At 38.9% G+C, this 70,607-nt stretch overlaps 5 protein-coding genes and 1 long non-coding RNA gene across 10 annotated transcripts in view; 4 read left to right on the forward strand and 2 right to left on the reverse strand.

The window, feature by feature from the left end:
• LOC133464015 (histone-lysine N-methyltransferase SETDB1-B-like) overlaps positions 1-11,759 on the forward strand; it is a 16,499-nt gene extending 4,740 nt beyond the window's left edge. Inside the window, exons 2-9 of one of the 4 annotated variants that reach the window (XM_061745928.1) lie at positions 1,331-1,384; positions 1,511-1,597; positions 1,826-2,194; positions 4,996-5,163; positions 5,801-6,002; positions 6,158-6,231; positions 9,123-9,313; positions 11,026-11,759. In XM_061745928.1, coding sequence (XP_061601912.1) covers positions 1,528-1,597; positions 1,826-2,194; positions 4,996-5,163; positions 5,801-6,002; positions 6,158-6,231; positions 9,123-9,313; positions 11,026-11,112 — 1,161 coding nt within the window. In that variant the 5' untranslated portion in view covers positions 1,331-1,384; positions 1,511-1,527 and the 3' untranslated portion in view covers positions 11,113-11,759. The remainder of the gene's footprint in view (positions 1-1,330; positions 1,385-1,510; positions 1,598-1,825; positions 2,195-4,995; positions 5,164-5,800; positions 6,003-6,157; positions 6,232-9,122; positions 9,314-11,025) is intronic. The other 3 variants (XM_061745931.1, XM_061745929.1, XM_061745930.1) reach the window with 3 other exon arrangements.
• Positions 11,760-23,849: 12,090 nt separating this feature from the next.
• On the forward strand, positions 23,850-25,567 carry LOC133463727 (uncharacterized). Its single transcript, XR_009784364.1, has 3 exons — positions 23,850-24,371; positions 24,935-24,986; positions 25,163-25,567. It is a non-coding gene; the product is annotated as an uncharacterized LOC133463727 (long non-coding RNA).
• Positions 25,568-28,573: 3,006 nt separating this feature from the next.
• Positions 28,574-38,739, reverse strand: LOC133463551 (uncharacterized). The gene is made up of 17 exons (XM_061745147.1): positions 38,613-38,739; positions 38,134-38,457; positions 37,687-38,037; positions 36,466-36,559; positions 36,150-36,238; positions 36,019-36,053; positions 35,670-35,726; positions 35,516-35,581; positions 35,369-35,387; positions 31,120-31,224; positions 30,626-30,946; positions 30,243-30,524; positions 30,098-30,152; positions 29,886-29,980; positions 29,385-29,419; positions 29,131-29,187; positions 28,574-29,028 (listed from the first exon to the last, which is right to left on the reverse strand). Exons 1-17 carry the CDS (start codon positions 38,695-38,697, stop codon positions 28,975-28,977), a joined length of 2,124 nt encoding a protein of 707 aa, XP_061601131.1. The 5' UTR covers positions 38,698-38,739; the 3' UTR covers positions 28,574-28,974.
• A 1,717-nt stretch (positions 38,740-40,456) lies between these two features.
• Positions 40,457-48,074, forward strand: polh (polymerase (DNA directed), eta). 2 transcript variants are annotated; one of them, XM_061744908.1, is made up of 10 exons: positions 40,457-40,683; positions 43,603-43,737; positions 43,877-44,121; positions 44,241-44,416; positions 44,499-44,602; positions 44,711-44,830; positions 45,781-45,904; positions 46,123-46,188; positions 46,299-46,471; positions 46,566-48,074. In XM_061744908.1, exons 1-10 carry the CDS (start codon positions 40,547-40,549, stop codon positions 47,527-47,529), a joined length of 2,244 nt encoding a protein of 747 aa, XP_061600892.1. In that variant the 5' UTR covers positions 40,457-40,546; the 3' UTR covers positions 47,530-48,074. The 2 variants fall into 2 exon arrangements, with proteins under 2 accessions (XP_061600892.1, XP_061600893.1); XM_061744909.1 differs by having other exon boundaries at positions 40,582-40,683; positions 43,611-43,737.
• Positions 48,075-48,842: 768 nt separating this feature from the next.
• gtpbp2a (GTP binding protein 2a) lies at positions 48,843-60,663 on the reverse strand. The gene is made up of 12 exons (XM_061744722.1): positions 60,290-60,663; positions 58,346-58,372; positions 57,757-57,941; positions 57,458-57,566; positions 57,154-57,351; positions 56,791-56,965; positions 54,192-54,411; positions 52,774-52,909; positions 52,620-52,678; positions 52,356-52,527; positions 52,062-52,226; positions 48,843-50,833 (listed from the first exon to the last, which is right to left on the reverse strand). The coding sequence occupies exons 1-12, from the start codon at positions 60,476-60,478 to the stop codon at positions 50,681-50,683; spliced, it is 1,788 nt and encodes a 595-aa protein (XP_061600706.1). The 5' UTR covers positions 60,479-60,663; the 3' UTR covers positions 48,843-50,680.
• A 2,438-nt stretch (positions 60,664-63,101) lies between these two features.
• LOC133463643 (otoraplin-like) lies at positions 63,102-64,956 on the forward strand. The gene is made up of 4 exons (XM_061745290.1): positions 63,102-63,325; positions 63,472-63,611; positions 63,885-63,995; positions 64,110-64,956. Exons 1-4 carry the CDS (start codon positions 63,211-63,213, stop codon positions 64,131-64,133), a joined length of 390 nt encoding a protein of 129 aa, XP_061601274.1. The 5' UTR covers positions 63,102-63,210; the 3' UTR covers positions 64,134-64,956.
• Positions 64,957-70,607: the final 5,651 nt, after the last annotated feature.

A 70,607-nucleotide genomic window follows, 5' to 3' on the forward strand; every position in this document is an offset into this window, starting at 1 on the left:
ATTTAAAGACATAGAATGTGGGTGTGGAATTACAGAAGAAAAGGGTGTAGGACTACAGGTTGTACAACCAGGAAGTAGGCGGGGTGTGGGTGTGGTGTGGACCACAGCATCACATAGTTCATTAATAAATGTTAAGGCAGATGGAAAACTACTGGCGTCTGCCTGTCCCAAATACAATTGTTGATTCTATTGGCCCTTTTCGACTAGTACCTCAGCGCGCAACGACTCGGGACGGCTCGTCTCGCCTCCACCCGCTTTGTCCTCGTTTGTTTTTCGACACCCAGGTGAGAACTGGGCGGGTTGGAGCGACGCTGCTGTGATGTATTTGATTGTGTGATCTAAACAGAGATGACAACAACACTAAAGATGTAGAACCTGGAGGAGATGATATATGTGCTGGTGTTCGATATCAAGTTAAAAAATGAGTGAAAGAAGCTTCAAGCGGCAACGTTTTTTTTTTTTAATTTTGTTCATCGGCGCTGATGAGAAATAAAGCCTGAATTATGGTTCCGCGTTAAATTGACGGCGTAGCCTACGGCGTACGGTGCGCGTCGCCGCATACCCTACGCCGTAGGTTGGTGTAACGCAGAACCATAAATCAGTCTTCAGCTGAGAGCCGCGGGTGGCTTAGAAGTGACCGAGAGCCTGGTGGATCTTGTCGTTCCTTATCGCCCGTCTATATCCCTTTTTTACTTCTCTCCTCAGCCACCAGGTTTATGAACATCTGCACCTCAGAGTTGGATCACCAAAATGACTTTTGCGCTGCCATTGCCTGTCGGATAAAATGAGGAAGCCGCGGGCTGCTCTCGCGCTGACTCCCTGATTCAAACGTCTGACGGCCCCGCCCCCCAACCAATCGGTGACGTGTATTGTGATGACGTCAGATACAGGGCCGACTCAGCACGCTTAGAACCTCGGCAACCTCTGTACAGAAAAAGTACCTACTTGGCCAGCCTCTACCCGTCCCGGCCCGTAGTGGAAAAGTGCAAGACGGGGGCCTGGCGAGTAGAAGCGCGCAGAGTAGGTACTAGTCGAAAAGGGCCATATGAGGAGACCTTGACCTGTCCAGGCACTAGTGCCTGGCAGGCCGCTCTCCCTACAAGAATGAAAACTGATAACATCGAGGTCAAGGCTGAGGAGATAGTAAAAATGGAGCAAAAGTATAAAAGAAATAAAATAAGGCCTTTACAAGCATGAGTATATATTTTCCCTCATTATAGTGTTTAGGGAGAGTGCCAGCTATAAGACGACAAGAACTGTGATGGGTAATATTGGAAAAAAAAAAATAGAAAGATCTCTGTATCAAATAGAAATATTTTCTCTGTCTCAGGTAAAACTTTGAACAACTGAAGAGTCCAGACTTGCTTGCCCCATTTTCTGCTAGGTAAGTAAAATGTTTTTAAACATTTCTGTCCTCCTCAGATATAGTACATCATTTTCAGAATAACCTGAGGGATAGAAGACATCTATTCATGTTTGGAGCTTTTATTTTCAATGTTATGATTTCCAGAAGGTTTTGCAGGGGTTATGGAAGTGGATGAATTGCCAAGAATGGTGAAGATGAATATCTGCACCGTGAAGGTTGAAAATGATCATGGTTAGTGAATATTTGTGTTGTTTGAGTGCTAAACATTGTATGTTTAACAATGAAGTGCAAGTTTGGGATTATTTCCAATCCTCACAAGTGATATGCTCATTACATACAAACACTGATGCAAACTATTTCTTAATCCACATTTAAGATGCTTTATATTATTTAGATTTTTCTTTGATGCAAATAACAATGAACGCTTATTTTGTGATTTTTATTTTATTTTTCCCACAGAAGAAATATCTGACTCTAAATACGGAGCCTTTGTCTCTTCAAATGAAACTCCCAATGAGACGAGACATTGGCAACATGGTTTTCACTCTCTGAATCTACACAAGAGAGCAGTAGTAGTTTTGAACAGACTTCCTGAATACATAAGTGATGCTCTATTACCTGTGGAAGAGCAGTGCGACAGTGAACATGATTCTCATGGCAACTCTGATTCCGATATGCTTTGGGAACCAGACGGGGAGTCTGTGGATTCTGATTTTGCCTCAAAATGTACAAAATCCACCTCAAAGAAAAAAGAGAAAACTTCTAATTCTCCAAAGTGCAGCACAAAGGATTCGCCTGCAGCAGCAACAAGTAGCAGTGGCAGCAATGGTAAGACTAACCCACTGTTTTGTTTCAAGTAATGCAGTGTGCTTTATAGGTTATGGATTTTTATGCCAGACAAAACTTTTTGTTAGGGATGTCCCGATCAGGTTTTTTTGCGTCCGAGTCCGAGTCCTTTGATTTTGAGGACTTGCCGATACCGAGTCCCGATCCAATACTTTTATAAAACAATAAAAAATGAAGAAGAGAAAAGAAAATTATGCAGGATGACCCTTTTATTATATTTTAACATGTGTACTGTAAACTGAGCACATAGGAGGTAGGCAGCTTGAACATTCTTAAGTCAGTATAAAAAAAATTTCTTTTCTTCTTTTTTTTTTTTTTTTTTTAGCATAGGGCTGCTTCAGCTTCAAAACAAACAGGCGTGCTCTGCGCGCATGCGGTGTATGGCTGCCGCTCCGAGCCCACTACTCCACGTGTGCGTTGATTTATGGTCCCGCGTCACACCAACGCAGAGCCTTCCGCGACGCGGAACCATAATGTCGGCGCCGCAGCTCCGCTTCAGTCCTGGGGCCTCATCTATAAAGCTTGCTTGCGCAGAAAAAGCGCCTGAAAGTTGCGGAAGCCACCATCTACGCAAAGCCTCGGATCTAAAAAGAAAAAACTAACCGATGGCTGCCACTCCAAGCCCACTACTCCACGTCGAAGAGGAAAAAAGAAAGTGTTCTGATTAAAATAAGGAAAGTTGGACTACCGTATATAACAATTGCGTTCATAAGGATAAAGTTTTTAAAAAAAATTAAAATTAAAGAAATTGTCTCTTCTCCCCGTGTGTGTCTGCCTGTCATGCACGGGTACTTGGGCGCATGTTGTTTACTTTTAAGCCGGAATTATGGTTCTGCGTCACACCAACGCAGAGCCTACGCCGTAGGGTCTGGCGTAGGGTGCGCGTCGCCGCGAACCCTACGCTGTAGACTCTGCGTCGGTGCGACGCGGAACCATAAATCAACGCACACGTGGATGTCGGCGCCAGTGAGTATTTTCACCGGACATTTTGACCGGAGAGATTATAAAATAACGGACTTGGGCATATTTTACCGGACAAAGTCCGCCAATTACCGGACAACGGAAACCCTGATAGATATATATATATATATATATATCCGATTCCTGATCGGCTCATAACGTCCGAGTCCGGATCGAGTCTGCAATCACGTGATCGGCCCCGATTTCCGATCACGTGATCGGATCGGGACAACTCTACTTTTTGTGGCAAATCTATTACCCTGGAGCAGTTTTTTACGTAGTTTTTAGAGTTCTTTTCATCTGGTAATAACTAACTAAAGTTTTAACATGTAAAAAAAGTGACATGTTAGGCATGTAACCAGTGACTTAAAAGATCATTAAGATAGAACAAACCATTAATGGTGCATCTCTTGCGTCTAAAAGGGGATTTAAATAAATACCTGACTATAAGAAATTGTATATATTGTTATATTTGCATATTCATTGGCTTGATAGTTGTGATAGTCAAAAGACTCGAGACATTTTTGCATTTAGTTTCAGAGAAAATCCTTTAATTTGCAGTTTGTCATTGTTCATGGTTAATGGTGAGATCAGATAGCAGGAATGTTCCTGGTCTCCAAGTGGAAATATAAACGTGGTTTGTTCCCCTAAAGCCAAATTTATACTTCTGTGTGAAAGCTATGCCGTAGCTAAGGCGTACGTCTGAACCCGACAGAAAAGGCTATGTGTTGCCTGACATGAACCTCTCTAAATGTAACTACATGTCACATTGACACGGACCACAATAGTTGTGAGTGGTAGATTTGTTTAGTTTAGTTTGTGTAGTATATTGTTTTGCACAGTTTTAAAAATATACAGGAAATATCAAATATAAATACCATAGGTGCAGGAAGAGGCAAAAAACCCAATGGGCTTATTTGAAGCCTCCACCGAAGTTATTACAATTTCATGTGTTATAAAGAACACAAGATTAACATACAAAACAAAAAGTATAACTACACAAAAGTGATGGCAAACTAATAATGCAATATATAAATAATAAAGAATAAAGACAAAAAAATAAGTGTTACTTATATTGACTCCTGATCAAATAAGACGGTACATGTCACTATGAGTGAAACGCACAAAAAAAAGAACATGATACATGTACAACATTACATTGGGTAAACAGTTACAAAACAGCAGTCAGGTGGTCCTTCAAACGTATTTTGTAACATTTCAAAGAGGAAGAGCTTTTTGCCAAGTGGGAAAAATCATTCCACAATTTAGTGCCCCTAAATCTCACCGAAAATTGACCTTATCAACAAGCAAATTCTGTGGTGTAGGTGTAATAGCTGCCTTGAGCTGACAGCTGACTTGAGGAAATTATTCAAACTAGAACATTTCTGAAGAAATTTTGAAGGGGTGCCAATGATACTATCACAATATGAGCGCAGAGAGGTCCCTGCATCATTTAAAGTGAGAGAAAATATGTGTGTTTAGTTAGAAGACAAGGGCGATCAGGAAGATCAAGGTGCAAGAGAAGGTATAGGGGGATGATGAAGAAATGAGCCCACGGTATGCACGGAGTAGGGCAAAGGTAATGAGTAAGCAGAGAGCAGTCCTTTAATTCCTGTGAGACAGACGGCTACACATATACACCTATTACTTGTGATAAATGTTTTGAAGTACTGTAATTCACTATTTCCATGACTTTTTTTGTTATTAAAATATATAAATGTATGTATTATACGGAGGAAAATAAGGGTATACTAAAATCTCATCAGTTTTGGTTCCATGTAAAATAACTTTGTGTGTCCTGTTCTTTTGCCCCATGTTTCCAGGAGGAAACCCAATCATAGTATCATCAGTTTTTGGCCATTGCTCGAAGGAAACCAACAATGTTCGTCCTGATTTGCCAGAAGTACAGATCACAGTAGACATGATGGTCCTGGCCAGGAAAAGAGCCATGAGGTGGCAACGGGGAAAAGTAATGGATATTGTTTTAAAAGGTAAGACATTGATATAGAAACATATTATAGGTTCAAAATCTTATAGAAAACTGACGTTATTAAACGTGTGGGGGGGGGTACGAATTTACTTGTTTTTTGGGGGGGAAGCAATAGCAAGTAGTTTTATTGTCGTTGGTTTTTATACGTAAAAATTTTGCTTCTGTATTATTGTTGTTGTTTATTATGATAACAATTTTTTTAATTTTTTTAATTTAAAAATATGCACTTGATTTTTGTTGGAATAACTTTCAGCGCTCTTTTCTTGTATGTGTTTTTTTTTTTTTTTTTTTGCACAAAAGTTGTCCTTATCTCTTTGATTCACTGTGACCGGAAAAAGATAAAGCATTCAGGAAACGATTGCGAATTAGCGATCACGGGGGGTACTGCACCGCGGCGAAATGGAGAGACGGAGAAGTCCGAAGGGTTCACGACAGCGTCACGGCGACGTTGTGTGCTCTGCGTTGGTTTGACGCAGAACCATAATTCAGGCTTTAGTGTTTTTAATGTCGTAGTTATGTTATGATTAAGCTTTCGTTTCTCTTTGTGTAAAGGAACTATACATTCAAACTCGTAAAACAATGATGAATCAAAAGAGATGCAACCATTTGTCAAGGCTTGTTCTTTTTTTCCTTCCCAGAAGATGGAAGATTAAAGTACAAGGTCGGTTTTGAAGAAAAAGGAAGGAGTTTGGTATCAGGACATCACATTGCCTTTGATACCACACCCAAGCTGGAGGAGCTCTATGTCGGTGCTCGCATTGTGGTTTCATCAGCAGATGACGCGCAATGTTTCCAACCCGGTGTCTTGGCTGAACTTCCAAGTAGAAAGAACCGCTTAAGGTCTGTGTTTGAGTGAACTGATGCATCTATGACCCACAAAATTGTTGATACAGTTTTAAAATAATTAGTATTGTCACTTTTCTCTGCAGAAAACCTCTTATAAATGCTTATTAACAACGGTCGTATTTGATACAAATGTATTTTAACTTTCGCAGGTTCTTGGTGTTCCTCGACGATCACACACCAATTTATGTTGGTTTGCCTTCTCTTCATCTGGTGTGCAGACCATGTAAGTTTCTTTTTTTTGTCTTATTTGATGAAGTCAAGATGGTTTTGTTCCAATAAGAAATGTCAGCATTAATTTCCATACAGAGTTGCATTGATGATCGGAAAATTGGACATATATTTCAAAATGGCTTAGGTACAACCTTCAGTGGGATCAGATCTGGTCTCTGGTGGCCAGTCCATATGTGAGAATGATGCCATAAGCTCCCCAAACTACTACAAACTATTTTACAACATTTTAGCTCAATAATGAGTAGTTTTGTCATCTTTTGGCATATGCTCATTCTATCAGGTAGGAAGAACTTGCATCTATTAATGAGGGGAAAAATGGTCATACAATCTAGTCAGGTTTTTGTCAGACCTCATTTTTTATGCACATAATACTGACTAAATTTACATGGACACATACATAATATCCTGACTACGGTGTTTACATGAGTTGCAATGAGAATATTCATTTCATATTCTGGGTTTACATATGGAGGATCGTAATATGTTTGAGATGTCCTTTATATCTCCTACACCTTGTGCTCGCTTTGCTAGGATGCACACAGGTAAAGCATAAGCTGTCAGACATTTTGACGTCTTCCAAACTACAACTTAAACATTCACTAGCTTTTGTTTTAGCCATGATGTGCGCTCGGATGCATTTCTCAGCAGGCATACAAAAGTCCGCATGAAAGGTTCTGGGGTTTTCTCCAGATCTTCATGCAACAACATAAAATACCTGCCCATAATAATAATTAATGATACTATACCATCATGTTTTTGTTCAAGTAAAGTTTTGGTGCCACAAAATTCCATGAAAACTCCAAAAGGGCATCATATTGCAATTCAAATTTTTACATGAATTAATAATGCAGCTATGAGCAGTATAATGCAAATGCCTTAATCTGATTATTGCTTATTATAATAAGGTTGCTGTTTACATGGTAGTTTCATATTCAGAGTATGGCCTAAATGTGATTTTAATATTTGAGTGTTGCTGTCCACTAGTATAGCGCTAATTGAATACTCTTTTGATTATAATATTCTTAAAGGTATTATCCATGACTTTTGGAGAGCTAGCAAGATTTGAAAGTGGCACCTCCTCTAAGCTCCGCCCCCTCCTCCCCCTCCCAGCTTTAATCCTGTAAAAACTCTAACCAATCCGTTTCATTCGGTCCGAATGAAACGGATTGGTCCAGGACCAGAGGCTTGGCAGGGGGGAAAGAACCAATCAGATGCCTTCATGCCGGTTACAGGTGAATGAGACATGGGGTAGTTTTGTTGAAAATGTGCTGTCCAAAATGTGCTGTCCAAAATGTGCTGGAAAACTCGACTCCGGCAAATGCGCGTTCCCCAAAGTTTGTGGGGGCGTGGCTTTGGACGGAGCGCTGACGGGAGGGGGAGGAGGGAGGCGGGGCTTAGAGGAGGTGCCACTTTCAAATCTTGCTAGCTCTCCAAAATCATGGATAATACCTTTAACTAACTTACCCCTTTGGAGGTATAATTGGCTTCTTTTGACTATTTTAGAATTTAGCTCTATATTTCACCTTAAAAAAACCTTGACTTGTTTGGTATCGTTTTTTCAATAAAACCTCCCCTGTTTGAATTTACAATCTCCATTTTGACAAACTAACTTATTGGATCTAAAATCCCACAAAACTTAAAATCAGAGCTGGAAAAACTTTATTTCTTTTAATATTGTGAATATGACAAACATGTTCAATAAGCCATTTTTATAGGTTAGAATGGAAATATAAATTGTAAATTTCAAAATCTTGTGTACAAATTTCGCAAGAAAGTTTTTACATGTTTTACATTAAAATGCAGGCAAGCCTTCACACCTTTTTGGGATTTACCAAAAAATTCCAATGTCAAATAAATCCCACAGAAATTATTTGTGCCACTTGAAAATATTTTGTTGTTCATCCCAAGACAGAGATTCACACGTCCAGGTGTGTGTCTCCTCCTTTTATCCACAGTCTCTATAACTTGTACAATATTTATCATACCTCCAGGTTTTAATAGACATCGGAACGCAATTTAAAAACTAGCATACTAGCACACAGTTCCAAGTCTCCACTTCAGATAAAAGTTGAAATGGAAACTTAGCGAGGCTGCGTCTGGGTGCTACATCATCGTAAATCGATCATGTGATTTGGATGTGTGGGAACTGCATGATAGATGCTTCACTTCGTCCACAGCTCTTTTTGCCCATCAATCCCTGAACATGGTCTCATTTGGACTCATCAGACCACATCACCTTTCTCCATTGCCTTAGATTCCAATCTTTGTGCTTCCTCCAAAAAGCCCCTTTTCATCCCTAATTAGCCTCCAGGATTTTTGGAGGTGTCGATGTGGCAAAACCTGTCCAGTTTCAGTACTTTGAGTTCTCTTCAAACATTTACCTGCTACTGTTGAGTTCCCCAAATGTTGTGAATGATCCCCAATGATCCCACATTTTTTTTCCTGACCAGATCTTCCAGCATTTATTAATGTGTTAGGACAGTAGTTTCAACAATCGTTTGTTTAATGCAGATCACTAATTTGGCCTTTTTGAAATGACGACCACAGGATGTCTTTTCCACATAGTTGTTTAAAGAAAAGGAAACATGAATTAGCGTTAAATAATTTGTTGCAATTTGAAACGTATTAATCGATGAGTGGCTTTTTCCTACCTACCCACCTATTTAATTATTTAGCTGTTGTTTGTTTTTGGTGTGTAATGATGGTTTACTAGGTTAAGCTGGAAATATAACTGTCATATCTTTTTATGTTTTTGAATAACTGACTAAATTGATTAAGAGCTCCCATTTTCAAATTCTTTGAGGTGCAGAGTTGACTGTTTTGCCTTTGCAGGTCCACATCAGAAAGAAGAGTAACAGAACTTTTTCATTTTTCTCTCTACAGTGGACGATGTTTTAGATGATATCCCAGAAAGCCCTCACAGGGTGTTCTTGGTGCAATATCTGAAGAACTGGCCATACCCACATTTAACCCACTACAAGGTTGGGCAGAGCATTAAGGTAGAATTAGATGGAGTCCAGACGGAGTGTGAGGTGGAAGCGGTTGACTCGAGCTTGATGAACGTGGTCTTTCAGGTAAGAATCTCTTTTGCTGATGTTTTTGGAAAACTTTTCTAAGTTAATAAGTCATTATTTTGGCCTATCACATTTTCAGGATTGCTAGAAGCAACCTCACTTTTGCATGTCACTTAGACATGTATGTTATTTAACTAAATTAATGAGCTGCAAAATCAGTGTATGGAAAAACTATGCTACACTGACTGGTTTCAAAGGAATGAGGGTGGTCACTAATAGGGATGCTGCGATCCGATCCGCGGATCGAAAATATGCTGCGATCCAGCCAAAAAACACGGATCGGATCGTAGTGCAGGGGAAAACTGCGATCCTAGCGCTGCGATACTAGCAGTCCATACCAAAAGTCTGCTCCAGCTTTTCCATCCAGGGAAAGGGAGGGAGGGGAGGGAGAGCATACATGAAAACAACAACCGAGAGAGTGGAGAGAATAAAATGTCAGCGGGGTGGCAATACTTTAAAGTAAAGGATGAAAAACTAGAAAGGCAGAGTGAAAAAAGTGTGAAGCACAAGTCTCACGCGGTGCTGCTGATGCAGGTCAGTTTAAAGCCCCTTTCACATAGACGGGGCTTAAAGTATTCCGGCACAAGTTTTTTTTTCCGGCGTGCGAGTTTGACTGCTTTTATAAAAAAAAAAAAAAAAAAAAAAAAAAAAAAAAAGAATGAAAAGATGAGTAACTTTAACGGTTTACATATAAATATGTGTTGATAGGCTACGGGATATTGTCAGTTTGAGTCAACCAAGTTCGTCTACCAATGGAATGAGAGGAAAGCAGCTCTGGCTCAACCAAACTAACACTAGCCAATCAGAAGTAGAGCTGGGCGGGTCTTTGACGGCAGCAGGGCGCAGAGCGGTGCGTTTCAACCTGCCTCACCGACTTCAAGATGGAGAAAGAATTAATGAATGTCTGTTTATAAGAAACTTTTTGCCCAGAAGAAAAAAGAGCGACAAAAATATACCCATAACCATGTTCTTCTCTCGAAAAAACACACCTGCACCGCGGGCTTTAGAAGAAAAAGACGCTACAGAGCTGAGTCGGGATGCAGCGGCTCAGAAGAGTAGAGAAATACGTGCAAAGCGGGGCTGATCTCCGCAATTTGAAGCCTTGTATAATAATTGTAAAAAAAAAAAGGGTTGCTACTATGCGGATATCACTTATCACGGGTTCTTTTTGGAACGTAACCCCCACGGAAAATAAGGGATTACTGTATATGAATGTATATGAACTCATGGCATACATACCTGTCAAGTTTTGGATTTAAAAATAAGGGAAATTTTCCGCCACCCGCTGTCCAACCACAGCGGGTAGTTGGGTCCAAAGTTGGATCGCAGCATCCCTAGTCACTAACATGATATAAAGGTTTATTTGTTCAAATTCAAAATACAGGCATGTGAGTTTTGGTCCGATATATGCTCAGCCACATTGCAAATTTCCAAAGTGTGATTGGTATTCAAACTGGGTATAAGTCACAAGTTAAAATATTGATCTTCATTTAAATAATGAGATCTATAGACTCTAATTGTAAACCTGCACAGACTTCACTTAAAGCTTCTTTTTTTAGTTTAAAGCCGCCATGTAGCCATGTAGGAGAAAATGCATCAAGCAGATTTCTGCAGTATTCTGTTGGTTAGATGATGTTGTCAGTAGGTGGCGATATAAGCTAAATGATGTGCCCCGGCCAACCTTATTTACTCATTTCTTGTCTTTGTTACAGGATAGTCAATGTAAGGAGTGGGTACACAGAGGCTCCGTACGGCTGGAACACATGGCCAAGTTTTTGGACCTGAGGGACACCGAATAAGCCTAAAACAACTTCAAAGAAGATCAAGATCAAAATCAACTGTACAGACAAAGGGGCGCAAAATTCACCTGAGAAAATACAATTTCATCACATTAAAGCCCTTGGCAACATGGTTACATAACTGTTAAAGTAGGCGTCTACGACGGTCCTTTTTTTTTTATTGTTTGTTATAGCAATATGATGGCCCAACATTGATTGACTGAACATGCAGTTAAACCATGTGTACCATGGAAACGTTGTGCCTGCAGCAGTTTCATTGAGTAATTGAAAACCTTTAGACCGATAATTACTGATTCTTGTAGGTTATGCTTTCCTATTTTGTATCAAAACCGGTGAGGATGCTCATGTAAGCTTCCTAAACCCTGTCTGTTTTATAAATGTCTTTATGTGAATCTGGGTATTGACGAGTGAAATCTGCAGGATTAGATCAAAGATTGCGGCAGTTGCCTATTCGACACTCCTGTGGCTTTTAGAATGTAAATACTTTAATCTCACTTTCCGTGTTTTTTTTTTTTTTAGTTTATGCCAATAACCTGCCCCCCCCCCTTGATATCTGACTTGGTTTTCAGTTATTTCTGTGCATTACTCAGATTCTCATCACTGTTGATTTTGTTGTTTCCCCTATGAAAATAAAGTTTAACTGTGTATTTGTTGCGGATATTTGCTTGGGCATATACAAAGCCAACTGCAAGGGTACGGTAAGAATGTTATTTCCTGTAAAATTCTAGAACCATGTCTAAATCTTGTATTGGCATTGAGGGCTGAGTATCTGTGACTGGCCATTAATACACATCTATGTAGGTCTGGAAGTATTGGGACAATAATGTCTTTGTACAGCGCTACAATGGGCTGTTTTATCACTCTTGTATTGGCAGAAAGTGAGTATTGCCCCATACACCTGCCTCAGTGTGTTTTTTCAAATGCTGCCAGCAGTTGCAGCGTCAGCAAACACAAGTGAGCCAGTTTCACTGGCAGCCAAGCATGCCCATACCATAGCAGTGCTGCTGCCATGTTTGACATGCTTTGGATCATGATCTGGCCCTTTACTCTTCCATTGTGTTTTTTTTGTTTTGTTTTACAAATTCATCTTAGCTTTTCAACTTCTCACATTAAATCCAGACTTTTTATCTGCTTCATTTGTTTTGATGCAACAAAGGAATGGAGTAAAAATATTTTTAAGCCCCTAAAATATTGGAAGTGCTTTGCTTAAATTCCTAAAAGGTAAAAGCTATTGAACTGTGAAATCTCTCAAACTGAAGTTTGAAATCTATTCTCTGAGGACACTAATGGTTTCATGTCATACCTCCTGTTGTGGATTATGAAGACGTTTATAACAAACGCATCTGGAAATAACTACACTGAATGGATACTAACGTTTCTCTGACTTTCTTTTATTTGAATTAAAGACGGCATATACACAACATTTTGACAATGCACATCTTTAAAGCATGAACATGAACACAAAATAAAATCTAGCATAGCTCTTGTGTCAATAGTTGTAAGAATATGCCATGTTTGCATTTGTAGGTTAGTCAGTTATGTTACTTAGGTTTGCAAAGTTGCATCTGGACAAACTAAAAGACTGATGCAGTATCATTTGCTTAGATGAGACCAAAGTGGAATATTTGATCATAGCTTAATTAAAAAAAAGTTATTTGCTGGGATATAGGACTTCTACGTGTTTTCTTGTCACTGTGTGGTTTAGAGAGAGACTTCCTTTGACACAATGAAAAAGACTGCATTATGTAATAGCTCCACCTTTGCTTTTTTCTGCATTTTGTGATTTAAAAACAAAAAAAAAAAAAACATTTTTGAAATAACTATATTGCAGTAGTTATGCTTGGAATGAGAACGGAGAATATTCATTCATTCCATAAAATAATACTACTCATTTAGCAGATGCTTTTATCCCAAGTGATTTACAGTACATCTGAGAAGAGAAGATCTTGAAAATGCCTAATTATAGTCTAATTCTAATGCTTTTACTGGTCTCGTTCTTTGTTTTTGTTTTTTTTTCTATTTCTGTGACCTTTGACTGGCGTCCACATTCAACAGTAATTGGTATCATCAGAGACGTTGGAGTATCTTTGCTATCACTTTTAACCCCCCCCCCCCCCCCCCCCCCAAAAAAAAAGCCCACTAATTGGGGAAAAAAAGACGTCTAAGATTCATACACTCTGAATTTTATTCTGTTAAGAACTCGTCGATTCAGAAAAACTGGCATCCACATGCACATGTAAGTTCTTGTACTCATAGGCGTCCTTCACAAAAGTATCAGGAGCTCCACTTGGTTTGCAGACACAAAAGTCATTCGAGTTTCATCTGATAATGATAACTTTTATACCAAAGTAACTGTTGTCATGAATGAAGGAGACAAGCAACAACTTATGTGATGTACTTTCACTTTAGATGCTTTTATTAAGCGTGTAATTCGGTTCTAATTGTATTTTTCTCATGCTTTTACCCGTGTGTATGGAAGGGATTGTGATTTTGTGATTTTATTTCGTCAAGTGAATCGGGAAGGTTAACGAGATACATGACTCATCAAACGACTTACTAGAAAAAAAAAATGGTCTCCTAATATTTATGCCTTTACAAACCATTTCAGTTGTCTCCATGTTAAATTTGCCTTGCTTAATCTGGTAATGCACACGGAGGCTAGAAAAACCTGTACCGAAAAACCGTCATCTTTACTTGAAAATGCAGAAAATAAATTAATTATTTCATCTGCCAAAGACTTAATTAAATTAAACAATTAAAAAAAACATCAAATACAAAGGTGAATTTTTAGTCTGGTCAATAGTCATTTCAATACTTTGAGAAACAAAGAAACATGTTTCTAGTTTGGGCAAAAACATTCATTAATTTAACTCATGAAGCTATGCAAAAATAGAAATGAGAAAATACTCAAAAGAATAAAAGAAGGTGTCACACTTACATTAAACCAAAATGCACAGTAAAAATTTTAAACATGCATCTTTTGAAGTTTCATTGGTATTCAGGAAATGTGCTGTACCTAACATCCTCTTCTTTTGCTTCATTCTGTTGAAAGAGAAGCAAATGTGATTGTTAGAAAAGGTAAAGAAAGACATGAAAGTTCCTTAAATCTGATTAAACTTTCTTGGCATATTGGAACAATAACTAATTTTATAAGACATATTATCATTGCTTTCCAGCCATTTTTTTTTTTTAATTTTTACATTGTTTTTGGTTCTACCCTTTTTTTGTATGTCATATAGAATATAGAATTCCATTCCATTGCTTTTAATCTTTGCAACATGTGCACCCTGACCTCTTCTCAGCAACTTCAAGTAAAAGCGATCTAGCAATATCTGAGATATGGGATGTTTTGGAAGCTGAATATGTTCAAATAAGCAATGACTGGAACAGAGGTGGAAGGCAAACGTGAAGTTGTGTTACGACTTACCCTTTTCACAATTTATTTCAGCACCATAACCACAGAGCTGTATGTGCAATCTACATCACTTTCACCCCATGGTCTCTGCATTAAAAATAGATTTGAAAAAGTATTCTAAATGCTCATGTCTTTGCACTTAAAAATAAGTAAAAAAAACAACTGTTTTTAGTTACCTAACCGAGTGTTTTGTCTTGTAGATAACATCAGAGTACTTTACTTCCTCTTTGTTCTGTGAATCAGAAGGGAGAAAGTCTGAAAACTGTCCTGCACTTGACTAAATGGTATTAAATATGATAATTTGTGTGAAGGTGAATACAATTTAAAGTTGTAATTCCTGTAATTGGAATATTTGATGAACAATCAAGAATGACTGACTAAGTCATAAGAGATGCCTTCTGAACTGCTGTTACTTCCTGAAAGAGAAACGGAGATTAGAAGACAAAATGTGATATGTCTACCTCAGTCTCGTCTGAGTAAAAACTTCACCCTCCAGAATTGTAATATCTGTCAAAACATCAAAACATTGCAAAGTCAGAAATTGTAAAATCACCACACTTTCTGGCCTCAAAAATAATTATGCATCTAAAATTATAATATTTTACAATGTATAAAACTGTTGCACATAATCAATGTTTATTTTCATGGCTCCAAAAATAGGAAGCTTACATGAGTGTTTTTTCCTCTTTTAATGCCAATAGGAACTTGACTATGATCATGTCAAAAATGCTTGTAATGAGTAACATGCTGTTGACCAATAGAAATAATTCTTGAAAGACCTTTCACATGGTTTCAAATCAATTTTAAAGTTGCATTTTAATAAACACAGGTTACGGTGTGATACAGCATGAATAAATGCATTGTGACCTTTACTCTGACCCTGATCATGAAGTAGTCATGTCCTCACATATACTTGAGAATCAGATTTTTCATGCAAAACTGGGGTAGAATAAAACCACACACAATCAAGACAAAGGCATTCAGGAAATCAAAAGGAGCACTGGGACATATATTTAGAGAACACAATATAAAATAAGCTTTTATTTTGATGTTTTTCATACATTAAGATTACTCGAAAAGAATGTTTTGATTTGACCACAAAGTGGGGAAAGTTCAAATGCAAACAAAGGGAATCGTATTCATGTAACGATTTCTGACCCTTTTTCTTCATTTTTAGCCATGGTGACTGTGGTAATCCCCCCCCACCATCTGTAACAGTTTTAGTTATTAATTGGTAAATTCCTTGGTAAAATAAGTATTTGGTCATCTACAAATAAGCAAGATTTCTGGCAGTATAAAAGACACCTGTCCACAACCTCAAACATATCACAACAACATTTAGAAATAGTTTGTAAGTGATTTACAATACCTCATCCACAATCACTAATACATTTGTTGTTGAGCGGAAATACCAACCACTGTTGTGTGGCCTCAGTCCACTCATGGCCACAGCAAATACTTTAGGGACACTCTCATCGATGGTTACAGTTCCTTTTGTTACTGCTGATGACCTGGTCACACATTCACCACCCAGCCTGCACCATTTCATTTCTCCAGAGCTTCTGTAGCTGCAGTTGATGGTTAATGTTCTCCAATGAATCCCGTAGCTTCCTGATGATCCACATAAAGACCACCCGGTTCGAATGCAAATTCCCATTCAATGGACTGATTGCATTCGAACCGGGTGTAAAGACTGGGTGCACCTTAATGACAAACATGATGAATGAATCACACGAAAAGTGTTAAATTTAAAATTTCCTTCACAGTGCTTAATATTTCCTCAATGTTTTAAATACTTTACTTGAAAAGGAAGCTCACCACTTGTGACTGACAGCTTAAAGTAGATCCCTAACATCAGGTCTGTTATTGAACTCCACAGAACACCAGAAGTTAGCATCATCTTCTGACAGCATCCTTATAGTCACAGTGAATGTTGTTTGGTCTTTGACATCAGTGAATAATAACTTTCCTGAACTCTGTGGTTGGTTTGTTTTAGTTTTTTATTTGCATGATATCCAATAGTATACAGCACACAAGTACTTGACATTGTTTCTGTATTGCGAGTCGTAGAAATGGGACAGAGACAGAAGCTCCAGCCTTCACTATTACTTCACTGACTGCAGTTATGCTGTGAGTTCCTGTAGAAAAAACACAGAAAGGAAAAAAAAGCACATTGTTTCACTTGTGTCAAATAACTCAAAACAATTCTAATTTCATTTTTTTGAATTGATTATCCAATACTTAAATCTGTACATTAAATTGATCAGCACTCCAGCATAAATGTAAGTGCATTAGAAGTCACAAACATATTTGCACTTGACCATCTTCATCAACTTAAACAAAACTCTGAATGATTCATGAAAGGCCAACTGAAGTTTTATTTTTGTTTTGCTGAAACTACACCAGAGATAATCTGTGTAATGGAGTACAGTAAATGTAACAATTAAAACAAATTACACTTGCCTTCTATTGTTGTGCCACAAGCTCCTCGCGTCCCCAGCCCCTCCCCTGCACGGCGTCATAGGGCGAGGGCCGGGCTTCTCCCTCAGCCAGCACAGCTGTGGTTGATTCCAATCAGCCCAGCTGCTCCACCATCATCAAGGGCTGCCTACATAAGCTGCTGAGAGACGATGCCCGGCGCTTAAACGTTGACTACTGTGGCAAGTACCTGCAGCAGAAAGTTTAGTCTCTAGCGTGTGTTTTAGTAGGTCTGCTATTTTTGGTCCTAACTGTTCTTTCCTTGTGTTCCAGGCTCCCTCCAGCCAATCCAGTGTCTCCCCGCTCCACCACTCCATCCACCTCCTCCGGATTGAGTTTACTGATTAAATCCTTCGTTTGCAACTCCAGTCTGTGTCTTTGCTTTTGGGGTCCCTGGCATATTTGGCTAGTCAATTCTTGAGTGACATAAAAAAATGTCTAGACCAACAGGAGCCAAGCCAGGGCTCCGGGGCAGAGAGACCTCCAGAATTACGGGAGCTAGTGTTTGGTCAAGCTACTGAACTTTCCGCACTGCAGAAGGAATTAAGGAAGGCCTTCCCCACTGTCCAATCCCAGATTGCGGATCTTAAGACGTCTCAGTCCACGGTGGGTACTGTGGCTGCCCTTTCGGCCCAGATTAACTCCATATCAGGGACCTTGTCTGGCATACAACGGTCTTTGGATGCCCTTAGAGACCAAGTCTCCGCCAGCAGAGGCCCTAACCCCGGCCCCAACACTAGCCCCAGTTCTTCCAACCTGCCTGCTGTTGTGCCACAGTGGGTTAGCTTGGCTGTCCAGTTATTGGAGGTTATTAATAATTGTATTCAAGAATTATTAATAATTAATAAAGTCAACTTATCAAATTGAATGATCAAAAATTATAAAAAAAAATCCTTGGGCACCACCCTGTTCCTTAAGCAGGGAAAAATGATAACTTAACAGCAGAAAATCAGTCTCAGATGATTAAGGTTTAAGTATAGTATAATTGAAGGGTGAGATTCGAGCACTGAGCTCTGTCAAACAAATCAATTGTGACCAAAATTGCACGAAACACACAAACAACTAATTAAAAATCAATCAGAATTTATTTACATATAGGTGTCAAAAGATTGTAACGTAACACCCCAAATAAGTCCTGATGGCACACTACGTAAACAGGGACAGAAATTATACAATGCAAAAAGTTCCAGTCATCCGTGTGTGTGTGTGTGCGTGCGTGCGTGCGTGCGCGCGTTGGATCTCAGAATGGCTCGGGAATTTATGACCGAGGGGAGCGTCTGGGGGTGTGTGTGTGTGTGTGTGTGCGCGTGCGTGCGGGGGGGGGGGGGGGTTAATACGAGAGGAAAAGAGAGAGAGAGATACAGAAGAAAAGTAAAATAATAGACACTCTTAAATAATTTCTCACTACCAGAAACCCAAGACCTTCTGATCTTTCCCACACAGAAATGCCCCACTGTGAAACTAAACTTCACACGTGCGCTCTGGTCATTCAACCGGGAAATTTAGAAGGGCCTTGTTTTCGGTTGTCGAGAAGCATGTCATAACGATCCAGCAATCTGGATGCAGCCGTGGACAAATAAGAACATAAACAAAAACACTTAAGTTAATAAACACAACTATGACGGGATCAGCAGTCCAGCTCACAGCGTAAACTAACTTTTAAAGTGTATTACTAAGTTTTCTCTGCCCAGACACCAAAAACAGCCTCTCACGTGAATCTTTGCAGTTGAAGAAAAAAAGGGTGGTCGTTCACGTCGAGGCAATGCAGGGTCCCCTAGTTCGGCTTTCTGGGCTCGGAACTGCGTGGGTCACTCGGAACTGCGTGGGTCGTGCAGCGCTGCAAAACGGACGCTCCTTCGTTCACGAAGGAGAAAGCAGGCCCTTGGCTGGCTCCCTGGTGCTACAGCAGAGACCTGTGGGTGAGAAGGAAGAAGCAGAAAAGAGAGAAGAGGCCGGAGAGAGGGGGGCCTTCTCTTTTATAGCTGCGCACAGGAAGTTGATACCCCTTCCTGCAGCTTGGGGTCCTTGTCCAATCGTGGGGGGTTCCTTATCACAAAAGGGGCCACATAGGCAAATCCTGGTGTCCATGGGGTTTTCCGTTGTTCCAAGCTGTGTGGCCACGGTGTCGTAAACTTTAGTCCTGGCTTCGGACTGCGGAAATTTCCACCCCCCCCCTTTGTTCTCCAGACCAAGCTGGAGGTGTCATGAGCTGACCATGAGGCAGAGATCATGAAACTTTAGCTTGGCTTCAGCCCTTTACTGGTCCAAAAGAAATGTTCACCCAACCACAAATGTCATGAATTCATAATCATATGGACGGTGGTCCAACACTGCAAACCCAGTCCTTCCTGCCCACCAGCAAGCTCATTCAGGGCATGGCTTAGTCAGTCCTAGGCTGTTCAATGGAAATTTTAATCAGAGCAAGGGCTTCTTGGCACAATGTGAGTTACTTTTTACTCATCAGCCTTCGAGATACTCTTCTGATGGGTCGAAGATTGCCCTGGTCATGTCCTTGTTGGTCGACGACGCCCTCAGCTGGGCTATTGCCGCAGTAGGGAACAACCCAGCCTTTGCCATCAACTACAGTCAATTCAAAAGTGAGTTTCAAGCAGTATTTGATCACCCTGCAGACGGCCAAGACGCTTCGAGCCGTTTGCTCGCTATCCGCCAGGGGTCACGTTCTGTGGCCCAGTATACACTGCAGTTTCGCATCCTTGCGGCGGAGAGCCGTTGGATTGACCACGCCCTGCTGAGTGCACATCGCAAAGGTCTGAATGATTCCGTTAAAGATCTTATTGTCCGTGACAGTCCAACGACCTTCAACGAGCTCGTATCCCTGGCGCTCAAGATGGACACCCGACTCCAGGAGCGCCGTGCCGACAAACGCATGCCCAGCTGCTCTGCTTCAGTGTCCCATGGCGCGTCAACTTCTACAGCAAGTCCAAACCCCCATTCAGTCATGCTTCCCCCTACTACATCCGGGCCTGGGGAACCCATGGAGATTGACCGTTCGCGCCTCTCACGAGAAGAGAGAGAACAGAGAATGTCCAACCAGCTGTGTCTCTACTGTGGGGAGTCGGGACATTACATCCGAGCCTGTCCGACCCGCCCAAAAGGTCCAGCTCGCCGTAGGGGCTATACTGGTGAGTAAGGCAACTTCTCCTCAGCCCAAGAATAGTCCCAACCGTCTTTTCCCCGCTACTCTCTCCTGGGACTCTCCCCTGTTAGTGCCCTCATTCATTCCTCCATTGAAGCCTCATGAACATCTCCCTAACTCGCCAGGCGGGCATCCCTTTAGTTCCCCTGAACCGCACTCTGTCCACCCGGGCTATCGACGGGCACTCCTTGGGCACCATTTCTTATTCCACTGAGCCTCTCACGCTCACTCTTTCGGGTAACCACTTCGAGTGCATCCGCTTTTTCGTTCTTCATGCTCCCACTGCGCCCCTGGTGTTGGGTAGACCCTGGTTGGAGAGGCATGAACTGCACATCTCCTGGGCCTCTGGTCGGATCTTGGGTTGGAGCACTGCTTGCCATGCGGCCTGTCTGCGCTCCGCCTTGTCTCCTCCCGGTGGTCCAGGTTCCATGTCCTCTCCACCTGATCTCACATAGGGCGAGGGCCGGGTTTCTCCCTCAGCCAGCACAGCTGTGGCTGATTTCAATCAGCCCAGCTGCTCCACCATCAAGGGCTGCCTACATAAGCTGCTGAGACGACGCCCGGCGCTTAGACGTTGACTACTGTGGCAAGTACCTTCAGCAGAAAGTTTAGTCTCTAGCGTGTGTGTTTTTGTAGGTCTGCTATTTTTGTCCTAACTGTTCTTTCCTTGTGTTCCAGGCTCCCTCCAGCCAATCCAGTGTCTCCCCGCTCCACCACTCCGTCCACCTCCCCCGGATTGAGTTTACTGATTAAATCCTTCGTTTGCAACTCCAGTCTGTGTCTTTGCTTTTGGGGTCCCTGGCATATTTGGCTAGTCAATTCTTGAGTGACGTAACATCTATTCCAGTAAGCCATATTGATGACTGAGCAGTAAAGCAATAAATAGTTCAGCGCAACATTGGCTCCCTACTTCCTGATTTTTTTTTTAAACTTTAATTTTTTTTTAAATACACTGACCAAGTGAATAAAAGGACTGAATATGCTTTGTCGGATTGAGAAGTACACTGCAGGAAGTCTGTCATATGTCAATATTTAAATGTAAATATGCAAGCAAGTCCCCTGAGGATCAAGAGCTTAATCCGTATTATGATGTATTCATTTTTCTCAGTTGAAATGATCAAATGCCAAATTCATTTAGGTACACATCTAAGCTTAAAGTGCTTTGTATATTTAGACAAAAATCCCCAAAGGTTTTTTGTGAAGGTGTGAAGCGGCGGACGATGGATGGATCCCCAAAGGTTAATTATATAATCAAGAATGTAAGTAATGTAACAAGGAACTAACTCCAAACACACCAACAAATGTAAAACAGAGGGCTTGAAAAGAAAATAATCTAGGGCCTGAAATAAAGTTGCTGAAATGTTGTGCATCATAAAGCATCAACAAAAATCAGTTTTGTTGAACATAAATCATGCAGTAATTTTAGTTAAGTTAATAGTTATTAGTAGGACTAGTAGGAAGTTAATAGGACTTTTTTCTTTTTCTTGATTTTACTTCATGCATGAAGCAGAAACCAAAGTGAAGTTCAATATACAATACAACCCTGAATTATTTTTTTTTGTGAGGGGAACTGGAAGCTGATGTTGACCGTTTTTCTCGTTCGGTGGTGGTGATGGTCATTATTATAAGCTGATTTGAAAATGACAGTAACTGGTGAAGTATGGAAAGTTACTTATACTTGTCACATCCTTATTTCACTTCTGCATGTCTGCTTCCTGGCTGTTGTCTGCTCCACCCCCCCCAAGTTTTAAATTTAAATATGCATCGCCTTAACCCGACAATTGAAAGGTAACATGGTCACTCATAGCACCGGTCCTTAGTTCAGATGAACGGGAAGGGTTGTTAAGGGTTGTTTCAGGAGGGTGTTCAACATCAAATCAAAATGTGGAATAAAAAATGTATTTCCATACCAGACTGGACAAGGCCTGGGTTAACAATGACCACTAGTATTGTTAACCAGCAGGGGGTCAAAATCTATGTGACTGTGTGTTAAAGAAAAAGAAGAGGAAGGGGAAGCCATGTCTGAATGCGTTATCAGTGAGAAAAGATTAACAAGAGTAAAGGGAAAGCTTTAAAAATCCACAGTGAGATCAACCCTTACCTATAGATTAAACAAATTAGAAGTGAACAAAACGGAGAGCAGAGCTGGAGGAGGCAGAGCCAACGATGTTAAGATTTGTTGTGCCACAGAGAGGGTGCTGGTTCAGTTATCAAAGAGTTATTAACGATGGTCGAAGGACAATCCTTAATAATTAATGTAGATTATCAAATTGAATCATCAAAATGACTTAATCAAACGGGGCACCACCTGATGTAATCAGGAAAATGATAACTAAACAGCAGAATCAGTCTCAAGGTAAATTATTCTTCAGAATAATAGTGAAGGGAGGAGTTCGAACACAGACCTTTTCAACCAGCAATTGTGACAAATATATGTAAAATAATCACAAACAACTTCTCTCATTCAAATTAATCAGAATGTATTTACACAAGTGTCAAGAAGCTGGGAAAACAACACTTCGGATAAATTCTGATGGCTAAACTACACAAAAACAACAACTAACTAAACATAAACGCAGAACTTCCGATCATCCGTGCGTGTGTGTGTGTGTCACGTGACTCAAAATGGCGGACGAGATTTCGTGTTCGTCCAGGGAGACAAGCTCGGGGGTTTTATGACTGGGATAAGAGTGTGTGTGTGTGTGTGTGGTTCGGGGGGGGGCTTAGTAGAAGAGGATGAGAGGAGAAAAGTAAAGCACACAACACTAAAATTATTTCTCACTACCAGAAAACCAAGTTCTTCTGGTGTTTACCACGCAGAGACGCCCCAATGTTAAGCTAACTTCACAGGTGCTCTCTGGCCGTTCAACTGGGAAATGAGGAATGAATTTGTTTTCTGTTGCGGAAGAACAAGTCATCAAGGTCCAGCGACGTGGATGCAGCAGTAGACAAACAATTAAATAAACAAACACACTCAACTGATGAGCACAGTCTTGACAGGGTCAGCAGTCCGGCTCACAATGTAAAACAAACTTTTAAAATGTGTTACTAAGTTTCTCTGCCCAGACATGAAACAGCCTCTTACGTGAATCTTTGTAAATGAAGAAAAAGTGGTTTGATCTGACCGCTCTATGGTCCTTGTTTCCTTGTGGATGAGGGGATGCAGCACGGGCACAGTGGCTGGCCTTTTTCAGCTCCGGGTCGGTCCAAAGGCGTTCACGTCGAGGCATGCAGGGTCCCTGGTTCGGCTCTTCTGGGGATCAGAACCTCGTGGGTTACTCGTGCAGAGCTCCAGAAAAGACGCTTCTTCGGTCACACGATCGCGGGAGAGGCCAGTCCGTGGCTAGTCGCCCTTCGTGCTAAAGTGGTGGTTCCTGCTCACAGGGAACCTCTCGGCAGGTCCGAGGTGCAGAGATCCTGTAGGAAAGAGCAAAGAGAGAAGAGACAGGGAGAGAGAGGGGGGCTTTGCTCTTTATAGCTGGGCCCAGGATGTCAATGCGGCCCTTCCTGCAGTTTGGGGTCTGTGTCCAATCAGAGGGCTGTTCCTTATCACTGCAGGGCCTTAGATGCAAATCCTGCTTGGAGACACCATGGGGGGGATTTCCTTAGTTCCAAACCATGCGGTCAGGTGTCGTAAAAATTGAGTCTGGTCTCAGTCCGAGGCCCAGAATTGGGCCTTAAAGCGACACTACGTAACTTTTCCACCTTAATATCATATTTCCAGAGTCATTGTGATGGTACATCAACTTCCAACAGGTTTAATGACACCTCTGTCATGATCTGAGGGGGTCTGTATCGCTTTCACTGGCACTATGTAACTTTGAGGAGCATGGTAGGAACCCTGCCACACTAAAAAACTACAAATTTTACGACTTTGACTGCTTTACGGCACATACGTCACTTCCCCCTCCTTCCCGATTCGTAGTCGAGACAAAAATGGGCGGGGCTTGGAGCGCAGAGGCAGAGCTCAGCAGAAGCTGGTGTTGAGCTAAACGAGGAGCTGGTATCATGGCCGAAGCAGCGAAAAAAACGAAGAAAATAAAAGTTTTAACGGAGCGGAGGAGGCGAAAAAAAGAAAGCGGGAGAGTAACAAGCTAAATGCCCGGTGGAGAATAAACATTGGCCCGGCGTTCTCTCGCTACAAGCCCTTGTAGCGCCGTCGTCTTGGACGAGATGGTTGAAGGATGTAAAGACGTTCATCACCTCCAGGTATGCACTTTTGTCAACACCTATGTCAGTGTGTTTTACAAAAACAATTATCCTGAAACTACTATAGCTGGTGTAAGTGTTGCTACTGTATCAAATGTCAATATCTATGTAAACCTTTTGACTCTTCAGGTCTGTATCGACAGATACTTATACACTGATGGTAAAAGCAACACATTTGTAGATATAGTAAAATATAGCCAGAAAAATGAAATATATAGGCAAAGTATACACTTCCAGATGAAAAAAATACAATATAAACACCATATAAGCATATAAAATAAATCTACTTTGTTGGAATTATATTAAAATAATAACAAGAGTAGTAAAAGAAACCTTATGGTGTTAATAATGTGTCGTTTTATCTTGTGAGTGTATAAATATATACATTTCTCTAATTTTTCTATAGCTATACATTACTTGCTTTTACTTTCTGCATAATTACAGTGACTTCAACAGAGAAAAAAATTCTAACTTGTGATCAACAAAATATGTTGAATGATTTATAGGTCAGTAATTATCAGAAAGACATAATGTTTTTGGATCTTTATTCTCACACTCTGCAGGACTACATCAGATCTGGAAAACTTCCAGAATCACATCCTCATGCAGGGAAGAGTTCTCCTACACTCCCGCAGTGAATCATCAGGGAAGGTTCTCCTGCACTCCAGCAGTGAATCATCAGGGAAGGTTCTCCTACTCCAGCAGTGAATCACCAGGGAAGGTTCTCCTACTCCAGCAGTGAATCATCAGGGAAGGTTCTCCTACACTCCAGCAGTGAATCATCAGGGAAGGTTCTCCTACACTCCAGCAGTGAATCGCACGCGGACTCTCCCAGCACGAAACAAGGATGGACACAAGATGCTACTGCTACTATAGTCATTGTATTTATTTACAGTAACTTCTTACACTGTTTCATAGTTCAGTTTTTATTATCAGTTCATTATTTTTAGTTTATTTTTCTACTACTCTATTTACACTTGTTTACTTTATTCACAGTAATTTATCCTGTCATACAGTTGTTCATTACTGCTACTGTGATACAGATTACTTATTGTTTATAATAAGTATGTATGGGATAACTGCTGTCACTATGCAAATGACAAAGTTCAAGAATGTTCTATTTTCTGAAAGGTGTGTAAATAAAAGTCTGTCTTGTTTTGCACAAATGTCTTTATTTTAAACACACAAAAACAACTGTACAGGAAAAAATTGAACAAAAAAAAAACAATATCCAAATATTTGCAGTAATCCTCATAAAGGTTCCATTCTAGAGAAGACGGGGAGCCCTGAAACCAGTGTACTGTCCCATTGGGTCTGGAAAGGTGTCTCTTATTTTCCAAACATCATGCTGCCAGAGCACAAACTGGCGATATGTATATATATATGCATATATATATGATATATATGCTGCGTGTCGGTTCTGTGTTTGTGGGGGTTCAAACTCTGATGATGCAGAGGTAGAGGTGTTTTCACGAACAGCAGATTCCTGATAAAACAAGAGACAGAATGGTTATGATACAAATGTAAATGTAGAATTCTATGATCAATAAGAATCAAAATTAGAATGTTTTCACATACTGGGGATTCGTCTTGGGTTTTGGTAATTCTAAAATTACTGACAATATCAACAACAGACAGAGAGATAATAGTGATCATAAAAATGTGTAATTCGCAATGAGGAAGCTTTATAAAATAATAATACAATTGAATAGAATTACAGCACTAGAGGAAATAATGCAATGCGAAGAAAATGTATAGAACATTTCTAGTATTTTTCCTGAGAGCTGTAAAATTGTGCAGGGCTGATCTGCAAAATATAAGGAATGGGCATTCAGTTATTCACAGGTTATAAAGTATGTTTTTATTTTGTCAGTAAGTATGTTGGACTACTAATTTATGATGAAGTCCCTCTAAAAAACGTGACAGGAAAAAGGTGCAGAGCTTTGTAGGGCGCATTATCTCGCTGAAACAACTTAATAAAACCAATTTGAACTTAGTGTTTTTCAACATAGTCATATTATATTGTTTAGCCAAAAATAGATACATTACCTCTTCATTATCCATCCTGCAAACGACCGCTGAAAACAGAAAAGTCGTTTTGAAAGTCCGTCCCGTCTTCTCTAATCAAAACAAATGCAGCGGCGGGGACGGGGGTTTTCTGGCAGTACGCGCTGGTGCTCATGGGAAATGGAGTGTTCTTTCTGGTAAAGCACTACCGATTTTTGTCCAAAGGAGGCGCCAAACTCAACAAAGCTGAAAGTTCCGTTGTGCTGCTTTAAAGCTTATCCAAGGCCTCAACTGTTCACATAATCACACAATTCACATAAGTTCATAAACATAGGACTGTGGCCCAACAGATTTTAAGTAGGCTCTCGCACACTAAGTGACCCTGAATAGGAATAAGACGATCTATAATGGATGGATGGATGGATGGAAGGATGGATAGTGAATACATTAGTGAAAGGATGCTGGAAATGAAGCAGCCAGGTAGAAAAAAAATGGATGACCAAAGAAATTAACGAATGTGGTAACAGAATATGTGCAATGCAGATCCTCTGCTATGTAGATCATTACCGACCTTTCATCAGTAAAACACATCCAATTCAGTTCAGTTCAAAAATACTTCATTAAACACCAAACGAAAATGATGTCTTGCAGATGTCATGATTTAACTCTTCAAAGATTCTGTGTTGAGGTTAACTGCACTGCAGGGCAGGAAGGATCTCCTGTAACAGTGTGTTGCAGCAGATCTGACCACACCTCTGACTGAAGACACTGTCGACTGTTGAAATCCTCAATAACAACATGCTCCAGTGCTCCTCCTATGCATTTATCAATTTTAAACCGTATCCACATATTTAAAACCATTACGAAAGCCCTTTGGTGATACCAGATTCAGTGAAGCTCTCTGCCTGTGGTTTAACCCCTCTGAACTCCTTATCAACATCTTTGAACCTGTTGCACTTTAAGTTTAAATGTCATTGCTTTGTCACTCTGTTGAGGAAGTGACTGTGGTTCTTTTGTTTCAAGGAAAGTGAGAGCAGAATGAACACCCACAAAGTTGGTCATCAGTTTTATTTTTTTTTGTTTTTGTTGTTAGTTTTTTGTTTGGAAGTACAAGTACCTCTTCTCCTGCCTGCTCGCTCTCCACCTGCTGAACCTTTATTTTGATCTCATCTATGGTCTGAGTTTGCTCTTGGGTCCGTTGCTTGCTGAATTATGACACCTTTAAGGAGGACATGTTAGCGGTATTGAGGAGATCCTGAAAGTAATCCCTCCACTGTCCAAATACATCCTCACCTGAGGTCAACAGTATCCTACCCCGACTACGCACAGCGTGATGAAGTCATGAGCCGCAGGATGATTTGCCAAAATCTTCTCAGTAGCTCGATAGCTAGAACCCACTTCCTGACCCAAAAGCGTAGCAAAACTCTGCTCCTGTCCACCCTGGGGAGAACCCTACCATAGGGCTCTGAGCCAGGGGCTTTAAGTAAGCCCCCTCCAGCCCAATGCCTCTCACCAATGATAAATCAAGAGGGGAACAAGGTGCAGCGGTAACACACTGCATCCGACCCACATGGCCCTTCCTGTTTTTCCAGTTGTTTATTGTCCAATATTGGTGAGCCTGTGTGAACTGTAACCTCAATTTCCTGTTCCTAGCGGATGTGCTGTGGCACATCAGCTTAATGTGTTGCCAGTTCAGAGATGGTATTCGGAATACCCTAGTGGCTACTTGAGTTACTGTTATCATCCTCTTCTGACCTCTGATATAAAAAAAAACATTTTCATCCAGGCAACTACTACTCCCTAGGTATTTACTTTTTTCGGACCATTCTCTGTAAACCCTAGAGATGGTAGAGAACAGTGTCTGAAATACTCAGACCAGCCCATGTGACATCACCAACCATGTTAAATACCCTTTCTCTCCCTTGTTGATGCTCAGTTTGAATCTCACCAAGTCATGATGTCTACATACTTACAAGCATTCAGTTGCTGCTATGTGATTGGCTGATAAGTTATTTCTTCTGGGTACTTCACTTTCAGATTTATTTATATGACACCAAATCATGACATATGTCATCTCAAGGAGCATGTTACTTGTGACCGGTTACTTGGTAACATAAACTGAAAGAATGCAAAACTATACTCATTATGCTATGCAAATATACATTCAAATCATGACAATACAAGGCCTCCTTTTTTTCGCTTTATTTTCAAGCCTCTGATAAAACTAAAAGTCATTATTTTAGAGACAAAGGAGCAACAAAGACAAATGTTGGATACACACAATGACTTCACAGCCTCAGTATACCCAAAATGTGTGTCACTGCTTCTAAGTAATACAGGAAAATTAAGAAACATGTTTCAAACACAGAATTAGCCCAGCCGCAAAGCAGGCAAAAAGATAAGAAGACCTTCAAAACAAAAGAACATTTGGCAAAACTCACACATTAAGCAAAAGGTCCAGTACAAAAATAAAAATATGAAAATATAATATTCTAAATCAAATCAAATCAAGCTTTGTTGTCATTTTGCTGTACATACAACAGTGCAGGCAAGATGAGAGGGAGTTTCTCCAGGATGTCCAGGATATTTAAATGTTTTATCGATGTTCAGCCAATGTGCTGTACAAAACATTCTCTTCTTTTGCTTCACGCTGTTGAAAGAGAAGTAAACATGACTTTTAGAAAAAAGAGGAATACAAAGACATTAAATTAAAAAAAACTATAAGTACTAATATTCAATATGATAGTGTTACCTGAACTGACTGTTTCCCCTTGCAGTTAACATCAGAGTAAATTACGTCCTCTTCGGTCTGTGAACGCAAACAATATTTCTGAGAATTGTGCTAAACTTTACATATACATACAAAGAAAAAAAAGTACACAAACAATCTTATACATCAACATAGCTTGCAGATCATGTTCATCAGCAAGATAACATATTTCAATATAACATCTACAATCTGCAGTTCAACTGCACATTTTTAAGGATAAAAAGGTCTCAACTTACAGACTTTGTAGATGTTGATTCTGCTTTGCTTTTTTCTAGTAAAATAAATGTTACATGAGAAAATTGACTTAAAATAAGACAGAAATATATTTTTTTGGAATGTGCAAAGCTACATCTGTCCAACCACAATAATTGCTGCTTAAAGAAGGAGAGGAAAAAGGAAAAAAAAGAAGCTAAAATTGTTACTTTTTATGGGCTTCAAACTCCTTTTTTGCATTTTTCAAGGTGTACATATCTACTGTTTTCTATTCAAATGAAGGCATGACTACATTTACAGAGAATTGTGACAAATGTAATGTTACAAAACAACAAAATATTCAGAAATCAAAGTTACAAAGTGTCAAACTATGGACTCTCACTTCTGGGAATTGTGTTTAAGTCCACATTAAACAGATATTGTCAGAGTTTTACCATTGCTTCCAAAACATTAAAGGTTAAACATTTAAAATCAAACGTTAAATATTATTAAGTTCATGAAAGTGAACATTAAATTCAACTTACTGAATCTCAATATGAGAAAGATGAATGAAGTCACAATCACAATGAAGACCAACAAACTCAAGGGGATGATGAGGCTCTTTAGGTCGAAAGGACCTCTGGAATGTAAATTTAGAACATGCAAGTTATGTTTTATCACATTAACACTACCTTAAAATGAGAGATTGATATGAGCAAACATCAAGCACAATCGTGTTTATGCAATGACTTCCTACCTGTTCTCTTTATTTGTTACTGCTGTAGCTGTGGACTTTGTATTGTCATCTGTGGCTGTGGTAAAAAAAACAAACATGAAGAGATATTACAACCATAAGAAATATTTTATTAAGTGATATACAAACAGAATCTGTAATCACTTACTAGTGGTTCTCTCAATAACATTCAATTGCACAGGCATCTGAAACTCTCCGTTGGAGCAGAAATACCAGCCACTGTTCTCTTGCTTCAGTCCACTCACGGTCACAGTAAAGACATTAGGGACGCTGTCATCGATGGTTGTTGTTTCTGTTGACTTTGTCACACATTCACCACCCAGCCTGCACCATTTCATTTCTCCAGAGTTTCTGTAGCTGCAGTTGATGTTTATATTTTCTCCAATAAATCCTGTAACGTTCTGACGATGCACATAAAGACTGGGTTCACCTTAATGAGAAACAAACATTTTTTGTCAGGCTTCAGCCTTGAATCTCATTAGCTGTTAAAATAAAATGTAAAGAAGAATTAAACTGAAGTTTGTTACTTACCTTTTGTGACTAACAGCTTAAAGTATTCCCCACCGTCAGGCCCGCCGTCGATTTCCACAGCACACCAGAATTTAGCGTCATCTTCTGACAGATTCTTTATAGTCACAGTGAATGTTGTTTGGTCTTTGACATCATTGATTAAAAACTTTCCTGAACTCTGTGGTTGGTTTGTTTTAGTTGCATATTTGCAGAAGTTCCAATTGTATCCAGCACATAAGTATTTGACATTTTTTCTGTATTGTGGGTTGTACTGACAGGGAATATTGACAGAAGCTCCAGCCCTCACTGGCACTTTACTGAGTGTAGTTATGCTGTGAGTTACTGTAGAAAGAACACAAAGGGAGACAAAACATGAAACAGAACACTGACGATGTGCAGAGTACAGTAAGCTTTAAAAAGGGCTTTTTTTAACATCATCTTTACATTTATGAAATTGATGACATTTATAGATAGATGGTTAAAATGAAACAAAACTGTTTACATAGTCCGCTTACCTGTTATTCCAGTAAGGATCAGAAGAACGCTGAGACGAACCGCCATATCGATGACTGAGCAGGAACAACAAGAACTAGTGCAACACCACACTGGCTTGCAAGTTCCTGAATTGTTTTTTTTTTCTTCTTTTTTTTTGTAATTCTTACAAAGACTGTTGCTGAATATAGATTATCTTATGAATAAGCAAAATACAGGAGTTCAAACATAAACACACACACACACACACACACACACACACACACACACACACACACACACACACACACACACACACACACACACACACACACACACACACACACACACACACACACACACACACACATAAAGTTACATGTCATGAAATGATTGTAAATAAAAAGAGGAATAAAAATGAATGTAACATTGACCCTGCTGCCCCATCCTTAATCCCCAGTCAACTGCCAGGTTTATCCACAGTTTTGTCATTTCTTGCCTGGAGTACTGCAACCCCTTCACTATGGTCTCACATATCCCTACAAAGCTGGTACAGAATTCAGTTTTCAGCATCATCACTAGAACCTCCATCCACCCTATCCACATCCACCCTATCCTGCAGCAGCTCCACTGGCTTCTGGTTCAATTCCATATCATATTCAAAACTCTCCTCTCAAGGCCTTTCACACAGTCAGAGCTTTCAGCTGCTCTGCTTGGCTCTGGAAGTCACTACCACCGGAGTGAAAACATATCAATTCAGTTCCACTCTTTAAATCCATACTCAAAACCTTCTAAGAGTGTTTTCTCTCTCTGATTACAATTTCATACACGAATTTTAACCTGTTCTCACTTGATTACTTATCATGGTTTTATTTTTTGTTTTGCACTTTCCGTACAGAGCAGTATGGTGTCCTTACAATGTATTAATATTGTTATTATTATCATTATTCAGTTTTATTTTTCCAAAGGGAATAAGCGGTTATAGACAATGGATGGATAGTGAACATATTGGTTGAAGGTTACTTAAGATTGAGTTGGCAGGTAAGAGAAGAAGTGGAAGAGAAGGTTAAAGGAGATTAATAGATGCCATGACAGAGGTTTTGTACTCAGTCAGCGTGACAGAGGAAGGTGCAGAAAACTGTGTGAGAAAAATCAAAACCATAAGCCAAAGTAGATCACATGCTATATAGATCATGACAGTCCTTTCATCAGTAACAAGCATAAAAACTGTCAGAAACACTCTTGATAGAAAGTAAATCTACACGCTCCAGCAAAGGTTTTCATTGCTGCCATCTACTGATCAATAAAGTGAGGTAACTCTTTTAAAAATCATTTATAATTGTTATCCAGTGAAAATATGAATGACATATACAGTAAATAAGTTTGGATTCCAAATATACATTTTGCGAAATAAAGAAAGAAAATGTATCTATATATTTAAAATAGATATATATTTAAAATATATATATATATATATATATATATATATATATATATATATATATATATATATATATATATATATATATATATATATATATATAAAATGTTTTGTACAATTAAAGAAAGACAACCATTCGTTTGAATCAGGTGTATTGGTGCGAGGAGAAATCTAAAACATGGTTGAGAAATACTGCTCAATCCCATCAATCATCAAAACAAAGCAGCCTTTAACTTCTCCGCCACAACTCAGATGATTTATTCTTTTCAATATGTGGATCGAGTTGTGAATCAGTGAACAGCAGGGCATCATTCCACTGTGGGTTTATCGCTGTGACCATGCCACAGTGAGGAAACTGGAGTAGATTTACACAGTTTAATTTGTTTACTGAATGTCACTTTAAAATGGGAACTGTTTGATCTAGTTTACGCTTCCAGCAGCAACTCTAAGTCATGCCCTCACTATAAGATTATCGTTAAACAAAACTGAAATACAATGTGGTGTACAGCGTGGTAGATCATGTCTATTAATAAAGGAGTATTGGACGACATGTTGAAATCTCACCGTCTGTAGCTCTGCAAGAGCCTTCCTGCACGTGCACCGAGTTTACAGGTCTACTTTCATTCCTCCGCCTCACATATGTACAAATGCCCCCCTTCGCACAAACGTGGCCCGCGTTGGAAGATGAGGCCCTACGCACAGCGCGTATTCTGCATTTACGGAGTATTACACAGCATTTAATGTCATTGTCTCCATTCACATTGTAAAAGCAAAGCTTCTGGAAAATGTTAAATTCTACACAAAATGTATTTGTACTTATTCAGTCGTTAGAGTGCATGGTATTTAGAAACACAAAATACAACAGCAAACTCATAATGTTGAACAACTAAGCCCTTGTTTGCAGGAAGAATGATAAAAAGTCAGTTAGTGGCATCCTCAATCCCATATAGGTGTTGTCAGAAATGATAGCATTAAAAAAATGGTTAAGGCTTTACTGTCACTACGTTTTCAGTGTTGTAGACTCAGCAATGATAAATTGATGTAAATTCATTAATGACATGATAAAAGATGAATTATCTTGAGTTTTTACATCTTCTATTTCTTACATCTCATTTGTTTAATTATTCTTAACTGATGTTTTTCTGTCATTAGTTACTGCTTTTAAACTCTTACTTTTTAATGCATTTAAAAAATATATTTTTATGTAAATCACTTTGAATTCTCTTGTACATACTCTTGTTTGAACTGTGTTATTTGTCAGGGTTTTGACACCTCCCCCCAGTTTGTGACTTTCAGTTTCTGTCTTGCCCCGCCTGTGTCCCATCTGCCCTGATTGTGTCTGCACCTGTGTCTCGTCATGTCTCGTTATCCCTTCAGTATATCTTGTCTTGTCATTCCTTGGTTCCCTGTCGGTCCGTACTGGTTCTTCCTCCATATCTCCTCGTTGTTTTTCCTCATCCTGGTTTTTTGTTGATCCTGGTCTGCAGCGCTTTGTTTTTACCTTTTGTTGGAATAAATCCTTTGTTTTTTTGAGAACTCCTGCCTCTGGCCTCCCTCTCTCTCCTGCTTTTGGGTCCTAGCAAACCGAACCCCAACATTATTGAAATGGTATCATCTAGTACACACACTCTGTGGTCTGTCTATGTAAATATGGTGTATGTTCTTGTCCTTGAGTCCCTGTCCTTTGTTGTTGTTGATTCTTGTTGTCTGTGGGTGCAGCATGGGTTAAAGCCCAACCCGGATTTCCCACACATGGGACAATAAAGTGTATTAATTTAACTTAATCTTAACATAAATTGTGCTATACCAACAAACTGGCCTCTCAATGTCCTGCATTTGGTCCATTTGGAATCATAACATAAACAACATATCCCTCTAGAAGATTATCTGAATTTTTGAACTGTTTCTTTGACAAAGTTGAGCCCCCCCTCCCCGCCCCACCCCCCAACTCTGTAAATAAAGCTCTGCATTAGCTTTCGGGATATCTTCTCTTTTTGTTAGATTTGGATACGTGCACTGTTGAGAGCATCCTGACCAGCTGCATCACTGTGTGATACCGCGAGCACCTGCAGAGAGTGGTGAAGCGTGGTGGAGCATCTACGACCTTCCCCACCCCTGGCACAGATTATTCACACTTCCACCCTCAGGCTTGATATGCAGAAGTACGAAATGCAGGACCTGCTAGACTCTTTCTTCCCCTCTGCTATCAGACTCCTAGACACGTGGCAGGGGTTTATAGTCTTGGACTACCTCCCTCAACTGTACTTTGTTTACTATTTTAGTTTGCAAATATAAAATTGCACACCCATTCACTGACTATTGCCCACACAGCGATTTTGCCTTCTAATTTAGTTTAGTTGAAGCTCTGTTCTTAATTTCCTATCTGTATATTTATATTTCTGCTAAGTTTATATTCCATTCCAGACCTTGGTTGTTGAGGTAAAAAATAACTGAGTCTTGGTCCATGAAACCCATTTTAAAAACATTTTCTGAATACATTTTCTTTTCTTTTTCTTTTCTGCGAGTATCCAACAATTAAAACTGCTATTTTGCTCATTAAAGCGACACTACGTAACACATTTAGTATATGACTACAATGATACGCATTGTATCATGTACTGTATTCCATGGCCAAAAAAATATGGTTCAGGAATTTAGAATATGGATTCGTCACACCATTTACAAAGCAGTTTTATTTATTTCGTATTTGGTAATTAGCATGAATCAGCTGTTTGTATTTTTTCTTTGACGAGAGTAATGTAAGGTACAATACTCTTCCTATCATTTTAATGCAAGCTCATCCCATTTCTCCCATCAGGGATCATTACATTTCAGAGTGCTGTAGATCACACTTTCTTCTGGTGTTGCAGTCTAGGAAGTAAAAACAAAAACAGAGACAAGATAAGTAAGAGTTTGAAGTAATCATTACAGGGAGATTTGTGGCGCTGACATGTAAGAAACACATTTTCAAACCCGTATGAATTTTAAATGAGTCACACCTCTTCCTGGACATTATCGTTTATTATGATGATGCTTCGTTTCCCATTTTCTGTGGGGAGTTGGTCCTGCCGGATGACATATAAAGTTAAACTGATACAGTTTTGGGGGCAGTAATGTCAGTAACAACATGCAGAGCTTTGTCTGAGCCCTTACATGTTGATTATGAAGAATTGTAGAGTAGAGCACATCAGGATCAAAAGTGTTTAAATCCTGCGAGTGAGAATTGAAAAGACAGGCATCATTGTTATTCATCTCATTTAAATGCACATTGCATATTGTTATTTTGACCTTATAAACCAAGCTTTAAAGAAAGAAATCTATTTCATGTATAGATTTAATTACTGTTTTTACTTTAAATCTTTTTTGGTCACTAAAATGTATGAGCTATGGTCATAGATTCACCTTAACTCCAAGAACCAATTACACCAAACCAAGCAATAAAATGACATGGTAGTATAAACGTTGGCCAAACAATGATAGGAAACAAATGTTTGAATCTTACCTCAGCAGCACTGCACACTTTGCGTTTTGCTTTATCTGAAAAAATAATTACAGAAGGCAAAAAAGGTATTTCAAATCCATCCAAAAGTTTATCATAATACTTTTTTAAATGGTGTTTCTCCACTGACGTACTGCGTCTTATCCTCCATATGAAAAGAGCACCAAGAACAATCAGCAGCTGTACAAGCAGGGTGATGGTGACAATCATCACCTTAGGGACACTTCAAGATAAGGCATCAGTTCAGTTAAATTTGGCTTACACAAGAGCATATGATTCACTTTTCTGCATTCAACGCTACCCCACATTTCCAAATATGAAATCAGCAAATGTAACTAAATTTTGATAGGTTGCAGAGAATTTGAAAGGGGAATTATAAGCAGAGTCCATAAAGAGTCAGGCCTGAACACAGTTGAATTTGTTGTAAGTGAATATAAGTAAAGCGCTGACCTCCTGTGTTCATCTTTCAGGCTCTCACCACCTGCTTCCTTTGTTGTGGGGTTGGTGGGCTGTACTGTGCTTGTTTCAATGGTCCCTGCGAAACCTGCTCATGTAACAAGTCATGTTAATTCAAGGACAACATCTAACGGATTGTTACACTGGAATTCACATGAAAATTCTTCATTTTTGCAAGATTTATTATGTCAGCGCTTTATTTACATTAATTGAGTCACAAAGAACTGATATAACAGCATGGGCAGGGTGTTACTGCAGGAAGTCATTGTAAAGCACAACAATATGGAGCTACATTGACACATCACTTAATTAATCTATTTATCAGGACTCCCTGGCAGAAGAGATATTGTATCTCAATGGGACTTTCCTGGATAAATAAAGGATAAATAAAAAAAATAAAACATTTAGACAAAATAAGCCTCACATTTTTTCTTTTTTTTTTTTAAGAGTTGAAGAAATGGAACGAATGTGCCTCAAACCAGAAACGAAAAACAGTATGCATGCAGACTCTCCAACAGCCAAGCTATTTGATGATATTAGACTGTATCACTGCCCTTGTAAAAGTTCTGATACACCTGTGTGTTAGAAGCATAAATCCAGAAACACACACTGAAATTTGAGAGTTCTTTTCTAAGAAAATCCATTCATTGTTTTAATGAAACATGCTAAAAAACAACAAAAATAACATTTTGCACACATGGTTGGGGAAAAACAAGGTGTGGGTACTGAATTGACAGGCCTGCCATACTGATCCTTTGCACAACGGAGAATGTGTAGAGAATTTTGAAATTAGAAAAAAAATTAAATGATGATCCTAAACTTTAGCACATTTTGAGTTATGTATGGAGGAAGAAAGTGACAATTTAACACATGACACATTCAATCACTTAGCATTCTCAATACCAGAAACACTTATTAAGTGTTGAGAAAGTTTTTGGTGCAGTTTGATTTCACAACTTTTATTGGAATGTGTTATAACCCTGAAAAGCAAACTGGGATGGATATAAATGAATTAAACGAGGTTCACAAGAAACAAATAAACATGAAATATGTTTAATTCCTGGTGCATGCAAAGAAATAGTCATGGTAGGCTTTTTTCTTTTTTGGCTTGGTGTTTTTTTTTTATTATTTATTATACGGTTCCAACTTTTTCTGATTTTGGATTGCAAGAAGCTTAAATATGAAAAAAGAAAATGAGTTGTAGTTGAGTCTTACTTGTTGGGTTGGACGTCAGAGTAGTTGTTGTAGTAGTTGATGTGGTTGTTGTCGAGGTTGATACATGATGAACAGTTATAAGCACTGGCATCTGCAGGTTTCCATTGTCACACCAATACCAGCCACTGCTTTCTCTCCTCAAATCACTCATTGTCACACTGAAGGCACCGGGAAGGGTTGTGTTTATTTTCACAGGTGTTCCATCGATTGATCCGGTTGGGTTTTCTACACAGGTGCTGCCCAGCCTGCACCACTGCGCTATTTTTGAGTCTTTACTCTCACATGTAACTGTGGCACTTCCTCTTTCAAATGCGGTTAATTTTTGTTCAGTTGTATACAGACTTGACGGACCTTGAACAAAGAATTATTAAGAGTTTAATTGGGTTATTTGAAATGTATGAGACCATCTCTAGAGGAGATTTTTTTATAATGTTTAAAGGATCTTACTTGAATTGACTGACAGCTGAAAATGTTGATGATCATTAATGTTTCCACTCTTCACAGCACAAAAGAAATAGGTATCCTCCTTGGTCAGATTATGTATAGTCACAGTGAAAACTCCTTGGTTTTTGTCATCAGAGATGAAAAATTTTCCAGACGTCGCTTCTGTTTCAGATGTTTTTCTGACTGTAGAGCAACTCAACCACCAATACCCTACACACAAGTACTTCACATTGTCTCTGTATCTCTGCTTGTAGAGACACGGGATGGAGATGGATCCTCCAAACTTGACCGACACTTTGCTCACTGTTTTGATTTCACAGTGAATCCCTGACAAAGCAATAGCAGATCATTAATTTTTAGTGATGCCTTCCCGTGCTCTGTCCATATCACTGTCACCTATAGATGAATACGGTATACTACTACACATGATATTATTAATGATTAACTTTCATATTATTTTACTCAAAGCTTGGGTGACTTACCTATGAGTCCAGAAAGTAAAAGCTGAAAAACATATGGAAATGCCATGCTGGCATGAATCATGTCGGTAAATGAGTCAGATCGCATGCAAGAGGGAGATTTTGCTCGGGCAACTGTCACTTCCTCATTTTGAAGTTCTTCTTCAGTTATGCCGTACGTCAACCTGTTGTTCATTGCATGTCTGTCATGTCTTTTCATCACTCCCAGAAACTTACTGTCAACAGTAATGCAGTTTTATTTAATGTAGTCGTGATGTGGTTAAACATTAGGTAAAACTGTCCAAAACACTTCTATCACCAGACTGAATGGCACGTGTCAGTATTGTCCTAAAGAAAAAAACATGCGCAACAGATTCAGAATAGTGGTTTTTCACTGGGTCCTCTTTTATCTCTTCTAAATAGTGTAAATTGCCATCCTTCAAGCAGACTTACTATGTCTGTTACGTTGACTTATTTTTTTCCAAAGTCATAGTATGAGATGTATGAGATGCTTTTGTAAGATCCTAGTGTTCGTTTGTCTGGTGCACCATAAAAAAACCAGGGAAAAGAATCAAAGTTAATACAAGCTTTTATTATATCATGCACAATTTTTGTTTTCCAGCCGGAGGTACACTTCTCTCAAACCACATAGGCAGGAGAGAAATGCACACTTTGGTCATCGATCCAGCCCTTTTTATACAGAAAAGGGAGGTATTCTTTAAGTTATAGGTGCGGATGTTGAACCTCATCTGTTAAAACATCTGTGGTTAAAGAAACCTAAACACGTCACACTTTAAGCCACATATATCCTGCCGATTATTTCTTACTTGAGATGTTAACTAAGCAGATACCTAGGATCACTAAAACTTTGAGAAAAACCAGATGTGGCTATCAGTTTTAAAACATCTGTTTCTCTTCTTTGTCTTCACCTAAAGACACCATCCTTTAAAGCAGACATTATTATGTCTGTTATGTTGACATATTTTTTTTCCAAAGTCATAGTATGAGATGTATGAGATGCTTTGCTTAAAATACCACAGTGATACAGCATCCCTGTTATCTATACAACTGTGACCATAGCAACCAGTTTTAGAGGGTAAGGCGTTAAAACGTGCTAATCTGTAACAATCGCATTGCAACACAAAAAGCAACAAAATGCAAAAATCATAAAAACAGAATGAAGTGTTCTACAAAAAAAAGCCCAGTTACTCACCCGACACTCTCAGAAAGGAACTGTAGCCTTCATGATTATGTTAATTAATTAAAAAGTGAAGAATGAATAATTGACTGAGGTAAATTTAATTGAATTTTCATTTTTAAACCCTAAAGGCAAATAATATTGTTTCACAATAATTGAGTATATCTAAGAAAAATAAGAAATGTAATGTAAATGACTTGAACACAGAGGAGTGAGATAGCAAAGGAGCATTATCATCCTTAACTCATTTGTTTTTTACGTTTTTAATCTGTATTAATGCTGTTGCTTGTTGATCACTTTTGTTGAGCATGGTAGACATTACACCAGGGCAACTGAAACTCTCATTTGCTTAAATCAAGGTAGAAAACCTTTTTATTTACTTCAGCATTTCAGTAATCTAGCACATTGCAGTACAATCTTTATTTCTTGCATCTCATTTGTATTTTTTTTTTAACCCATATCTGTCTGTATTTAATTCTGCTTTTAAACGCTTTTGCTTTTAAATGTATTTTTAAAATATTTTTTTTATTTGTATTTTTTATGTAATGCACACTGAATTGTTTTTCACGTGAGATCTTTAGATGTCCGAGCCGCCGTGAACGCGGCATCAAACTTCGCTGTCGATTATTGATGACGTTATTATGTAAATATCATTTTCTGCGCGAATTACGAAGCGATGAAGGCGGCTTCACTTCGGCAAAGAGAATCAAAATATCAATTTAGCTGCGAATATACTGTCCCGCATCTTTAATCGTCAGTAATGGAGTACGGGAAGGAGAGAGTGGTGGCGTTGGTCGACATGGACTGTTTCTACGTGCAGGTGGAGCAGCGGCTCAACCCGGCCCTTGAGAAAACTCCCTGCGTGGTGGCGCAGTACAAGACCTGGAAGGGGGGCGGGTGAGCTCCATGGATGTATTATAAAACTCTATTATAAAATTATGTGTGAGCTCCCACACAGAGAGACAGGTTTATGATCAATGCAACTTAAACACAAACTACTAACCCTATTGGATACCGGTGTCGTGCCAAAAAGTGATTGCCTGCCAGAATCTGATTTCTCCCTGAAAATGTGTCTTTTTACCTGCCAAAAATTGATTGAAGGATTGAAGGTATGTGGTTTCATAACAACCGGAAGTTATGCAAACATTTTTTTTACTTTTTTTTCTTTTCTTTATTGAAATATAGATACAAACAAATAAGGTACATAAAAGTCATATCAGAATTACAAACTTTTGCCTTGGGTTGAGCAACATCAGTATTACAAATATACACTGAGAATCTAATTATTGTACAACATAAAATAAAAATTAAATAAAAAAATAAAAAATAACTCACAAGGGCAATCTCATAATAAATCATATCTTTCAAGTAGGGCTGGGCGATATGGACCAAAAGTCATGTCTCGATATTTTCTAGCTGAATGGCGATAGGCCTACTCGATATATATCGATATTTTTTCTATTTTTTCTTTTTTCCCCCAAAGCATTATAGCATAGCATCTCTGTTAGCTTCATTTCTTTCTGAGGCAAACCCTTAAAAAAGCAGTCAGTTTTAATACAAGGCCTCGTACCAAATGTCACACAGGTTCCTTTATTAACAGAGGTCTGCACAATATCAAAATGTATAAAACAAATGAAATAAAAATAAACTGCCTGCATACAATAAAAATGCTTCTTGAATAAAATAAAACAAATATCCCTTTCCTGCATAACAATTAAATTAAAATACACTGTGCAATTAGTACAATGTAGACAGTAACAGGCAGACTTTTCCACTGAGGTTGACAGTTGTGCAAATAACAAAACATTTGTGTAAATCTCAAATAAAACATTCAAGTCAATTTGTCACAAAATAAGCTATATACATTTTTTTTTTTTTTTTTAATAATCGATATAAACGATATTGTCTCGTACCATATCGCGTTTTAGAATATATCGATATATATTAAAATCTCGATATATCGCCCAGCCCTACTTTCAAGTAAATAAAATAGTTTAAGGGCTTTATTTTCTTTAACAAGACTCAAGGACTTACTCAAGAGCTTTAGCTCATTTCTCCAATGGGTCAAACATGGTTTGGTCTTAAAATATCTACATTTGTGAATGAAGAACTTTCCCAATAACACCAAATTATTAAGGACAAAGTCCAAATTCTTGTCTTCAACAAAAACCCCATATTGTCTTCACTGTTAAATGTAGCTCCATGTCCTTGGACTGTAGCAGCTCTGTATCTCACTCCAGAAATATTGCACTGAATCACAATGAAAGAAAAGATGTTGCAAAGTTTCAAGTTCCCTTTCACAAAAAACACAATTATTCAATTCAAAATTAAATTTTAATCTCAAAAACTCGTTTGTTGGGTAAATTTCATTTAAAATTTTGAAGTTTACCTCTTATTTTTGGTGGAAGTGGAAATGAAATATAATTTTTTCTTATTTTCCTAATCCTTTCCACTTCAAATTCCTTGAGGATATACCATCTTTTACAAACATCTGTACCTGCTTTTACTCATGGGTGCCACCTAATTTGCCTTTTTTTTTTTTTAAAGTTTTATTATTTCAAAGACTTTAAACCCCTCACAGACTAAGCTGTGGCAGGACGTCACGAAACTGACATTTACTAGATTGTATAAGCAGATTTATTTGTTTCTCTGTCAAAAAAAAGACAACAAACAAACAAAAAAAATGTTTTGTATTGCCCATGCCCACAGCTTGCACCTGTTTAGTTGCATTGATCATTTGAATTGCTGCCTCTGTGTCTTGAACTCACCCGCCCTTATTTTTCACGGATAAATCCCTTGGATTTGCAACCCTAATACCCAAAAAGTTGGGATGCTGTGTAAAATGTAAATTGAAACTTAGTGCAAATCTCATAAACCCATACTTGGTACATAATAGGCAGGAGAAAACGTGTCCAATGCTGAAAGTCATATCCCTCCCTCCTCCAGAACTCCAGGAACTGATCTCCTCATTTCCCAGATGTATTAATTATGGACTGTTATTAAAGGAAGAGATGACACAGTGTGGTAGACATCACCATGTTTTAACTTTTCTGTCACATCTCCTGCCCATCACATTCAAAATTCCCCTTCGTTTTCCTTTAGATCAGTGATTCCCAACTGGTGGGTCGGGACCCAGAAGTGGGTCACAGACCCGTTTACAGTGGGCCCCGGGCCCTGTGCCTTTAGATGATGGTAAAGTTCTCAGGTAAACCTAGATAATTTTCAGCCTTTTTGGATATACTTCCCTATTTTTTCATGTATTTGCAGGAAAACACCAGCTGAGTCTGTTAAAAGTGGCTGTTGAGATATTTTGATTGTCACACCAGCTTCCTGTTTGAAGCTTGACTGAATGACTTCACGACTTCACTCCTACTGCATTTGTGCATTTAATTAGTGGATGCTCAGCTAAAGCCATATATTTTGGGAAATATTTTTCAGTTGCACTTTTTTATTTCACGTTTGTATGTGAAAACACTGTTATTTCTCTACAATCTGAGGCTTAAGCTACACTAGCTTTTCAATGAATTTGAGAACAAGAAATTTGTCTTTGATTTGGATCCCGGCTTGTGATGAAGGAGGGATGGAGGGCCTTGAAGCCGGACCAGTTGAGAACCTCTGCTTTAGATGGTACATTTCTCCTGTTGGTAACTGGTTTCCTTTGCTCTATTGTGAATACAATCTGGTTTTGAGATTTGCAGGACATTGCATTTAGTTTTTCTTTACATTTTACACAGCGTCCCAGCTTTTTTTGGAATCAGGGTAGCATTTTAAAATGTTCATTTTTATTGCATGCTTGAAATAATTATTCTGTGTTAGTATCATAGCTGTGAGCTACGAGGCAAGGGCCCATGGTGTAACCAGGAACATGTGGGTGGAGGATGCAAAAAAGCTGTGTCCAGATCTGCAGGTGGCACGGGTGCGCGAATCTCACGGCAAGGCAGACCTGACCCAGTAAGTGCCATTAATGTATGCTCCCAAATCACCATTATTTAAATGAATGTATTTATTTTTTGGATGGACAAGAGGTTAAGTCACCTGTTTTGATACTTCTATCAGGATCAGTCATAATAACCCACACTCCCTTTTCTAGTTACCGGGACGCCAGCGTGGAAGTGATTGAAGTGATGTCTCGCTTTGCTGTGATTGAGAGGGCCAGCATTGATGAGGCCTACATGGACTTGACCGCTGGAGTCCAGCAGCGGCTGAAAGCCATGACTGACAAAGAAATTGACGCTTGCCTCCTCAAGGCCACCTACATCCAAGGGTACCCTCAAATTGGACTTGAATCGTCCTCTGAAGATGGCGTACTTACAGAGGACTCTGTCTTGGATAAAGGTAGGATATAAACACATTTCTACTGATCAGCTACTGAATTAACTGTTCTCACAAAGTTGCACCTATCAAAACTGCCCAACCTATGGATGAGTTTATCATAATATGATTTTTTTCTTTAGAGGAGCAGAGGTCCAGAGGTCTCCAGCAGTGGCTGACGTCCTTACCTCCTTCATCAGGTGAGCAGAACTCTGCAGACTTGCAGCTAACTGTGGGAGCGATCATTGTGGAGGAAATGAGGGCAGCTGTGGAAAAACACACAGGTTTCCAGTGTTCAGCAGGAATATCACATAATAAGGTACAACAAATTTCCTCGTGATTCCTATGTGAAAGTAGTACTTATCTTTGCAGCAGTCATAATTTACCGTCCACTTTTCAAGGTGTTGGCCAAGCTAGCCTGCGGTCTGAACAAACCCAACAGACAAACTGTCCTGCCTTTGGACTCCGTGGCAGAACTTTTCAATTCGCTGCCCATCGGCAAGATGTGCGTTTTTAAAGTTTTTATCCTTGTCTTACTGACTTTAATTCCTCACAAATACGGTAACTAATCACTAATAAAGTCCTGTTCTCTGGTATTGTTCTTCCAACACAGTCGAAACCTGGGGGGGAAGCTGGGAGCTTCAATTACAGAAGCTCTGGGAGTCGAGAACATGGGAGACCTCACTCGCTTCTCTAAGGCACAACTAGGGCAGCACTTTGGAGAAAAAACAGGGTAAGAGCGTTATAAAAGTGTGAAAAGATGACAACTAGAACAAAAAAATCTGCATGAAGGAAAATTTCAGTATTTTTTCAGCCTAATTTGTCAACACTGTATTAGTATTAAAAGGAAATAACACTAGAATCACCTCAGTACTGATACTACTTCTAATTGTATCTTTTTTAAAGTTTATGTCCAACAAACTTCAGAAATACATCTTTCAGGCTGGAGTCCCTGGCTCCCTTCGATATGTCTCATCATTTAACAGATTGAACCTCTCATTCATGATCCCTGGTTTGAATAAATGTGACTAAATAATCCACCATTCAGTGTAACCCTTAATGCTTCTAGAAAGTCAAACTTTGCAAAAATCTGAGTCTGCAGATGAACATGCCAGTGATTCACTCAGCCTCTACATCAGGTCCAGTAAATGTTTGTTTTATGGCAGTGCCAGGTACCTCATTTATTTATCCAAGTCCAATCCTTATTTTAATCCAGGTATCAAGCAAATCTGCATCATAATTAGATGTTGAAGGGCCGGTAGTTGTGTGATCAGTCTTGTGAGAAACACCTCAAATATGTTAAATCATTTTAGTAATTTAGTGGAGAATTTCATTCTAGTTTGGCCACAGCTGCGACACCCATCCTCATACAACCAATGTCAAAATTATTCCATCAGGTAAAAATTTAGACCCCAGAAGACTTCATTCTTAATTTTAATGAAATTTGCTTTACTGTCTCAAACAACGTTGTAATTCTGAGTGAACCCGACTGTCTTCTTAGAGCCATTATATCATCTTCCTGGTCATACTTTTGAACTCTCAGCCTGCACGACGTCTAGTACTCGCATAAAAAAGACTGAACAAAAATATTCCCCAACAAGGATTGTTCTGTCTGATGGAAGAACATCTGAAATAAACCAGATTTTAAATTGTGAATATGTTTTTTACGTCTCTGCTTTGCAGCCAGTGGTTGCATGACTTGTGTCGGGGGATTGATTTTGAAGCTGTTAAACCCAGACAGCTGCCCAAGTCCATCGGCTGTAGTAAAAACTTCCCTGGGAAGACATCGCTGGCTACTAAAGAGCAGGTATGGATCATCTTTCCCGTATTAAACCAACATGTTTAAAGTATTACTCCATGTTCCTTTACTTATTTTTATGTTTCATATTATCTGAAACGTTTAGTCCTTGAGACGTGAAAGAAACACGATAGTAACACTCAAAGAATATGGAATATTAAACATATTATTTGAATCCTCTGTCATTTGTGAGACTGTTCTTACGCTGACATTAAACTTCTCTGCAGGTCCAGTACTGGCTTAATCAACTGGCCCTGGAGTTGGAGGAGAGGCTGACCAAAGACAAGGAAACGGTGAGAGAAAGTGTTGTTTTTTTTTCTTTTTGCAGCAGTGGTCTTTTCCTGATGGTGTCACAATGATGACATTACTGCGTTACTTCACATCTGTTTTCTCGCTCTTGCAGAATGGCAGAGTGGCTAAGCAGCTAACAGTCGGGGTGCGTCAGCTCGGTGACAAGAGGCCGAGCAGCTTCTCTCGGTGCTGTGCGTTGGTGCGCTATGAGGCGACCAAAATATCCAGCGACAGCTTTGCCATTATCAAGAGCCTCAACACAGCAGGAAACCACCAGGCTGCCTGGTAATTAAAGGGCAACAAGTCAATGGGATGTTGATAGTGATGCTTGAAGAAATGCAGTCTGATTTAAACCCTCTGTTGTGCATCATCTCCCCAGGACGCCACCTCTCTCCCTGCTCCATCTGTCAGCCAGCAAATTTAGCGATGCCCCCTCAGCTGGGGGCATCGCTGGCTTTCTTTCAAGTGACGTGGCTTCAACTCAGAGTTCTTTCTCCAGCACTCAGCCAACCTCTAAACTGAAAAATGAATCCACATGCAATCAACCTGGCAGCATTCAGTCTTTCTTTCAAAAGGCAGCTGAGAAACAAAAACAGGTTAGGAAGAATGGAGAGGAGGAAGAGGATGGTACAGGTGCCAAAGAGGTCCCCCTACTGGTCAAACTTGATGAAGAATCTGCCACTGATGGTCAGACGGAGACGGAAACCTGCCCCTCTGTATCTTCATCTACAAGGTTGTCTCATTCTAAAATCAGCTCGGCCAGCCCAAACTCGGGCATCTCCTCTTTCTTCCAGAAGAAAACCTTTGAAAGAAGCTCCCAGGTCTCTGTCTCCTCTCCAAACAAGATGGACTCGGGACAAAAACCAGGAGTTATAGACAAAGAGGACACTGATTCTATTAAATCATGTACGCAGTCAAAAAACGGCTCAACGTTTACATCTCATCAGTCACCTGACAAAGAGTTAAGGGAAGAAGCAGAGACTGCTCCAGGACCGACTCACTTTCCTCCCAGTGTGATCAGAGAAGACATATTGAGCTGTGAACGCTGTGGTGAAGAGGTGCTGGTCTGGGAAATGCCTGAACATAATGACTATCACTTTGCTTTGGACCTCCAGAAATCCCTCTCTTCATCCACAGCTTCAACAACCCTGTCTTGCTCCTCCTCCGTGATCTCCTCTCCCCCCAGCACATCCCTGACTCCTCTCAGAGCAAGAGCAGGGGGCACAGCCCAGTCCTCGCAGGGCAAGACCAAACCCAGAGGACACACGGGACCTGCGCCAAAGAGACCCCGCTCCCAGGGAGGAAGTACAGGGACTCTGGATTCCTTTTTCAAGAAGACCTAAAGTTTTAGAGCAACAGTGCATTTGCTGATGACATTTAAAATAATAGTAGCATAAAAAAATTGGATTTGATATATACATAATAAAGACAAAGTGATATATTCTTTAATGTTTTCTAATAATGAAAAGCCATATTAGCAGAATACAGTAGCACTATTTTTAAATGACCATTTGCTGTGTACACATTAAAGAATGTATTCACTGAATTTGGTTTTAATCATAAGTTTAAAAAGACAATAGTTTTAAGGACTTATTTAGTAAACCCATACATATTAAATGATTTTCCGGCATAGCAGTGACATTGAGCTGCAGTATTGCCATCTACCAGCAGATGTCAGTAGTCAATTGATCGAGCAACAATCCCTCTTGGTCGTTTACATAAAGGTTTTTTGTTTGTGTTTTTAAATTAAATATATCATAGTATGTTTTTGTATTTACAACACTTTTCAATTAAAATGGAACAGAGATATGACAAAACACTTTTTATTTAAAAGCACTTTCGTGTTTATGGTAGTTAGGCCGCTTATCAGACAAGCACAGCAACCGTCAACACGATATCGGGCTGCTGCCGCAGATACACTGAAACTGTAAAGGCTGATTTATGGTTCTGCGTTAAATCGACGCAGAGCCAACGGCGTAGGGTACGCGGCGACGCGCACCGTACCGGCGCGTCGCCGCGTACCTTACGCCATAGGCTCTGCGTTGGTGTAACACGGAACCATAAATCAGCCTTAAGAACCCACAAGCCTGTTATCACGAAGATGCACTAACTTGTTATTGAAATATCGGACTGATATATTGAAAAAGAATGGATATATTTAGTGCAACTAGATATATCAAGCATCAATATTTTGCTACCTTACAATACTTTCGATTGTCGTTAGGATTAAATACTAGTCCCATTCCCAGTACTGGTAACTACCCTGGAGCGCATGCAAAACTAAACAAATAGGGTAGAAGAGAACTCCATGACTTCAAAAAGTGAATGTAAAAACAATAGTTTGAATGGCAAAGCAAGTTAATTTAAAACTTGGCATAGCTTTTATGAAGAGACTAGAAAAAGAAAGAAATTAGCATTCATTTTCTTTTTTCCTCTTTAATTGTTATTCTTTGGTTAAATTGTGATCTAAAATGCATAAGTGATGTGATCAGGTAAATCCATCTTGCATTGTCTTGCATCAGATGAGCAGAAAAGAGAAGGGCCCTATCAGGAAATTACCTTTTCAAACTCCGCACTTTACAATGAGTGATGTCTTTGTGTGTGATGAAATATATTAAAAACAGAGAACATCTTTGCTTTAAAAAACAAAACAACAGTTTAGGAACTTTTTATTATGTACATCATGATAAATTGTATCTGTACATAAATATTGCATTTCACCCAAAGAATGATCAAAACATTACACTGTGCTAAAAGGAAAACAGGCCTTAAACTTGATTCAGAAGAGAAGATGAGCCAGAGCTGAAAACCACAACAGTAAAAAATGTGAATTTGCATGTGTAAAATCTAAAATGTCTAGAAATCTATAAAATACAAATACGAAACATTAAAACAAACACCCAAACTTTTTTATGAAAGCTATAAAATGCAGTTGAAGTGCATTATTAACATTTCCTGTGTTTGAATGATACAGGTGGTAAAAAAGAGAACAGATTAAAAGTTGTCATTTGTATGACTGAATTCTGTGGAACAATAATTTGTCTACCAATCATGTCAACATACAATAATAAGACAGATGGTGAACCTTGACCAGAGTATTAATTAACATTCATTTTTAAAGTTGTTTAAATATCAAAACCTGTTTATAGAAGTAGCACCAACGTAAGTATTTTTCTTTTCTTTTTTCCGAAGTTGTAAAACTTTGGGCAGTAATGGAAGGCTGCTCAGTTGGTGGTTCCACCAGGCACTGTGTTCGACCCCATCAAAGTTTGTGACATCAGTAACTTCAGAGCTGACATTGAGTACTCCCAATATCATTGATTTTAAACAAAGCTGCATTAGTGGACAGCGTTACACGCCATTACAAAATCCAAAATATGTTTGGAAGAAACGAGAATCTTTCTAGTGCCCGACTCAACAACAGAAACCTCAACTAGAGTGGTTCTGTGAACGTGGAATGCTGTCTACTACCATATCTACACTGACCTGAGAAATTAAAGCACTTTGAAGATAGTCGGCAAAGATTGTTGCAATCTCCCTGCGCTATCCTGAGGCATTATATGTGAATAAACAATCATTGACACAGAAAAATACGACAGAAAAAATGGTGACTGCTGATGTGATGTACTGCAGGCTGAAATTCAAGTTCAAGATCTAACTTTGTAGACGTAACACTGCTCCCGTTCGTGTTCTAAGAGTGAACTTCACAGCAGCACAGCATGAAGCTAAATGTTTTAGCTTCTATCCAACTGGCAAGATGTGCCTGATGCTTACAAATGGATCTCACTGTTGCTGTCCGCTCAGATCATTTATCATCAGTTACTTGGAGAAATTCAAAACGCAAGATCAGAAGTTTGTCCAGGCACTATCCAGACAGGTAACAGAGTAGCTGCAGGCCACCAGTAACATTGCCCTATAGTCACATAGACGGTATCAATTACACCATATTACTAACTCATACTTTTCAAATCAAGCTGACACAGACATATCAACACTGGCATGTGTAGTTCAGTGCAAATGTGTGCAGAGCAACAGCTCTGAAGTGTGTGCTATGAGTGCAAATAGGTGTAAACTTAGCAAGTAGCACTTTAACACAGATGTGAACATTTCCTCCTGTTTACCGCTTGTTGATCTGTGCAATTGCAACTATGTATATGCTCAAAAATCACTTTGGCAGCTGGCAGTGAGTCATACTGGTGGTGGAGGGGTTTCCTTTTATAAATGCCAAGAAAGGCAGTACTTTTAATACTCCAACAGAAAGCAGAAGGCAGGTTAAAATATCACCTTTTTTTGCGTTTAGAAGAAGGCTGAAGAACAGAAAGTACTGAGAGTAACAAATCTTTGGAACGACACGAAACAAGATCCCGTAGAAAGGATGTGCTGTGCAAGAAAGTTCAGATGGACCTTTGGAGAAAGTAGAAAGTGATTTATAAAGCACCTTCTTTTTAGAGGTGGGATGCTGTTTTAGGCTTCCTTATCTTCCAAGCGGGCAGGTCAGTACTGGGCAATGGGCTGCAGCTTGGTGACGTGACCAATACCTTTGGTTGCCCCCTCCCTGAAGAGAACCTTAGCCCCCACTTTCAGATATTCCGGGTGCTTAATGAACTTGAAGAGAACCACCCCTTTCTCCCCGGTCCTTAGCTCCTCCTGTGATAGTGATGCATCATATGAAGAAACAAAACAAACAAAAAAGAGCATTATGATCCGAGGTGATTAGTTATTTAACGTGACTACAAAAGCATGAAATAGTGCTGTGTTATAAATACTAAACTACTGAAAGTTAAAAGGTAACCTTGGTGTTTTCTTATTTTTGTTCAAAAGCAAACAGGATAACACACAGAGCTTTTGAATATTGAGTCATTTTGAATGTAAACCTGTCAAACACTCTCTTTTCATAAAATACTTTTAAAGTGATTATTGTTATTTGTTTAGCATTTGAACTAAATCCATTAAAGAGTGAAAGAGTGTGGAAACTGTTGAGAGTTCAGTGTCACTCGTGAATGTAAGCCTTGTGGACATATAAAAGAAAGACAATGCCACACTGTGAGAGGGAGGGGAAAAAGCCAACTAAACAGCTCTTCACTACTACTAAAGGCGAAAAACAAAACAAAAAAAGCAGTGGGAACCTTTAACAGGAGTGGGCTGAAAGACTTTGTGAAAACAGTTGTTGGCTGCTTCAGCTTTTATGATTGAGAGTGAAAGGTAAAAGTTTGAGAGAACATAACAGGGGCATAGCCTTATGCAACAAACTTCTTATGAATGTTTAAAGTGTTCAGAGCATGGCAAGATTACAATACAGAGAGAAGCTTCATCAGAAACTTCAAGAATACAAGTATGTTCTTAGTTGGATTATTATTAATATAATAAATGAATGATCTGAGATGGCCTATTATGCCAGATCTTAAAATATTCTAGTCTGGCAATGGTCCAACATACCTGTTTTCCCACGATTTCCCTTTAAAATGACACCGATATTATCCTTTAATAGCTGTTAAAACCTATGTGTACTTTTAATATTCCACTGGTTTCAAACTTTAACAAAACCAACACTCAGTTTGTCTCTGATTCCTTTGACTGGTTCTGTTTTTATAATTCCAGCACAGTCTCTCTGTCACAGTAGATGACCTTCACCCCTTTCATACTCACCCACATGGACATGTGGTGTGTTTAACTCATCTTGAGCCAAGATGAAAAAATAGAGCCTTGGGGCAACAAGGAATGCAGAACCAATTCAGGTCTTTGAAAATACTGAGTTAAATGAGTTTCCATAAGTTCTCATTATTACCAAAACCAGTGAATAATAATGTAATGAGTACAAACTGTAACAAATTTGATAAACAACCCATTTTCAAGTACCTCAGTGAGTTAAACTAACCTTGCCGTGCACAGCTTCCACAGTGGCCGTCTGTCTCACATTGCCAATGTGCACAGTAACCTGAAATCCCTTATGAAAGGTCTTGGCATGGAAGAGTAGCACAATCTCAGCTTCAAACATCCAGCAGATGGTAGGGTCCATCTCTGGACTCACCATCACCATGCCCTGCAAGTGGGAAACATACAAGTATTATTCAGATATAAAATAATAATTAGTCGGGTTATACAGAACAGAACCTTTAAATATACTAGGGAGGGACACACTGTAAACAACGCAGCACAACAAGAGTCTGACCTTGCGTAGTAGCGACCGATCGAAGTTGCCCAGGGCGAGCGTAGCAGCTTGACCAGCCCTGAGTACCCTGCACGCTGAGCGATTCCTTTGGATGCTGCCAACAGTCAGCTTGTGAAACTGCCCCGACTCTGTGGGGCCCACAACAAGATGATCCCCCTCACGGCAAATGCCGCTGCATTATCAAAGAGGATTCTGGGGTTAGGGAGATTTCCCACTCAGAAAAGTGCAACTTGAATGGAAAAAAGGCTTTTTTGGCTTACTCACCTGTACAAAGTACCTCCCACCACTGTTCCCACCTCTGGAACTGTGTAGATTTCATCCACCTGTGAAGAGGCACTCTGCTGTGAATTACGTCAAAATCAATATGCATGCTGCACCTGGAGGAAGTGATGGCCAGCTTCTGATTAACAGGTTATACCTGAAACTCTGTTAGCTGCTGCATTAGCTCTTCCTGCTCCTTGCTGTTGCTGAGAGGAGGGATAATGTTGAAGAAGACCTTGAGCAGGTCCAAGCTCTCACCACTCACACTGGACAAGGTGAAGATCGGCGTTATACTGCCAGGGGGAGCAAAAATACATATACATTAGCGTCCAGTTTCTAAAGCCTGCTTTTATGAGCAGACGAGTCAGAACACATAACACCAGAGGTGTCAAGTAACGAAGTACAAATACTTTGTTACCTTACTTAAGTAGAAATTTTGGTTATCTATACTTCACTGGAGTAATTATTTTTCAGACGACTTTTTACTTTTACTCCTTACATTTTCACACAATTATCTGTACTTTTTACTCCTTACATTTTAAAAACAGCCTCGTTACTCTATTTCATTTCGGCCTTTAAAAAAAAACTATCCAGTTAAATTGCTCCATCCGGATTGAGTGAATTTGGTTGTGGTTGTTTCAGATGTTCTTGTCCAGTTTTGTTCTTACATCCGTTCCCTCAGATTCCTGCAACTAAACTTGGATGTACATTCCAATAAAGGTTAGGATAAATGATAACATGCCTCTGAAGTTTGACTTTTTGCACCATTACAATACTTATAGGCAACTTGTCATCATATCTCCTGCTCTCTGAAACACGTTAAAGGAGCCGTCTGTAAGAAATGTCCAAAACTGGTACTGCAGTCACTTTCAAAATATTGTTGAGCGGCGTGTACCCTCCCCCTCCTCCCCCCGACCAGAGGTTGCCAGGTAGGCTGCAGAATGCAGCAGGAACGTATGCTGCCATGGCTGCGATAATTAGAGCCGAGCTGGCAACCCGGATGCCGAAACAATACTGACTTAGTGATTGGGAGATAGGTGGAGGGTGGAGCTTCAGGCCAAAACAAAAAATGACAACATCAACATCAGTTGAGGGCTGCAACTCCTCTTTTTAAACTGGAATATCCTGGCTTGAGTGCTGTTGTCAGTGACATAAGTATTTGAAATGAACATGATTTTTAAATGTCTGTTGACATATCGGGGTCATTTTATGATTCGTTTTATTATTGCTCTTACATACAGCTCCTTTAATGCTCAGTAGTACACATATATGGTTCTTTAATATATTAGCATTATACTAAGATGCATTCATTTTCAATGGCTTTTGTCCTTAATGGCTTTTTTCCCCCTTACATTACTTTTACTTTTATACTTTAAGTAGTTTTGAAACCAGTACTTTTATACTTTTACTTGAGTAAAAAACTTGAGTTGATACTTCAACTTCTACAGGAGTATTTTTAAACTCTAGTATCTATACTTCTACCTGAGTAATGAATGTGAATACTTTTGACACCTCTGCATAACACCAGGTTCATATACTCGTTTCATTTTGTAATGTACAGTAAATGTGTCATACCTAGGAGTCATGGCAAACTGCTGTGCTGCTGTGACGGCATCATCTGTACTGCTTATGACCAAGGGCACCTTGTTGCAGCCCGGCTGTTTCAAGACTCGCTCCAACTGCCTCACTGTGCGCTCCACAGTGGCCTGTGTGCAGAGGTCCACTTTACTGACAACAATGAAGATGGGCACCTTCAGGGCCATAGCAAGCCCCAGATGCTCCCGAGTCGTACCAACTGTAAAAGGGCAAGAAGGAGGAGAAGTAGGGCATGATGGTTAAATTTAAGATGCACTTTCAATTTTAAGGCTTCAGCTTACTTAAGCATAGAGAGGCTATGTTTATTTGAACTTTGATTCAGGGCAAGTTGCACTAAATAAGAAAGAAATGAAATAAGGCACATAACCACTCCACACTGACAGACCTCAGAAGAGGATATTAAGACAATAAATAAATAACTAACTCCCACTGCCAAGTTTATGTTCTACCCACATCGCAAAGAGCTTCCCTCAATCTTGGAGTACGTTTACATAGATTTACACAATTTTCAAACTCACAAAAACTCATTAGTATGACTGGAATCATACTAAATGCATTCAGTTGGGCTCAAATTGGGTGCTGTGCATATGCTCCACAGATCCTGATCTAGGCTTTGACTCGGACCTAACAGAACCAGCAGGTACAGAGAACTGTGTATATCATATGTATAAAAGTAATTTACGCAGCTTGTATGACATACACAAAGCTATAAAGCTGTCGAATTAATTATATCCCACCGGTTGGTCAATTGCTTAAGTATAAGTGTGTAATAGGTCCATTGCAAAAAGACCAACACTAAAAGTTAAAGAAGAAATATTTTCACAATTGCTGCAGAGTTGGACATAATTCAGTCAAAAAAATACTTGGGACCAGAACAGTAATCTAAATAACATGTTCTAGGGACGCTATAACAGTAGCTCAGGTCAATCGTGTCTGTAATTGTGGAGCCGGACACTTTCTTATCTTTACAGTTAAACAGCCTCATAACCTAAAATAACATTTCTTATCATTAGTCAATACCGTGTATATAGGCTGATAAGAGCAGGTGATATTTACCATGATGTACACAGGTGGCAGATGGCATAGCAGCACAGACAATATTTAACTATGTATTGTAACTATGTCCCCTAAAGTCTATCCTGTCCAGAATAGGAAGTAGAAACTCTTCAAAACTAGTGACATTTCCAAGAAACAGGGACATTTTGAATGTAGTCCTGATGGGCTGAATGTACTATGTCAACAAATACTTCAAGCATACCGTCCCACAGGATGTATTCACAGACAAATTGAGAATTCAAATGTATTCCCATGTTTTGAGCTCAACGGTAATTATGTTATTTTCAATAGATTGAAAGTAAAGATAAGTAAAATGTTAGCATCTGATCCTTAAAAAAAGACAGAAGGAAAAAAAATATAGTATGCTTATCTGCCTTTTGACTCTGGCGTGTTAAACAACCACCTGGGACGCTCCCTATGCATTACACATATCATTTACTCTGTTGCATAATTAAAGCTGTAGTTCTTGGGTTGCAGACAGCATGTCCCTTCCTGTCTCTGGCGTAGTTAAGATGACGTTCATTCCTGACCTCATTTTACTCTTCTGGGCCTCTTTAAGAGCAGAGATAAACACAGCAATGCATATGCAACTATGGGAACACAGGCATATATAAAGTGACTTAAAGTACTGTGCTGTAGGTTGTTTTATTGCCAAAAAAAGGAGGTTAAAAAAATCTGCAAATTTTACACTCGCTAATCAATTCAAGAAAATGCCGCTTATTATTTTTATGGATAAAAATCGATAAATAATATCATGAAAGTTACACATGCTATGGCAAACTTATATCAATTATTATTGATGTGTTTTCTTTTAAAAGCATTGAAGGACTGTAACACGTTGACTCATTTGAATTTTTTTTTATACCCAAAGAAATAGTTTATTCTAGCCTCTGCCTGTTTTGGCTGGGACATCAGGTTTTCATGAAAAAAGTTTTTAATAAATGGAGAATCAAAATTTTAGTTTAGAGGAAATGCAAAATTACTAGTTAATTTAACTGTAAATGATGGTAACAAATTACAGAAAAAAACAAAACTTGTCCCTATACAAAAAGGTCAATGCCTGCAATGGTTTTGTGATAGCTTTCTTCAAAGTCAGCAAGGAAAGTCATTTGCTTAGTCGTGCATTTGCGGTATCAGGTTTAGGGTCAAGTCACACGCAGAACTCTATTCTGTGTGTCGAGCTGCATTATGAATGGATACTGTTTAAGATATTTTGGGACAAGCCGTGCTAGACACAGATTGTAGGGGTAGAGGATGGGGGTGGGGGGTGAAGAGGATTTGGTTGGAGGGCTGGTTTGTTATGCAAGCTCAGTTATAACCTGCCTGCAGTGCAGTGTGCCAAGCTTCAGCTGGTTTCGTCAACTACAGCAAGAGTGTTGACATTTCACTCTTGTGTCAGACTGATCCTGCAAAATTGATTTACCAGCCGCCAATGGATTGATTCCCAGTTTGGTGTATTTGAATAGTCAGGTGAAACACTTGTAAAGTTAAACTGCCATCACTTTAATCAATTGATGCTCACCAATGCCTGTGTTTGCACTGACGACCAGCATCGCAAAATCTGGACAGTAGCTGGTGAGGCCAAAAATGGTGGTTTTTAGGTACTTGTGGTGACCTGCCAGGTCAATAAATGTGATCATTTTGGAGGCACTCTCACAAATCTCCTCAGCCGTTCGAGACTCGCTGTAATTCACAACCTAGAAAAATAGGAAGGAAAGACATAACTTACAAACATTACTTGCAGAAGCAATGGCTTGCTGAATTAACCTTTTTATGGGAATCAGGCAGAGGAATTCTACATCTGTAATAGTAATGCAGTTAATGCTCTTATTACACTTTAATTGTCTAAATATTATTTATTTGACGGAAGTGGGTATTTTCTCACCTCTCCTTTACTGTTGAACCCAAGAATCTCAAAGCTGATGCTTGAAGTGCGTCCAGTCTGGATCTCATGCAGATGTCTGAATAGGTTGAGTCTCGCTCTTCCCCGTCCATTGTCCAGCTCACCCTGTGTCAAAACACCCAGCAGAGTGGACTTGCCCGAGTCCACATTACCTAGCACCGCCACTCGTAGGTCTAAGAACTGCAGGGGGACAAAAAGCAAGAGGAAAAAAGAAAATTAAAACTCCAGAGAATGTAAACATGAAAGGGATTCCAAAAACAATGTATTTGCAGCAGCTACAACAAACCTGTTGGTCATCTGGAACCTTCCGAATGAGAACTTCAGCAATTTTACGAGTCACATCAGAGTCATAATCCACCTCCCGCTCTCTGAGAACTGTAACGTCAGCGCCAACTCTATTTAGAGAGAGGGGAAAAAAATTAAATTATAAAGCAACAACAAAAAAATCATTTTAATACATCAATAGTACATTGTTTTTGCACTTCAGACCATTGTTTTTGCTCAGCTTTAATTTTCCAGTACTCCACTGTGGGTTAAAGAGGAAATCAAAATGCAATATAAATAAAAAGTACTTCTTGGACTTACTTTTCAGCCAGTCTGTGGAGTGTCTTTAGTGATGCCCTCAATTCCTCCTCAGACAGACCCACCAGCATGCCATTATCCTCCACACCGATTTGATAGACGGCTTCGCCTCGACCCTCCTGCAGTCTCCATTTCATTTGCGTTGCGAGGTGCTCAAAGCGGTACTGTGTCGGGTTCACCAGCTTTAGCTAGTAAAGGGAAAGATAAGAATCACTGCTTGAACCAAAGAGAAACAGTTTAAAATCAAATAGATCTAGATAATGCAAATATAATTGTGTTATTTTAATTAGTTGTGTTATAAGTAAAAAGAAACAAAAACACTTTAAATAGGACTACTTAACAACTGAGGTGAAACAAATTTGAAATAAGCTATAAGGTGCAGCTGTTCAGATACTCAATATGTTCCTGCTAATCCAATGTGGTGTGGAATTTCCACAGGCATGCTCCACTTTAACACCTCCCCCATATTACCCATGCATTGCTGATTGACTGTAATGATGAACTTTATAAAATCCACATCACTGCAATTAATGACGCTTGGAGTAAAGCATGATGGAACTAGAGGAAAATAAAAGACAGCTGATTTGCTTACCTTATACTCTATATTTCCCTCCTCGGCCTGGGAGATGGGAAGAGAGAAAAATAAAAGAGAGTAATAAGAGGAACAGCAGCAGACAGGCAGAAGAGAAGTATGACAACAGTGTGCCAATTTGTTTAAATACAAAAAGAAAAGCGACCTGTGTGAATGAGCAGTGAATAGGCAGGCAGTCTCTGCCAGCAATACAAACTGCAAGGTTGGCCTTTACACACAGACACTTTCTGTGTTATTAGACAAAAGCACAGAAATTTGTGAAATACGCTGTAAATAAACTAAGTCAGAATTAACTAGTGTGTGGGACAACTTTACATTTTATAATATCACTTATTAAAAAAACCTGTAGCACATTGTGCTATCTGAAATAGAAAAGATATTGGGTTTAAAACTGAAGATGGAGCCCGTATCTCTTGTATTGAGCCTCCCAAGACAGCACTTAACATCAAAACATAATAGGAGGCTGTATTGTATTCTTACTTATGCAGCGAGGAAGAATATTTTATTGCAGTGGATCAATGAAAAAGTACCAACTGTTAAAGGCTGGCAAAGAGTGGTGTTTGATCTAGTGCCATTAGAGTACCTTACAAGTATATTACGTTCAAAAACAGACCAATTCTATAAAGTTTGGGAGCCCTACTTGAACTATGTAGAGCCTGATGTCTCTAATATCATGTTGAAGGGATTTTCTTGACTGATCATACTGCACATTTTTACTGTAACCCAGGGTATTATTTATATGGATCTGAGCTGGTGTTTTTTTTTTTTTTTTTTTGTTTGTTCTGTTTGTTTGCCTGTTTTGCTTGTTATTTCTGTGGATCATATTATGTATCCATTCTTTACTTGTAAAAGTGCAAAATTAATAAAAATATTGTTTAAAAAAAAAAAACAACCTGTAGCAATAAACCTTGTCAGTAGATATGTCCATAGTGTCTGTTTTTAATTTGACTCCGTAATAAAAAGTAGTAATAACGTGGCTTAATGTGGACATTGGTTTCGTGTTTCTGATGGAAATAACAATTATATTGATATCTGAGGTACACTGAGTTAAAGGAACCATACTATCAAAGTATTTTTGTGCTGTTGTGAACAAACAAGGTCATTTGTTGACTGAATGTCAGGCATTTGCAGAGTTTTGCATCAGACGAACAAGGAAATACGTATTGGTTTACAAAGAATTTCAAATGTTTATGAACAAATGCCACAACCGAGAAACATAATGCTCAATTTCTAAGTTTTGAATTTGATATTTTAATACTTCTTCTGTTACGTATTTATATAATTTTTCAAAACCTTTTGTTTAATTTGAAGTCAGTTTCCTGAACATGATTTTAATTTAATATGATCCATTTTAATTTACTAAATAATATAAACCTAATTTAAAAACATTTAAAAAATAAATGAATTTAAATGTGTACAGTGGAAAATGTATATTTATTCGTATGTAAAAATATAAATGAGTAGAATCATATATTTTAATAAATATAAAGTTCAGAGTGTTTTTAGGTACACTGAGTTAAAGCAACCATACTATCAAATTATTGTGCTGTTGTGAACAAACAAGGTCATTTGTGACTGAATGTCAGCATTATGAGTCCACCGCCCCCCTGTTTACAAACACAGCTGTTCCTCTGCTAACTGGCTACACACTAGCCTGCTCAGTAATAACACCAAGGGACTTTTAATCGACGCACATGTGGCAGCACTGCTCTGAAACCGAAGTAAAAATGCACTTTTAAATGATAGGTTCCTAATCCCAGTCCAACTTGACAAACACCATTCATTTCCCTGCACCGACGACTAGCTACGTGTCACTGCGGTGGGACTAGGTGAAGCTAAAGGCTGATTTATGGTCCCGCGTTACATTGACGCGCGCCGTACGCAGAGCCTACGCCGTAACCCCACGGCGTAGGCTCTGCGTCGATGTAGTAATTCCAGTCGTACCTCCGGAGGTAGATATGGGGTGTTCTTGCTCGGTCTCAAGTTGCGAGAGAAACGAGTCTTTGCTTTCTTGTTCTTTCCACCAGACTTCTTGGAGGCAGCCCCGGAGCCGGAGCCAGAGCCATTTCCCGGCTTGTTGTTAGAGCCGTGTCCATTTCCTGAGCTGAACAAGTCAGAAACCCGCGCATCCATCAGCTTCTTAGGACCTGCTGACTTGTAAAGCGTACCAATAACACAGACGATTAACCCCCAGATCTGGCAACGTATGTTGCGAATATCTCTGTTAAAGTGTCTTGTTAATGGTAGCTTACATCCCCCCCCCAAAAAATGAACACAAAAGTACTGTCCTCCCCCCAACTCTTCCAATCGAACAATAACAGCCCCATCAGAGCACTTTATCGTCTGTAGTGCGGCACGTCACGGTCCTGAAAGTCAAGAGGAACGCTTGATTTGCTGCACTGTGGAGTGTAGATGGGCGGTTCCCTTTGTTATCAGGCTCGTGTTGAATGTGGTTCAGGGTTAAACTCCGCCCGCCTAACTGCGTAGGTATATACAGCATTCACACTCATAATCTCTGTTTTGCAGAGTTTTGCATCAGACGAACAAGGAAATACGTATTTGTTTACAAAGAATTTCAAATGTTTCTTACGAACAAATGCCACAACCGAGAAACATAATGCTCAATTTCTAAGTTTTGAATTTGATATTTAAAGGCTTTAATACTTCTTCTGTTCCGTATTTTTCAAACCTTTTTTTAAATTTGTAGTCAGTTTCCTTAACATGATTTAAATTTAATATTATCCATCTTAATTTACTACATAATATTAACCTAACTTAAAAACATTTAAAACATTAAAAAAAAATAATTTAAATGTGTAACTTGGAAAATGTATATTTATTCGTATGTAAAAATATAAATGAGTAGAATCATATATTTTGTTATTAGTGGCACTAATAATTATAAAGTTCAGAGTGTTTTTATCTCGGTTTTTATCAAAAGAGAGGTGTCCGCTTCTCTCCACCTCGAACAATGAGCCTCTAGCGACAACACCTTAACATTGCTTATTCTACTTGGACGTGCATCAAAGGGTTAAACACACTCAGCATTTAACTAATCTGCCTGTTTCTTTCTGTACTGTAGCTTGAATGTAATTCATCACTTTATATGGCTAAATGTATTTTCCTTTTTTTTTTTGGAACACAGCCCAGAAGATTACAGTAATTACCACAAAATTGAAGGTTCTTATTTTGATTAGGATCTCAGACTTAATTTATCAACATGTATGTTCAGAGTCATGAGAGGGTAACACTGTTATTATTATTATTATTATTATTATTATTATTATTATTATTATTATTATTATTATTATTATTAATAATAATAACAATAATAACAACATTTAGGTAGCGAACAGGAAAGGTCAAAGTACTGAGGCTTGTGGGAAACCTCAACTGAGCTGAGCAACCGAGCAGGTGGGGAGTGGTGGTCTAGTGGCTACAGAGGTGAATGTTCCCCATGTTCAAGCCCCGGAATGGCAACCAAGATGAACCATCTTGGGCTCCTTAACCCTAATTGCTCCCCGGGTGAAATGGTGTGTTTGTTCTCTCAGATGTAATTCGCTTTGGATAAAAGCGTCTGCTAAATGACAGTAGTAGTAGTAGTAGTAGTAGTAGTAGTAGTATCAGTAGTAGTAGTATCAATAGTATCAGTGTGACTGAAAAAGTTCTGTTAGAGAGATATGAATGTAATAAGCTGAGAGGAAAATTCATAATTCAAAGCCAGGACTCCAAACAACGAAGGAGGATGCTATGCCCAACAGTATCAAAGGCAGCACTTAAATCAAATAAAATCAAAATGAAACATGTCCCGCTATCTGCACTTAGAAGTCGGTCAATGCTCACCTTAATAATGATTCTCTGTGCAAGGGAGTGCTCTAAAACAAGACTGAAAGGTGTTGAAAATAGGGTTTTCCTTCATAAATGATATCAACTGCATGGATATCACTTTCTCCAAGGCTTTACATAGAAAGGAGAGTTTAGATATAGGTCATTAGAGATGTGAGGTCCAAATTAAGTTTGTAAGCAGTGGGTTCACAACTGCACGCTTGTAGATGCAAATGATTCATATAATAGAGAAAGCTGGAAAAACTAGATGAGAAAAACTGTTACAGATGTAGGAATCCCAAATAACACCTACATAACTTTGAAGGGGCACACAAAATCTTAGCATCAGAAAAGGCAATGAATAAGGTTGGGGTACGAATTACAGAGGTAGAATCTGCTGTAGAAAAATTTTTACAACCAAATCTTTTAAGTCGAAATGAAAGAATCTTTATCTGGTATAAAAAGTTTGAGTTTTTTAAAATTTTCTTTAATGACATGTCCCCTTTAAATTTCGCCAAAGTAATCTCCAGACTACACTTTTACTCGAAGTAACAATATTATTGAATTTGATTATGTGCCTGCTATATTTGTTTAAACGGATTGATAAGTAACTACTGGTTTTACCATTAAAGTTATTTCACACTCTTGTCACATTTTCTACACATTTTGCTACTGTCTTTCTTTTGTGTATAACCTAAACCATTTTCTATCTCAGTCCCCTTGATGCCACTAAAGTAAACATTTTATAAACCTATTTTGAATGTGGTTGTTTTGCAGTGGTTACATGAAGTGTGACTACAGTACTTGCTTCTGCAAAGAGAATTTCATGTGAGAAAGTTAGCCAACTCCCCTGTGCAATATGCATAGTTTCAAAGTCTGGCATTTCTGAAACTCAGCAGTGATTGGTCAGGCAAAATCTGAGGTCTGGACTCGGCCCATTTTTCCTCGGCTGAGAGTTGTTTTGGTATTTTTTGTAGCACAGTCGCCTTCAAATCTTTGCACACAAACAGTTCTCCACCGGATCCGCTCTTTCACTAAGCATGAATTATCCACTTGTGATTCTGCTCTGCGTGGGACTTTTAGACCAGACTGCAAGGGCCATCCGTATGGATAAAATAGCAGACAGCAAGCTCTGCAGTGATGCAGAATGTTCACGTAAGTCCTTATAATTTTGCTCAGTGAGGAGAATACTCTGCTTGCACTAAAAACAATAAAATACACTCACTTGATAGTATTTCCAAAAACCATTAGGTTGTGTCCTTAAAAGTTACCATGACTCTTTGTTTTCTTTGCTTTATAAGATATTCTTAGCATGACCAAGGCTTTGGATGACTTCATAGCTCCTGACTGCAGATTCATCAACATCAAGAAGGGTCAGATGGTTTATGTATACTCTAAGCTCATACCAGCAGAGGGCAACGGAGTCTTCTGGTCTGGAAGCGTATGTGCATATTTGTTGAATTTTACTTAGAAAGGTGCACATTTAAAAATCAATAATTCCATAAAAGGTACAGATGATGTTTAAAAACATAGTCTTAGTTGTTATACTTATAAAAGTGAAATTTCAAGCCTTTGGTTAAATGTATTGTTTCATTGCATCTAAAACAAACAAGCATTAAACAATTTAAAATGTTGTATAAAAGGTGCAATGAATACAACATTAAGCGTGGTGCAGTTTAATTTGCTAGAGGGGATATGTTATTTTCATTGGCAGGCGTACAGTGAGCGGTATGTGGACCAAATGGGCAGAATTGGATATTTCCCTGCAGTTGTAGTGAAAGAGACACATGTGTTTACAGACAGCCCAGTTCAAATGCCGACAACTGTGAGTATGTCTGAACGTTTAATAGGACGTGATTTAAAATGAACACTTTTTATGACAATTTGTTTTTACTCAATAGTAGGTGGTGGTCAACGTTATGTCTTGCTTTTCTTTCAGGATATGGACTTCTACTGTGACTAAGACGAGGCAGACCAAGGCTTCTCAAGTAATTTCAGTAAAACTGGCCTTCGTGAGAAAAGGGACAGTCGCTCTGTCAAGCACATGTACAAGACAATGTAACATTACATCCTGTGTTGCGTCCAGATTGAATCTTTGAGTTGCTCATGCCTTATATCTCTGATATATCTGCTCCTGACCCAGTCGTATATATGTGTATTGTTGAAGATATTTGCTTAATTAATGTTTTTCAGTATTAATCCAATTAATCCAATACTGCTTTAACTGTTCAGGATAAACGGTTACAATCTCACTGCACGTTTCTGATAGCTTTCTTTTCATCATATTCAGTAAAACATGATTAAACGAATAATGGTGTTACCTCCTTATTTGACTAACAATGTTTGATGGTTTCATGGGAGACATTTATTGGAATGGAAGATTCAAAGCCTCCCATATGCTTTGAATCAAGCTAAAGCATCAGGGATGAAACTTTGGTAGTTTGGCACTTTAGAGCAGATGTGTAAGACTTTGTTTTATCCCGGGCCAAATCAGTTTTAGTGTCAAAGGGCTGATTTTACAGCAACTGCAAGACTACTTAAATGTATAATTTTTTTTCTTTTTAAAACGATATTATATATAGTCTGGGTATTACCTAAATCTCCTAAACCTCTGCATTTAGCTCATAATAATATATAATAATGCATTACAATTGTAGAGGTGTGGCAAAGATTTGACTGACAAATTTGCTTTCAGGCCACTAAAAAACAATATACTGCATATATACTGTCTATTAAGCATTAGCTTTTGTTTCTATTTTATCTTTAAATAACTTCCCTCTTCATAAGTTTTTGTTGTTGTTGTTTTGACATTTCTGTTTCAAATCCATAACTTAAACACAAAACTGTTGCAGGAAATAGCTTGATTTAAGATGCTGCCTTTCAGTAGGTAAATGCCATCATGCAGCAGGTAACAAAATCAAGATGCTTTGTAGGACATGTAGTTATGGCTCATGTATGTGCCTGAAACAGTGTAGAATTGTGTTATAAGTACATAGTTGTCTTTGTATGCTCTCGCGAAGCAGTTAAAATAAGGTTGCAAACCAGATTTGCCCTGAATTTGACATGTGTGCTCTAGTGCATTTAGGTCTGTGTTTAAACAATTACAAGGAAGGAAGACATGAGCATTGGTCTTGCAGTTGTTGCTGCTGCCAGTCTGGGAAAGGTTGCAAGGTTATTTCTAAGCAAACAGTTTGGACTCCATCATTTTACATTGACATACATTATTCACAACTGGAAAACATTCAAGATAGTTGCCAATATTACCAGCAGGATCCCAGACATCTTGCAGTCACTGAGCTGACCATAAGCATGAGTCTAATATGAGGTCATCTGTCATGACAGCTAAAGCTTCAGCAAAATTGGATCATCCCCCCCAAAAAAGATAAAGATATTTTTTTAAACGCAACAACAAATAGCCTATACCAGCAAATCTACAACAGAGAGCTTAATTTAATGAATCATTGTGCTACAATAGTTAGAATAGTCAGACCTAAACACTGTTTGAAATCCTTTTAGAGAGTCTTATACAAGTTCTGCATACATAAATGCAAACCTCTATGAAGATAAGTAATGCTATAAAGAAGAATGGGCCAAATTTGTCCATTATGAGGTGAGACTAATAGTATCATACAGAAACTATTTCTTAAAGCTACTCCCTCAAAAGCATTTTTATTTTATTTTTTATCCCTAGAAGCTATTGGATCATGGAGGCGCATCTACTGCTTCAAAATGTTCTCTTGGTTTTGTCAGATAAATAATGACATGGTGTAAAGTGTTATTGTTCAATTGAGGCTGTGTTCAGCTGTTAAGAGCTGATAAGGACCAGCTTATGTAAAACCTTAGACCAGGAAGTCGAGGGTACTTATTTATCATGACTGTGTATCAAGAAGTGTAATTGTAATTTCACGGGTCGACATGCAGGAAAAGATTAGGATTGAGACAACCAGCAGTTGCAGGTACAATCAGGAGATGCAACACGCACGTGCACTGAAAAACTGACAAGCAGTTAGGAAAGTTTGAGAAGTATCAGAGGTAACAGGTTACTAATGGGTACAAGATGAACAAATGTGCAAAAAGCAGACAGTTTTATTATATTTTATATTACTGCAAAACAAGTAGGCAAACTATTCAGCCAACTGGGAAATAGAAAGTCAAGTAGTGGTTGAGGGAAGCAAAGGTGTAAATCAAGGCCCCAGATACAGTAGATCAATTGGTTGAGTGGGTGCAGTGTATACAGAGGCTATTGCCCTCGTGCAGGAGGCACAAATTCAAATACCAGCCTGCAGGACTTTTACTGCTTGTCTTCTGCCCTCTCTCTACCCAAGTTTCCTGTAGCCACTTTCAAATGAAGGCCACTAGAGCAATAACAACGAAAAACAAAAACAAGGCATGAATCAAATCAAAAAGAGTTATTTTTTTTTTTTTTTACCTTTATTTAACCAGGCAAGCAAATTAAGAACAAATTTCTTATTTACAAGTGCAGCCTAGGGGGGTAAGGGGAGGGAGCTAAGGTGAAAAAAAAAAAGTTAGCTGACATGAAATCAATTTGTTATCTACCATACCTATTTTAACCTTTTTCTATCTTGGAATCATCACAAGAGGTCTTCTGTTAATTGATGGTGTGTCAGTAACTCAGCAGATATCAGGAAATCTAATGCATGACTTAAAGTTAAGAGACGAAGGACATGCAGTTATTCTTTTTACAATGATGTTTGACTTGTGATGTTCTTCCCCACGCTCTCCTTTCATTCCATCAGTTCCCTCAAACAAAAAAAGTGAGTTGAATGACGTTAGCAGGGAAGCCTAAATTGAGCTGTACACCAGTTTTCATTCAAGCATTGTTTTTTTTAAATTGCACAATTCAGCCATTACATTTTTTTTTTTACATATGTCTTTTCTTCCCAGAAGGTAAGTTGGAGTTCCTTACTGCTTTAGCAAAGCCTTGCATGAAAAAAGTGTGATAGGTATATTTTACAGCATGTCCAAAACACAGTCATGTCACAAAATGCTGCAAAAAAACTGTTAAACACTACGTTTTTATTTATCTAGTTGTTTACAACCTATCTGCAATCATTCCAAGCTATTATCTCAACCTTAAACCATGTTTTAGTGTTTTTAATTTTTTAGCCTTACTTTAAGCATGTTTATGCCTGAACTTAATGAACCATGATAGTTTAGTGAAAAAGGTTAAAAAGTCAAAAATTCTGTCAGGTGTCAGCTGGAATTCTGTTCATTGGAGTGCCATAAATGCCAACATCCATCCCTAGGATTCACAACTTTTGAGCATGAGTGACACTTTCACATCATACAAAATGTAGGCATTGTATGGTTTTATAAGCCATACGTAAGTGTGTAATGATTCAGAGCCCAGAAAATAAAATAAAATAGTAAGATAAGATAGTCCTTTATTGATCCCCCGAGGGGAAATTCGGGATGCAGAAATACAAAAAAATCACGCATAAAACTGCTATGTTTTGCAAACTAGACCAACATAACTCTTATAACAACATCTGATCCGAAATAAAAGACTGAAATGTAAGACATATAATGGAGCTGACACAAGGTCCAATTTTGGTGTTTGATTACAGAAAACCTTAGTTCACAGGTAATCAGTCCAAACAAAGCTAATAGGCCCACATTGGCAATTCAGAGGTTTTAGTACACATGATGTCAGACAGGGGCTCAGCAGATGTCAGTTTTTGTTATAAGAACCGGATCAAATTACACACGGACACCGCTAGTTACAACCACTGGACACGAAGCACAGCTTACGACACTGTAGCAGTGGGAGATGTGAGTGGAGTTCATACAGTGAGCGATAGTAATCAGCCACTGGTGTGGATAATCACTGCAGCTGAAGCAAAGAAGAAGTCAGGAATCATGCAGGACTTGGGTCTGGTAGAAAAAGGACAACAGAGGGTGGACAACAAAAATAAGGGAGGATGTGGAAAAAAAAAATTAGGGAATAAAAAAAAAAGACAACTCACACAGACCATGATTTTGCATTGTGTTGTGAGACTTCACTGACTGCTCTGACATACAGAGACATCAAAGCAGATCTCTTTCAATGCTTATGAAAGCTGCTTATTGCTACTACACATTGTATGACTCTAGTGAGTTTATATTTGTTTTTAAAGCATTGATATGTAATTTTGCATGACAAAACTTCTATAAAAGACGTCAAAGTGTCATTTTCTCTGTGTAGTCTGTTCTGCCCCACATGCACACCACAGTCTGTATAATCAAACTACCTACCCACACACGCAGCTCCCAAAGAGCTGTTCATGATTAAATCAGTCCTGACATATTGTCAATGTTAAGTCTCTTTTCAAAGGATGATTTAAATCTCGTTTTGATTAGTTTTGAATAATGCTGCATCATAGCAACCAGCCAGATGTGCTGGTGAATATAACATCCCAATAAAACCTTGCCCAGTCGCAGCAGAGGATGATGAAAGACATTTCATTTTGATAAGGGAAGACTCAGTCATGTTCCTCTGAACTGCAATTTAATTTCTCTGCCTTCATAAGAAAAACTCTTGTGTGACAGCTGAATATATTGATTTTTGAGGCCACTGCAAACAAATCATTTTCATTAGTAAATACCACTCTGACCTGAGGTATGAAAGTTATTGCTACAAGTTTAGGAAGTGGGGCTGCCGAGTGCAGGAAAGGTCAACTGTTTGCGTAAACAGTTGACCTTCCCTGTCCTCTATTTGAAATCGATGCTGACCTGGATCAAATGATTTACCACAAAATGACACTCCGCAGAAACATATCTGACACCTGTTCAAGGAGTCTGATGAGAAACAAGTCTTCCTTGGCAGAACATATGAAGCTCTTGTCAGAGAAAGGATCAACTGTCATGCCATGCGGTGCACTAGGATCATTATACAGCATTCACAGGAGAGAACTGATTGCAGGATTCTGTGGTTATTACAAACAGTCATCTGAAAGAGGTTGAAAGCTCTTTCTCCTTTCAGCTGATTGCCAATTGTGCGTGACCGTATATGTGTATGAAAAACACCCAAATCACAGTAAGTTGAGTCAGTCTTCCAGCAGACAGCTGTAGTTTTTAGGGTGTTACTATGGTGACAAGCAGGGATACTGTGACAGAGGAGATTGATGTATGTCCATGCTTGGGCGTGTGAGCCTACATGCACTTTCTGCATACAAGCTTAAAGGAGCAGCAGCCACGCTCCTTTTTCTTTTTCTTTGCTTTTTTTTTTTTTTTAACTCTCCATTAAAATCAGCAGGTATTTTACACAGCAATCTATAAATTCAAATTCAAATTCAAATTGGCTTTATTGGCATGAATGATAATAATCATTGTTGCCGAAAGCATACATACAATAAATCACGAGACAATCAACATACGAAACACCAATACAATTACAACAAATACCCAACACTAAATACCTAACACCTGCATACAATATATATATATAATATATATATACACACACACACACACACACACACATATATATATATATATATATATATATATATATATATATATATATATATATATATATATATATATATATTACACACACATACATATACATTCACATATATACAGAACTATTTTACATTAATAGGCAGGGAGACTAAGGATAAGGAGACTGAGTTGTCTGGTTGTGTTTCTCTCCATCTATGACATGCGCTGATGTATTTAGCGGCTTCTAAAGAACTTTCCTTTTTTTCTCCAATTAAATATTTTGTCCTGATCTGGAAGGGAATCAAAATCCTGGACTTGTTGTTTAATTTTAGGAAAGAACTTAGATCTAATGTAGTTGTAATGTTCACACTCTAACAGGAAGTGTTGTTCTGTTTCCAGCTGTCTGTGTGGACAGAGCCGACACATATAATCTAATGCATGGTCTCATGTATTAGTCATGTGATAAACAACAGAAGATAATTTCATTAAAAAAAAGAAACTAAAAAAAGAATTACAAGAAGAATATAGAAAGCAAAACAACTCAGGATAAATACTTTTTGATTGAACCAGCTTATTTCTCACCATAAGACCCCAACTGCGCTCCTCTAAGAAAATTAAAACAAGGTATTTACTCAGGACAAAGAAGGAACAGAAACCTGATGTGATTGATTACCCTCTGTTCTGCCTACCTGGAAGGGGAATCTAACTTAATCCATTGCGTTGTCAAGGTGCTTGAATGATGGAGATTGTCAGCTGAAATTTTCCTTAAGAACGTAGGAAAATGCCAGCTCACAGCTTGTTTGAACTGATCAATCAGTCAGTCAGCATGAATTGGTCACTTTTAAAGCCTGAGGATTAGCAGGGTCGTCTGATTAATTTGCTCTACTCCCCAAAATGTCAAGACATTTGTGTCAAGGCTGCAGGCCTGTTAGCTGGCGATGCTACGTGTGTTGCTGCCATGTTCAAGGACAGGCCAGAAAAGAAATCATTCATA

This window comes from Cololabis saira, chromosome 17 (genome assembly GCF_033807715.1).
Source record: "Cololabis saira isolate AMF1-May2022 chromosome 17, fColSai1.1, whole genome shotgun sequence".
Taxonomy (NCBI): domain Eukaryota; kingdom Metazoa; phylum Chordata; class Actinopteri; order Beloniformes; family Belonidae; genus Cololabis; species Cololabis saira.

Excerpts from the sequence above, each read along its gene's own strand:
- LOC133463643 (XM_061745290.1), top strand. The coding sequence starts at position 63,211 with ATGAATTATCCACTTGTGATTCTGCTCTGCGTGGGACTTTTAGACCAG. Across the intron at positions 63,612-63,884 it reads GAGTCTTCTGGTCTGGAAGC|GCGTACAGTGAGCGGTATGT; the intron begins GTATGTGCATAT and ends TTTCATTGGCAG. Across the intron at positions 63,996-64,109 it reads CAGTTCAAATGCCGACAACT|GATATGGACTTCTACTGTGA; the intron begins GTGAGTATGTCT and ends CTTTTCTTTCAG.
- gtpbp2a (XM_061744722.1), bottom strand. The coding sequence starts at position 60,478 with ATGGATGCGCGGGTTTCTGACTTGTTCAGCTCAGGAAATGGACACGGC. Across the intron at positions 57,567-57,756 it reads CTCCACAGACTGGCTGAAAA|AGTTGGCGCTGACGTTACAG; the intron begins GTAAGTCCAAGA and ends CTCTCTAAATAG. Across the intron at positions 52,679-52,773 it reads AGCAGCTAACAGAGTTTCAG|GTGGATGAAATCTACACAGT; the intron begins GTATAACCTGTT and ends GCCTCTTCACAG.
- LOC133463551 (XM_061745147.1), bottom strand. The coding sequence starts at position 38,697 with ATGCGATCTGACTCATTTACCGACATGATTCATGCCAGCATGGCATTT. Across the intron at positions 30,153-30,242 it reads TGTTATTGAGAGAACCACTA|CCACAGATGACAATACAAAG; the intron begins GTAAGTGATTAC and ends TTTTTACCACAG. Across the intron at positions 29,188-29,384 it reads AATCAACATCTACAAAGTCT|ACCGAAGAGGACGTAATTTA; the intron begins GTAAGTTGAGAC and ends TTGCGTTCACAG.
- polh (XM_061744908.1), top strand. The coding sequence starts at position 40,547 with ATGGAGTACGGGAAGGAGAGAGTGGTGGCGTTGGTCGACATGGACTGT. Across the intron at positions 40,684-43,602 it reads AAGACCTGGAAGGGGGGCGG|TATCATAGCTGTGAGCTACG; the intron begins GTGAGCTCCATG and ends ATTCTGTGTTAG. Across the intron at positions 44,603-44,710 it reads TCGCTGCCCATCGGCAAGAT|TCGAAACCTGGGGGGGAAGC; the intron begins GTGCGTTTTTAA and ends CTTCCAACACAG.